At 44.9% G+C, this 72089-nt stretch overlaps 4 protein-coding genes, 1 long non-coding RNA gene and 1 pseudogene across 5 annotated transcripts; all 6 read left to right on the top strand.

Moving 5' to 3' along the window:
* The first annotated feature begins 28275 nt into the window (after positions 1–28275).
* On the top strand, positions 28276–32054 carry LOC127296955 (E3 ubiquitin-protein ligase SPL2). Its single transcript, XM_051327201.2, has 7 exons — positions 28276–28710; positions 30005–30106; positions 30190–30357; positions 30450–30571; positions 30719–30838; positions 31062–31363; positions 31765–32054. Exons 1-6 carry the CDS (start codon positions 28387–28389, stop codon positions 31360–31362), a joined length of 1137 nt encoding a protein of 378 aa, XP_051183161.1. The 5' UTR covers positions 28276–28386; the 3' UTR covers position 31363; positions 31765–32054.
* Positions 32055–32262: 208 nt separating this feature from the next.
* Positions 32263–33098, top strand: LOC127296956 (uncharacterized). Its single transcript, XM_051327202.2, has one exon. It carries the CDS (start codon positions 32399–32401, stop codon positions 33026–33028), a length of 630 nt encoding a protein of 209 aa, XP_051183162.1. The 5' UTR covers positions 32263–32398; the 3' UTR covers positions 33029–33098.
* Positions 33099–44129: 11031 nt separating this feature from the next.
* Positions 44130–62867, top strand: LOC127296957 (tau-cadinol synthase). The gene is made up of 7 exons (XM_051327203.2): positions 44130–44296; positions 57478–57736; positions 58042–58414; positions 61060–61278; positions 61379–61514; positions 61977–62222; positions 62309–62867. Exons 1-7 carry the CDS (start codon positions 44189–44191, stop codon positions 62597–62599), a joined length of 1632 nt encoding a protein of 543 aa, XP_051183163.1. The 5' UTR covers positions 44130–44188; the 3' UTR covers positions 62600–62867.
* On the top strand, positions 44540–50858 carry LOC127296959 (uncharacterized). Its single transcript, XM_051327209.1, has 8 exons — positions 44540–44798; positions 45662–45753; positions 46518–46593; positions 48057–48218; positions 48360–48670; positions 48762–48837; positions 48921–49466; positions 50513–50858. Exons 4-7 carry the CDS (start codon positions 48059–48061, stop codon positions 49463–49465), a joined length of 1092 nt encoding a protein of 363 aa, XP_051183169.1. The 5' UTR covers positions 44540–44798; positions 45662–45753; positions 46518–46593; positions 48057–48058; the 3' UTR covers position 49466; positions 50513–50858.
* Positions 46608–47994, top strand: LOC139829749 (uncharacterized; annotated as a pseudogene).
* LOC127296961 (uncharacterized) lies at positions 51237–52303 on the top strand. Its single transcript, XR_007848816.2, has 2 exons — positions 51237–51411; positions 51511–52303. It is a non-coding gene; the product is annotated as an uncharacterized lncRNA (long non-coding RNA).
* Positions 62868–72089: the final 9222 nt, after the last annotated feature.

Here is a 72089-nt window from a genome sequence, read left to right as displayed (position 1 = left end):
TCGAGACCATGTCTGTACATGCTAGTCTCGTAAAGTTTAACCTCAGTATTTGCATGTGCAAATCTGGCTTGCACCCATTGTATGCACACGTAGAATCTATAACACCCGATCATCACGTGATGCTTCGAAACTACGAGTCTTAGCAACGGTGCATACTAAGGACGATCACTTCATGGATATGCGAATATCGTTAGTGCCCCAATAGTTGGAGGATTGGGACGCCTGGCGTCTTCAACCTTCATACATTCCCATAAAACTCATGAGTTTATGTAGTCTCACCAAATTATATTCTATCACCTTGCAACAAGGTTTTAGATATCACATATATCTTATACCTTGCTTATTTCTGAAAACAAAATTTTCAGCTCCTTACTTTTCAAACAGATTTGAACTTCAAGTTTCATGGAGACAAGATGACTTCAGGTACTAATTGAAACCATAGCTCTTTGAATCAACAATGTGAGGTTTACTAAAAGTTTGCAATAGGACTTAATCATTTCTTGATTGTTTAACAATACGGTACCAGTCCGTAAAGTTTCTTGTCAGATTTAACAGTATTTCTATCTCAATTTACAAGACTAGCGCATGGTAGAAAACGGATGCCAATACTACAAAATTAATTCAAAATACTACTCAGACTATGTTTATGATAATTAGTTCATGTTTTAATCTAATTACTAATGAACTCCCACTTAATACAACATCCCTCATAGTTATTAAGTGGTACACGATCCACATCCACTACACCAAAACCGATCATCACGTGAGATGATGTAGATTCAATGGTGAACATCAACATGTTGATCATATCATCCATATGACTCGTGTTCAACCTTTCGGTTTCCGTTGTCCCGAGGCCATGTCTGTACATGCTAGGCTCGTCAAGCAAACCCAAGTATTCCGCGTGTGCAAACATGGCTTACACCCGTTGTGTATGAACGTAGAATCTATCACATCCGATCATCACGAGATGCTTCGAAACGACGAACTGTGCCACGGTGCATACGAGGGGAGAACACTTTATTATCTTGATATTAATGTGAGGGATCATCTTATAATGCTACCGTCGCGTTCTAAGAAAAATAAGATGCATAAAGGATTAACATCACATGCAATTCATATGTGATATGATATTGCCCTTTAGTCTTTGCGCCTTCGATCTTCATCTCCAAAGCACGGACATGATCTCCATCATCAATGGGCATGATCTCCATCATCGTCGGCGTAGCGTCAAGGTCCATGGCGCCGTCTTCATGGTTGTTCATCTCATGTAGCAACTATTACAACTACTTTGAAATACTACTCAACATGAAATTTAAAGACGACCATAAGGCTCCTGCCGGTTGCCACAATACAATAATGATCATCTCATACATATTCATCATCACATCATGGCAATATCACATCACCAAACCCTGCAAAAACAAGTTAGACGTCTCTAATTTGGTTTGCATATTTTACGTGGTTTAGGGTTTTCGAGTAAGATCCAATCTACCTACGAACATGAACCACAACGGTGATACTAATGTTGTCAATAGAAAGAGTAAACTGAATCTTCACTATGGTGGGAGAGACAGACACCCGCAAAGCCACTTATGCAATACAAGTTGCATGTCGAACGTGGAGCAAGTCTCATGAACGTGGTCATGTAAAGTTAGCCCGAGCCGCTTCATCCCACCATCCCGCAAGATGCAAAGTACACGAACTAAAGACAACAAAGCATCAACGCCCACAAAACAATTGTGTTCTATTCGTGCAACCAATCTATGCATAGACACGGCTCTGATACCACTGATGGGATTCGTTGCATAGAAAACAAAAAATTTCCTACCGCGAGAACGCAATCCAAGCCAAGATGCAATCTAGAAGATGGGAGCAACGAGGGGATGAACGAGACTAACCCTTGAACATTTCCAAATCCTACGAGATTAGATCTCTTTGTTGCAGAAGATGATCACTTGCCGCTTTCAAAAGCGCATAGAAGGTCTTGACGGTGCCACAATCGGGCAGCACCTCCGTACTCGGTCACACATTCGGTGTTGATGAAGACGACGTCCTCCTCCCCATTCCAGCGGGCAGCGGAAGTAGTAGATCCTCCTCGGAATCCCGGCAACACGACGGCGTGGTGGCGGTGGTGGTGGAGAACTCCGGTAGAGCTTCGCCTATCCACTGCGGGAGTATTATGTGGAGGAGGAGAGGCTAGGGTTTGGGGAGAGGGGGTGGCTAGGGCGCCGGCCATGGGCACCCTTTGGTGGTGCGGCCAAGAGTGGCTGCCCCCTCCCTCTCCTCCTCATTATATAGGTGGAAATCCCCAAGAGTTGTAGTCCAAGTCTTCGAATAAGACCCCAACAACAAAACCTCCCAAAAGTGGAAACCTACTCAAGGAGGGAGTCCTACCCAAGGTGGGACTCCCACCTTTCCTTTAGGTGGGGTGGCCGGCCACCTATGGTGGAGTCCACCTAGGACTCCACCCCCTTAGGGCTGGCTGGCCATGCTAGGTGGAGTCCCTCCGGGACTCCGCCTTCCATAGTGATTTCTTCCGGACTTTTCTAGAACCTTCTAGAACCTTCCATAAATGCACCGAATCATTTTCAAACTTATAAAATGACTTCCTATATATGAATGTTATTCTCCGGACCATTCCGGAACTCCTCGTGATGTCCTGGATCCCATCCGAGACTCCGAAAAAAACTTCGAACTCCATTCCATATTCCAAATCTACTTAAACGACATCAAACCTTAAGTGTGTCACCCTACGGTTCGCGAACTATGCAGACATGGTTGATACCTCTCTCCGACAAATAACCAATAGCGGGATCTGGAGATCCATAATGGCTCCCACATATTCAACGATGACTTAGTGATCGATTGAACCATTCACATACAATACCGATTCCCTTTGTCACGCGATATCTACTTGTCCGAGGTTTGATCATCGGTATCTCTATACCTCGTTCAACCTCGTCTTATGACAAGTACTCTTTACTCGTACCGCGGTATGTGGTCTCTTATGAACCATTCATATGCTTGCAAGCTAATTAGACGACATTCCACCGAGAGGGCCCAGAGTATATCTATCCGTCATCGGGATGGACAAATCCCACTGTTGATCCATATGCCTCAACTCATACTTTCCGAATACCTAATCCCATCTTTATAACCACCCATTTACGCAGTGGCATTTGATGTAATCAAAGTACCCTTCCGGTATAAGTGATTTACATGATCTCATGGTCAAAAGGACTAGGTAACTATGTATCAAAAGCTTATAGCAAATAGAACTTAATGACGTGATCATATGCTACGCTTAATTGGGTGTGTCCATTACATCGTTCATTAATGACATAACCTTGTTATTAATAACATCCAATGTTCATGATCACGAAACCATGATCAGCTATTAATCAACAAGCTAGTTATACAAGAGGCTTACTAGGGACTCTTTGTTGTTCACATAACACACATGTATCAATGTTTCGGTTAATACAATTATAGCATGGTATGTAAACATTATCATAAACACAAAGATATATTATAATAACCATTTTATTATTGCCTCTTGGGCATATCTCCAACATTTTGATACATCAGATTTGTGGCTGTGGGTGCACCCACTGACCTGTTATCACTTATCTTGCTAAATGGTAGTTCATTGCTGACTATTTGGGTGATTACACTGGGTTTCGTAGGATTGACCAAGTTTACCATTTTATCTGATGTACAACCAACAACTTATGCATCTTTTGATATATGGGAATGAGACACTATTTTTGGTGGGAGACATCAGATGAGATGTTGAACAAACGAAATGGTAACGAATATACATGTTAGATTCATTTGAGCCACGAACCAGAGCTTGCTGGTCGTAATTACAAGTAATGGAGATAGAACCACTTGATGCCAAGATATACTGAGGCGATCACATTTGCCAATGGTTTCTCAAAACAAAAATTGCCAACAGGAACCTCTATTAGTTGGGAATGTGAGCAGGGAACATGCCCTAATGCATCCCAATTGTTCCGAGCATGGTACCACTAGGGCGCTATGAGTAAGCCCAAATGATAAAGGTGGGTATAATTGGCACAAAAAAATAAAGTGACAGCAGCAAAGAACGGCGCGGTGAATGGCGAAATGCCTTTCTAAACTCCTTCACCCCAAATCCAATCTTTCCCTTCCCAAATTTCTTCTAATCCAGTCCGATCAATCGATCCCCAACTCTCTCCTCCCTCCTCTCCATGCTTTTCCACAAACAGATCTAGGCTAAAAAAAATCCCCAATCTGCTGGGCCAGTCTCTACTGTCGGGGCTGCACTTTGCAGCTCCTTCTTCAACCTCTCAACTCTTATAAGCATATGGTGGACAATGGAGTTTGGGGCCGGCTGCCTCACGCAGCCAACGTTTTCTACTCTGTATTTCTCCTTGTTCTTAACTAAACATTCTAATTACAATGCCTTATATAGGCTCACACACGGACCCACTAAACCATGTACTCACACCACACAGGCCACTAACTGACCATGCACTAAGCATCGAACAAGTGACACGGTCTTCTCCTAGAATCACTCCATGAGATCAGCCGGCCACACATGCAGCTAACAACTACTCCTTGTACATGCATGCGCCATCGCAGCATCACGACACCAACAACATCTCACCAGGCTGCCTCATCGCACGGCCCCTTAGCATCTCGCTGTGCATGCCTATACACGGAGCTCGCCGGCCACATACGTATTGCCAACAGACCACAAAAAATTCACCTAATGAATCAAGATTAGTGCTAACATTCTCCCCCCTAATCTTGATTCTCCAATTCTCTTGGATCTTCAAAGAAGGGACAACCCTTCATGGCCGTCGCCTCCTCGCACCAGCATCGCACCGATGTCTCCTCATGGCGGCATCACAATGCCGTCCCCTCCTAGCGGCATCACACCGCAACCAGCTGCTAGCGGCATCGCACCGCCAACAATCTCCACCTCGCGCTGTTGTCTTCCACCTTGCATGGAGTTCACCACCGCCACCGGATCCTTAGGCTCTGATACCAATTGTCGGGGCTGCACTTTGCAGCTCCTTCTTCAACCTCTCAACTCTTATAAGCATATGGTGGACAATGGAGTTTGGTGCCGGCTGCCTCACGCAGCCAACGTTTTCTACTCTGTATTTCTCATTGTCCTTAACTAAACATTCTAATTACAATGCCTTATAATGGCTCACACACGCACCCACTAAACCATGTACTCACACCACACAGGCCACTAACTGACCATGCACTAAGCCACGAACAAGTGACATGGTCTTCTCCTAGAATCACTCCATGAGATCAGCCGGCCACACATGCAACTAACAACTACTCCTTGTACCTGCATGCGCCATCGCAGCATCACGACGCCAACAACATCTCACCAGGCTGCCGCATCGCACGACCCCTTAGCATCTCGCCGTGCATGCCTATACACGGAGCTCGCCGGCCACATACGTATTGCCGACAGACCACAAAAAACTCACTTAATGAATCTACATGCAAACGAAATAAACATGCTGATACATGAATCAAGATTAGTGCTAACATTCTCCCCCCTAATCTTGATTCTCCAATTCTCTTGGACCTTCAAAGAAGGGAGAACCCTTCATGGCCGTCGCCTCCTCGCACCAGCATAGCACCGATGTCTCCTCGTGGCGGCATCACACCGCCGTCCCCTCCTAGCGGCATCACACCGCAACCAGCTGCTAGTGGCATCGCACCGCCAACAACCTCCACCTCGCGCTGTTGTCTTCCAACTTGCATGGAGTTCACCACCACCACCGGATCCTTAGGCTCTGATACCAATTGTCGGGGCTGCACTTTGCAGCTCCTTCTTCAACCTCTCAACTCTTATAAGCATATGGTGGACAATGGAGTTTGGTGCCGGCTGCCTCACGCAGTCAACGTTTTCTACTCTGTATTTCTCCTTGTCCTTAACTAAACATTCTAATTACAATGCCTTATATAGGCTCACACACGCACCCACTAAACCATGTACTCACACCACACATGCCACTAACTGACCATGCAGTAAGCCACGAACAAGTGACACAGTCTTCTCCTAGAATCACTCCATGAGATCAGCCGGCCACACATGCAGCTAACAACTACTCCTTGTACCTGCATGCGCCATCGCAGCATCACGACACCAACAACATCTCACCAGGCTGCCGCATCGCACGGCCCCTTAGCATCTCGCCGTGCATGCCTATACACGGAGCTCGCCGGCCACATACGTATTGCCGACAGACCACAAAAAACTCACCTAATGAATCTACATGCAAACGAAATAAACATGCTGATACATGAATCAAGATTAGTGCTAACATTCTCCCCCCTAATCTTGATTCTCCAATTCTCTTGGACCTTCAAAGAAGGAACAACCCTTCATGGCCGTCGCCTCCTCGCACCAGCATCGCACCGATGTCTCCTCGTGGCGGCATCACACCGCCGTCCCCTCCTAGCGGCATCACACCGCAACCAGCTGCTAGCGGCATCGCACCGCCAACAACCTCCACCTCGCGTTGTTGTCTTCCACCTTGCATGGAGTTCACCACCGCCACCAGATCCTTAGGCTCTGATACCAATTGTCGGGGCTGCACTTTGCAGCTCCTTCTTCAACCTCTCAACTCTTATAAGAATATGGTGGACAATGGAGTTTTGTGCCGGCTGCCTCACGCAGCCAACGTTTTCTACTCTGTATTTCTCCTTGTCCTTAACTAAACATTCTAATTACAATGCCTTATATAGGCTCACACGCGCACCCACTAAACCATGTACTCACACCACACAGGCCACTAACTGACCATGCACTAAGCCACGAACAAGTGACACGGTCTTCTCCTAGAATCACTCCATGAGATCAGCCGGCCACACAAGCAGCTAACAACTACTCCTTGTACCTGCATGCGCCATCGCAGCATCACGACACCAACAACATCTCACCAGGATGCCGCATCGCACAACCCCTTAGCATCTCGCCGTGCATGCCTATACACGGAGCTCGCCGGCCACATACGTATTTCCGACATACCACAAAAAACTCACCTAATGAATCTACATGCAAACGAAATAAACATGCTGATACATGAATCAAGATTAGTGCTAACATTCTCCCCCTAATCTTGATTCTCCAATTCTCTTGGACCTTCAAAGAAGGAACAACCCTTCATGGCCGTCGCCTTCTCGCACCAGCATCGCACCGATGTCTCCTCGTGGCGGCATCACAACGCCGTCCCCTCCTAGCGGCATCACACCGCAACCAGCTGCTAGCGGCATCGCACCGCCAACAACCTCCACCTCGCGCTGTTGTCTTCCACCTTGCATGGAGTTCACCACCGCCACCGAATCCTTAGGCTCTGATACCAATTGTCGGGGCTGCACTTTGCAGCTCCTTCTTCAACCTCTCAACTCTTATAAGCATATGGTGGACAATGGAGTTTGGTGTCGGCTGCCTCACGCAGCCAACGTTTTCTACTCTGTATTTCTCCTTGTCCTTAACTAAACATTCAAATTACAATGCCTTATATAGGCTCACACACGCACCCACTAAACCATGTACTCACACCACACAGGCCACTAACTGACCATGCACTAAGCCACGGACAAGTGACACGGTCTTCTCCTAGAATCACTCCATGAGATCAGCCGGCCACACATGCAGCTAACAACTACTCCTTGTACCTACATGCGCCATCGCAGCATCACGCCACCAACAACATCTCACCAGGCTGCCGCATCGCACGACCCCTTAGCATCTCGCCGTGCATGCCTATACACGGAGCTTGCCGGCCACATACGTATTGCCGACAGACCACAAAAAACTCACCTAACGAATCTACATGCAAACGAAATAAACATGCTGATACATGAATCAAGATTAGTGCTAACATCTACATCTCCGCTCCATCTCTTCTTCGTTTCTGTGTTTTGCGAGTAATCCCTCCACCCCCACAGCCAACGCCCGCTGTCACCCGCTGCTTCCGATTCACGATGCTGAAATCCACATAGTGCTTTTGCCTTCGTTTCATAGTTGAAGCTGCCTGCTCTCGCTTACACTGCAGACTCGTTCAACCTTGGAGCTAGCGGCATAAACTTGAAAGAGATGAAACTTGTTGGTTGGAACTGTCGAAGTATGGGAAAGGACCTCGACAACTCCACCAAGATGGAGTACCTTGCCAGGTTCATGAAATCAACAAATGCACAGATAACTTTTGTCTCAGAAATAAGAACATCGAGGTACAGTTCTGCACATCTAAACTCTCGTTTTAACACCTCTGATAGCTTCGTGGTTGGAGGTCTCTGGTTACTTTGGTCTGATGACGTTATTGTTTCCATCAAGTTCTTCAACCACTATATGATTTTAGCTTTAGTTGTAGATAGAACTGCCAATGTAGAATTTGCTCTGGCTTGTATTTATGGTGACCCCCATCATCGCCACACTAAATTCATATGGGATCAGATTTCTAGTTTTGTTAATGAAAACCTTGGAAAACCAGTAGTTTGTCTAGGTGATCTGAATGACATCATGTGTGATTTGGAAACCACTTCTACTAATGTGAATAAAAATCGGATGCGTGCTTTCAATTCTTATATCAAGCAATGTGGTCTGTTTGATTTAGGTTTTATTGGGCCGGCTTATACTTGGACAAATATGCATTTTTCCTCTAAACCTATCTTTGAAAGGCTTGATCGTTGTATTGCAAATGCAGAATGGTGTGGTGTCTATCCTAATACTAATGTGTTCAATCTACCTATAATTCACTCTCTCAGCGATCATGCACCTACTCTAGTTACCACTGATTCCCAGTTTCGTAGACCTAAACTTCACTTTAAATTTGAAAACTGGTGGACTTTTGAAGAAGATTTTAAAGGTGTTGCAAAAAATGCTTCGGTCTCTTCAGTTAATAAACCTTTCCATGCTACAACTACTAATCTTGCAGGAAACTTGAAAAGGTGGTATAAGAAGAAAAAACCTTTACAACAGCAACTTGAAAATTTTCAAAATCAGATCAATGAAATTCAGTTGAAGCCCCTGCAGATGCAAGACCACTCCCTTCAGGAAAGGTTAGCTCTCCAATATGAAGAAAATTTGACCAAGCTCACAGAATTTTATAGGCAGCGTGCAAAGAAACATTGGGCCACCCAAGGTGATAGGAACACATCCTTCTTTCATAATGCTGTTCAAAAGCTTAAGCGTCAGAACTGTATTGTTTCTATTAAGGATACTCATGGAAATAATCTTTTTGATCCGGATGATATTGCAAAGGAGTTTTTTTTGCTCCTCCTCCCTAACAATACCAGGATCAACTTAGAGACAACGACTCCTCAAGATTCAAGTGATTTCACCAACTCTATCCCTGACAAGAAGGAGATTTGGGAAAAACTCAAGGAAGTGAAGAAGAATGCTTCTCCAGGACCAGATGGATTCAATGTAGGTTTCTACCTTTCGGCTTGGAGTTGGATAGGAGATGATGTCACCACACTGGTAAGAAACTTCTACACCACAGGTATTATACCACCTCATCTCAATGATACTCACATTGCTCTCATCCCTAAGAAGCTAGCTTGCCATGTGCCTTCTGATTTTAGACCGATAAGTTTGTGCAATGTCATTTACAAAATAATTGCAAAATCGCTAGCCATTAGATTGAAGGAGCACTTACCGGATTACATTCACCCTTCTCAACAAGCTTTCATTGAAGGTAGACGAATTAGCAATAACATTATTGTTGCTCAGGAAATTGCTCACTCTTTCGCTTTATCTTCCTGGAATAGCTTTGACTTTATGCTCAAAATTGATCTTGCGAAGGCTTTCGATAGGATAGAGTGGCACTTTGTTGTTTCGGCTCTTGCTTCGTAAAGGTCTTCATGATCATTTCATAAAACTTGTGTATGCTTGCATTTCATCACCGACTTTCTCTGTAATTATCAATGGTCAATCTTTTGCGAAGTTCGAAAGTAGTAGAGCTATAAGACAGGGTTGCCCGCTATCACCATATCTTTTTGTCTTTGTTGTGAATGAACTATCTATCACTCTTCAGAATTCTCTGCAAGCTAACAACCTCTCAGGAATTTCTCTTGGACAAAACTGTCCTCCAATTCACTCCTTGATGTTTGCGGATGACTTGATTGTTTGTGGTAAAGCGAATCTGCACGAAGCTACCTCTATTCTCAATCTCTTAAACCAATTCTGTCGGGATTCGGGTCGAATTCCCAACTTGAGTAAATCTGGAATTTTATTTAGCAAGAATGTTCCTTTGCAGGTTAAGCGGGAAATAAAAACAATCTTTCCAGCACTAGACATTGACAACTCTTTTGTTCATCTAGGTCACCCTCTGGTTTTGCCTTCCAAAGATAGATCAGCAGCTTACGGTTTTGTGTACGATAAATTTAAATCCAAGCTAAGTACTTATAAAGCAAATAGACTCTCTCATGCAGCAAGATTAACTCTTATAAAATCTGTTTTCTCGTCTATACCTGTCTACTATATGTCCAACATCCTATTTTCAAAAAACTTCCTAGCTAAGTTGACTGCCATCATTAGGAATTTTTGGTGGACAGGTGTTCAAGATGACCGGACCACTAAAAGCCTATGTCTAATAGCATGGGCTGATATTTGCATTGGAAAAAAATTGGTGGTCTTGGTGTTAGAAATTTGCGTTTCCGAAGCCAGTGACCGTATGTGAGCACCAAACTCATCTTCAGTGACCGTAATTTTGTATTCTATAAGTACAGTAGCCAAACTGAACCCTGCCTACAAGTTCAGGTACTTGCCATGTATTTTAATCATTATGTCCGTATCCTACACGCAAGGAGAAATACCTAGCAAGAAAGAGGAATACCCGGATCTAATCCCGAATCGCGAGCAACAAACAAAGGATTGAATCCTGACCGTAGGGGGGAAATCGGGTTGGACCGTGACGCGCACTTGACCCTGTGGAACTCTCGTGCGCCTTTGTTTTTCGCGGATGACTGACGGCGCCCTTGTTCTTGGTCGCGTTGAGCACGCCGCCGCGGAGCTCGCCCACCTGTCGGGGACACGGAACGCCCCTCCTAGGCCTCCTCACCGCTCGTCCACGTCCACGCCTCGAGTACTACGGACTCTCAACTCACAAGTACCCGCACATCCAGTGATGACCGATCTAGTACCACAAATCAATCAATCGTATTACATCCAGCGATCCAATGCACCTACTCCTACTCCATAAAATATAAAACTATCTTAGATTTGTTATACGGAGTATTTGAACTTTCTTGCCACACCCAAAGTTTATAACAAATCAAAGACAATGTTTTTTTTGACACATCCATACTTTCTATTCATTGATCACAAGAGTTACATCTCTGATAAGCATGGGAATAATATATGTAGGGGGATCATCGAGCCAAACATTCTAATCGTGTCCTCTAGCAAGTCTAGCTAATTCATGTGCTACTGTATTTGATTCACGAAAGGTATGCTCAAATTGGATCTTCTCGAACTCTGATGCCATATGGTAGCAAACTAGCAATCATCTAGAATAGCCGCAGCAGCTCCGTTTGAGAATCATCCATCTGTCATTGCTTGTACCACGGCCATGTTATCAGAGCAGCAGATAATTCTGTTGCATCCCATGGATTGAGCAAGGAATGATGCAGGCAGGCTGTAGCGGCACGCCATGATGACGACGACGCGTGCAGAATGTGTGTGTATGAGGCCTCTGGAATTCCGATTTCTCTCAACTGGATGCCGTTGTGTGCGGTTTCTCTGAACATGGTGTGGGGTACTTGGGTTGTGAGCGAAAGGGAAAGTGTGATGGGAAAAGAATGAAACGTGGAACCTTGCGTATTCTTCAAGTAGGATAGAACTAGGAAAAAACCCGTGCGTTGCACCGGGTGAAAAAATTCTACCATCGGCGACCGACAGTGCTGGCGACGGTGATCGACGATTTCTCACCGGACCTTCGCTCGATCTCGCGGGCGCGGTGGTGCTGAGCTCGTGCCTTGTGGTGCTGCAAGGAGGGGCGTCAAATCTGTCGACCGGAGTTGGCATGGCGTGGGCGGCCGCCGATGGTGTGAGGTCGGGCTAGGTGCGGGGAGATCGGGCCACATCGGTTGGCATTTTTCGTGGGGGGAGAGAGACGGTGAGGAAGGAAGAGGGGAGGAGGACAAACCGATGTGGACTATGGACGTGGTCATTCTTTTTTTACTGTGAGAAAATGACAAGTGTCATGTTGTGGATCCAAAGTTTGGCAAGCCCCGATCCTTCGGAGGATTATCAACACTATTCTTTTTTAGATGCACATTTGATTATGTTTGAAGGGTCTTAATAGTTTACTTCATTATAAGAATGAAATTATATAAAAATTTGAATGCGGGAGTGTTGCTTTGGCTATTGGATGATATGCTTTCTTTACTTTGAAATGCATCTTTGATATCAACAGGTGTACATCTTCATATGATACAGGTGCACAAAGTCTTTCCATAAAAAATCGACTTGTCATTTGATCCGTGTAAAAAGAAAAAAAATTGGCGCTAAAAATAAGGTTTTTTGTGAGACATGTTTTATCTTTTTTTACATGGAAAAAAATATATTGATTTTTCACGAAACTATATGAACGTACATGGACTATTGATGTACATGCGAAAATTTTATTGAGTTTTTTTATAACTAAAAATATGTTTTTTTTGAAAGGGGGTATATGCACTCGATAGCCGAATTGAAGTTCCCTTTAAATGCATGCTAAATAAGTTTATGCATCCTTCTGGAATGAACATAAATTTCGAGGACACCCATCTTAGTAATCATTTCTGTTGAACGATGTAAGTACTCTCAGGCAGTGAGTCGAATGGACTCATCATGGAGAACGCCATGATATGCAGCTCAATGAGGTGTACTTCAAGGAATTCTCGGTGGTCCACAAATTCTGATCTAGCTCTAGGCTGTCTCCCTGGTATTGCAAGAAGAAGGTCTGCGGGCAAGCGACGGAATAGATAAAGCAATATGAGTACGTAGAAGGTCTGGACGGGTTGATTTTGCGGATACAAACTTGGCTGAATCTGAACCTAACTTAGCAGATCCATGGAAGGTTGGGGTCAGACTTCCTGTGAGAGCACGTATGTATGCGCCTGTCGCAACGCAGGGAACGAGATAAGCTGGAATCAATAGCTGGCAGCGCAGGGTCCCATACACAGGGTCCCATACACGAACCGATGGGCACCAGAGACCTGATCTGTCGAGGGGAACGGCGCGGCATCGGCCACGCAGGGACCACAGCGTCCCGGTCAGGCGAAGCCTCGAATATTGCGCGGAGGCGAAGTGTATTAGAGCAACTTCAATAGTATAGCCTGTTGGTGGCTATAAGTAAGATATTATGTTCCCAGACCTCTTCAACATCTGCTCTAACCCAAACCTCACGGTGGCTGCGGCCCTAGATGCCGGGGACAGCAATATCACCTTCCGCCGCTCTCTCAATCTGGAAGGACGGCGGCAATGGAGCGATCTGGGGAGGCTCATTGAACCCTTCTCCCTTTCGAGTGACAAAGACAAAGTATCTTGGCATTTAGAACCTTCGGGCAAGTTCTCCGTTCAATCTTTGTATGCCAAGCTATCGCAAGGGGCTTCGGTTGCTTTCCACAAGGACGTCTGGTCAGCCAAAGTCCCTCTGAAGATTAAGATTTTCGCTTGGCAGCTCATCCTCGACAGACTTCCCTCCAGCAAGCAAATCGCGACGCGCCACGGCCCCGCCTCGGGTAATCGCGCCTCTCGTGGCCAAATGGAAGATGCGGGCCATATTTTCTTCGCTTGCTCTATTGCAAAATTCGCCTGGAGTGCAATCCGTGAGATCCTCGACTGTAACTGGAACCCTGGAAATTTCCCACAGTTCCATGCTATTCTGTCCAGCCTTGCGGGAAGGGCCCGTAGGCTTTTGTGGTTTCTCTTTCTCGCCCAATCTTGGGCCCTGTGGAACATTCGTAATAAACTCACTATTGAAAAGAAAGTGATCAACCATCCCGCTAACGTGATTTTCAAAACTGCTCTCTTTATACAGCTATGGAGCGTCAAGGCAAAGTCAAGCGACAGGGAGGGCCTCCGGTGGGTGGAGAACAAGCTGAGGGAGCTATACGCCGCCGTGAGACCAGGACAACCAAGCCAGTGAAGACTTAGCATATCTTGTCCATGGAGCTTGCCCCTGCTTTTCCTGTGTTTCGTCTTATCACCGTTGTTATTCCCCTAGTCTGTTGTTACTTTTGGCTAAGCTGTATGCCGCAGCACTGTAAACCTTGTTAAACCTGAGGGCTTTATTAATTTAAAGTCGGGCACGCTGTTGCCTTTTATCTAAAAAAAAAAAGTATAATAGTTGGCTATAAAGATGTACTACTTTTACTTTTTCAATGGAGGATCCACCTTTCATTCACACAACTTGCCTAGGAGCACGTGCTAGAGCTAGCTCTTACATAGGCGATTTGCACAAAAATAACCTAAAAGTAAAAGAAAAGCACAGACTGACCCTCCGGTGAAACTATTTCACCAATCTAACCCTTTTGTGTGGCGCCCCTCTAATCGGCGCCACACATGCCAGTGTGGCGCCCCTCCTGCCGGCGCCACTGTCTCAGTCGACGTGGCCCCATCGCCGCTGAGCTGGTGCGCCCATCCGACGTGGCAGCATGTGTGGCGCCCCTGCCAGCGGCGCCACACATGCACTTGTAATTGCCCACAACATACTGTGAGACAATTCGTCTGGGACTTAGCCGTTTTGCGAGGCTCAATGTGTGGCGCCGACGCCACGGGCGCCACACTAGCACGTGTGGCGCCGATGTCACGGGCGCCACACAAAGAGGCTCGCGAACTAAAGACTTATCGTCCGGAGCCCCTGGATGTTTTCGACCCAGAAGTAGATATAACTTGGCATGTGTGGCGCCGATGCCATGGGCGCCACACAGTGCAGCGTGGCGCCAGTGTGGAGGGCGCCACACATTGACTTGTGTTAAAAACATGAAAAATCATACCAAACTCCAACAGTTTTCATTGCATACAACAAGTAGCAGTCTCAGAACAAGTAGCAATCTCATGAACATACACAACAAGTAGCAATCTCAGAAGATGTAGTCCACATCGTAGTAAGTAAATTCATACAACAAGTACCATTACAGACATTGTTCGAAATGACGTAGGGTTCACAACTCGAAACTTATGAAGAGTTCACAACAACACGACGCACATCCTAGTGTCGTCCTCGACGTGCCGTCCTCGTGGGCTGCTTCCGGACGGCCATCCTCTTCGTCCGCTGTCGTGGCTGTTGTTGCTGCTGCTCCTGCTGCTCCTCCTGCTCCTCCTGCTCCTCCTCCTCTGAAGAGAACGGCTCGTCGTTCCTCATCCTCGACAAAGCTGATCTCCGCGGCGGCCCCTCATCCTCCTCAGTGACAACCTTCTTTCCTCGGTTGACATAATCTTCCGGAGTGTACCGGTTTGGACCCTTGCCCCTTGGCTTCAATTGGTAAGCTGACCGTGGGGCTTGCTTGGAGGTATGGCTTGACTCAGAATTAGCTCGTCCTCAGGAATCTTCACAAACATGAACACATGAGATTACAAAAGTTGAAATTAGTAAGAACATGTTTGACAGCAACAAAATAGTCCATACCTCCCGCTCTTCTGAAGAGGAAGATGTAGCGATTTCGCCTTCCCGGCAACCTAGCAAGCTGGCTAACCGCCGCATCTTTCGTGCAGTGTTCTGCGTCATGCCGTTCATGGTTACAAAGCCACCACATCATAGTAGCGTACATTCAAAGTTGGTGATCATACCTTAATGAAATACCGCAACGGTCCGACAGGCTTGTCATCTCTCCCGCTCTGCTCCCACATAACCTCGCACTCCTCAGGTGTTTTTTGGATCTCCTCCCGCTGTGACAAACATAGCATACACAATTGAAGCGAGCACATGGCAATGTAGATGATGTACTAGTTAGTGAGAGAATCCATTACCACGAAGTTCAGCTCGGAAGCAATAGAAGTCGATCTCCCTCTGCGAGCAAAGGTGTCGTGCTGGCTTTGCCCAACCTCATCGAACTGGATGGGGTCGTCCAAGATGTCCTCAGGATACGCGTGCTTAACTAACTCGATACGCGTGTTCTCATGGAACCACTCGAGGTAGTTGTTGAAAGCGGCGAAGTCGTGAGGCACAATCTGCTCAGGGCCAGCATTCTGTGCCGCTTCCAAACAGTGTTGGAACGCTGCGACGTGGCCGCTATGATGGACTGGCCAATTTGTGATCTTCCTCTGCCGCTGCCTATCAAGCCTGCAAGAATCAACAAGTTAGTTTGTACCTCTTCTATCAAGAATCTTCCATCGCATGATTCCAGAAGTTTACCTATGAAGCGCCTTGTCAGTGTCTTGCCACACTGGTGGGCACTCCTGATACAACCCAAACTGTCTCATCACTCTTTGCGGCTGATGGTGTTCAACAAGCCACATGCATATGAGTGGGCAGCGCATACGCCAGAACCGCACCTCCTCCGTGCACTTGTGGTTGAGGTCAGCCATCCCGGAGCCAATATGGTAGTAGCTACCATATGGCTCCCATTCCACCTGCAGCATACAAATATTTCAGAATTTAGAACATGCCAGTAGAATCAATGAAAACTAGGATTGGAAAAAGAGTGATCGGTTACCTGCTCAGCGGTAAGAATGTCCAACTCCGCAGTGTACTGCCTGTACATGACCATTGGATCGCTCGTCATCTCCGAGACATTGTCCCAAAGGTATGCCCAAGTGGGCTCCCGATCAAGGTTCTCATGGTGATGAGGCCATGGCCTCTCGTTGAGTACTCTGGGACGCCCAACTGATAGGTGGTCCCAGCTCCATACGAAAAGTAGGAGCATGCATCCACCAATACCGCCGCTCCTGGGCCCTGCTCCCGCCTCTGCGACAAGCTTCGTCCAACTGCGCACATAAGACATTTGGTTAGTACTTTGTCTAGCACACTACTATAGGAAAATAGTACATAGAGCAAATCATCACCTGCCGGTAGAGGTAGGCAAGTGTCGCTGTTCCCCAACTCCACCGGTTATCCAACACCGTAAGCGCCTTCAGCCAACACCAATGGGCCAGCTTCCCCCCACTGTCAGGAAAGAGAGTCCTCGAAATCATGTACCATAAGTACACGCGGGCGTACGTCCTCCGAGTGTCCTCGTTGGCCTCTTCCGGGCATTCTCCAAAGTTAGTCCTGATCCAAGAGAAAGATGCGCCGGCGGGAGCTCTCTCCTTTGGTTGTGCTGGCAGCGGAGGAGCCCTGCCAATAAGCGCCTCCATCTGCTGGCGCCACCCATCAGAAGCTGTGTTCATACACAGTGGCTCGCCCTGAATAGGTAGTCCAAGGATCATGGAAACATCCTGGAGAGTAGGGGCCATCTCGCCGGCCCTCAAGTGGAAGGTGTGAGTCTCCGGCCTCCACCGGTCGATAAGGGCGGTGATTGCCGAGGGGTTCATGTTCGGCCCCCCACGGCTTACAAGGGATATGAACGGCATAAGACCGGTAGGCTGGATGAACTCCGTGTACCTCTCGTCATACGGTATATCCACTGTGCCATGGTAACGAATCTTCAAAGGGTGAAGATCCGTTGTCCTCTCCGTCATATGAACAGCCCGGTGATCCCTGTCGTACTCTTCATCCAGGAGCCACACCATCCTACATGTTTACACAAATACAACATATTATGAGCCATTCATACCAAATATGAGCAACACATACATGAGAATATATCCAAATAAGCCATCACACATACATTCATATCTAGGCATTCCTAACAAATATGAGTTATTCCATCAAGAATACTAGGCATATGTAACACATTTGAATGCATTTGCTAGGCAAATATTAGACATTTCAAGACATACATACATAGAATTTGAACACATACATAGCCATTTTATATCTAGGGTTCCAACAAATCTAGGGTTCATATCCAAATCCACCAACATATCCAAATCTAGGGTTCATATCCAAATCCACTAACATATCTAGGGTTCCTACACATACACATTCAACACTTACATACCCATTTCAACACATACATAGCCATTTCAACACATACATGTAAAATTTCATATCTAGGGTTCCAACAAATCAAGGGTTCATATCCAAATCCACCAACATATCCAAATCAAGGGTTCAGAGCCAAATGCACTAACATATCAATGGTTCATATCTAAATCCACCAACATGAATTTCCATGTCTAGGGTTCATACCCAAATCTACCAAATCCACCAACACTAGTGGATGAATCGGAGGGAATCGAAGGGGAATACCTTGAGGAATGGAGGAGGAAGGAGTTGGCCGGATAGATCTGACGATTCCTTGGTCGATTTGGTGGGGGGCGAAGGGGAGGCGGGCAGCGGCGGCGGTTGGGGGAGGAGAAAGTAGAGAAAGAGAAAGAAGAAGGATGGGTCGGGCTGGGCGCGGGCGCGGGCGCCACACTTAAGTGGATGTGTGGCGTCCGTGGCATCGGCGCCACACATAGAGGCTCGTCAAAACGGCTAAGTCCCAGACGTCCGGAGCCCCTGGATGTTTTCGACTGAAAGCTTGATATAAGTTGGCATGTGTGGCGCCGCTGGCAGGGGCGCCACACATGCTGCCACGTCGGATGGGCGCACCAGCTCAGCGGCGACGGGGCCACGTCGGCTGGGACAGTGGCGCCGGCAGGAGGGGCGCCACACTGGCACGTGTGGCGCCGATTAGAGGGACGCCACACAAAAGGGTTAGATTGGTGAAATAGTTTCGCCGGAGGGTCAGTCTATGCTTTTCTTTCACTTTTGGGTTATTTTTGTGCAAATCGCCTCTTGCATAAGGCTGCTCATAGTGGGGAGTAACATAAGGTAGTGTCATGCATAAGTTACTAGTCCATGTTACTACCTTCATAGTGGAAAGTAACTTAGAGATGGTATCATGCAAAGTCTTATTTATTAGTTTGTAGACTCATTTTATCTTGGGTGTGTGATGTTATGGTAACATAGCTAGTTACCACCTCCCCCTCTTTCTTCATTTATTGTTATGCCATGTCAGCAAAACACCTTGAAATGTGTGATGTTACTACCTAAGTTACTCCTACTATGAGCAGTCTAAGAGTCCACTTACATTCTCTCTCCTCTCCTCTCTCCTCCAACTAGACACAAATATACTATTTTAATCCTTATAGCCAGCTGACTAGAACTTATTGTACTTGCTCTTAGGACGGCAGTGACCTGGCTTGCGGCCGGGACAGGGCAGAGCGGCCACCCGCCGGCATGAGACTGCGCCGGGCATCGCCTACTCTAGCGGAGGCGGAGACAGAAGTGATTTTTTATAGGTGAAAAAGTACGTAACTTGCCGGTGGCAATGGGGTAATTTATCTCAAGTTTAGGGGCAATTTCCGATGGACCAACAAGAAACCCTTTTCGCTTTTATTATTAGGTATAGACTAGCACAAAAGCTCGTGCGTTGCTACCGATTTATTTTAAGATTCAACTACTTTGCGTAACCCGGAATCGCTTGTATTTTCCATGTCGGCTAGTGCCTTCACTGTCGCAAGTGACACCCTTATCTTCCACTGTCACTATCGACAGGCGACGTGTTGATATTTCTTAATTAAGTAAATATGCGGCTATGTTGCTACTAATTGTTTTTTGTTAATTAATGAATATTATTTAGGCAAAAATAACTTTACTATTGTATATGAGCTTATATTTAATGCGGTAAGGGCAACTATATTATAAATAATTAGATTGATTTCTATTGGCCTCGTGTCACCCTAACATAGTTTTTGGTGGTTCTCATCCCACCATCATAAAATGGTGGTTTCCATCCACATAGGGCGGCATGCTTAGGAGTGAAATTCTTTGATGACACTACAACACGGGACACGAGCCTTGGCAGTTATAAACACCGATGCACACATCTAATCGCTGTGTTTCACGCTAGGTTGGCTAAGAAATCGCATAAATAACTTCTTCGGGAGCGTGCATAGGCAGGGTTTTTTTTTTTTGTTCGGCACATGGTAATCCGTCGAGCTAACGCTAGCACGGCACGTACACATTAACGTCGCGTCCCATTATAGGCCGGCGCAACCAATGTGTCGTGGCAGCTGTGTGTGATGGCCTGACGGGCATAAACAAACTGGTAAGAATGGTACACCCTCAGGTTCAAAATAATTATCTAAAAATAGATGTATCTATTGCCTAAAGATAGATGCATCTACACACTAAAACATGTCTAAGTAGAATTATTTTAAACCAGAGAAAATATTTAACTTCTAAAATATCATTTCAGATATTTACTGCCCAGGAGGTGGTGATCCATCTCATTAAAGATTCTACTTTGTTTAGATTCGTGTAACAAGCCTAGAACATGAAAAATTATAAAGATTCTACTTTGTTTAGATTCATGAAAAATATTTAACTTCTAAAATATCATTTCAGATTTTTACCGCGCAGGAGGTGTGATCCATCTGATTAAAGATTCTACTTTGTTTAGATTCATGTAACATGAAAAATTATAAAGCGTGTAGGGCGGCCAGATTGGAGAGGAGGTGCTGACTCCCGATCCCCACCGACCGGTCACCACCAGGATAGGACGCGAGACTGGAGACCGGCGCCCGCTCAACGACGCGACTTGGACTGGATCCCCCCGTGTACCAGATGATCCCTGCAGAACCCCCTCCTCCTTCCTCACTTCCCGGCCTGCCTAGAGACAACACTTCCTTGGCTGTGATTCCGGCGGCGGCGGCGGCCGTGCCGCGAGCGACTCCGGCCTCGTTACTCTCTCCCTTCCGGCGCCACGAATCTAAGCAGCGTGCACCTGGTGACCAACGGGCCGGGTCAATTCCACACGGTTTTCTTATGCTCGGAGTGCTCTGCACTCTTTATGCTGTTTCCTTGACATCTTTCTCCCTCTTTATCTGCCATTGCGGCAGCACTTTTCGGATCAGATCTTTGTAACGAGTCTAGTTGTTTTCAGCTAATTTGACGTATATAAATCGGCCGAAATTGTTGTAACCAAGCGAGGTGGGATTATTTAGCGCAAAGCATTCAGGCGTGTCTAGTCTGCTAGACGTAACTTCACAAGGGGCATTTTGTTTTGGCCCATCGATGCCGACCAGGCTCACGAACGCACCTAGGTGGCCCATGCCAGATCGTCTGATCGGGGATCAGTTCCTACCGCGATGGACAAATTTGAGCCCTAACTGAACCGTTTTCACTTTGCCGCCGGTGGCATTCACCGTTATTTTCATTGGAAGATAGAGGCAACTTTAAAACGGACCAAAAAAAAGGAGAGAAATCTTACTTCCTTTATTAGTAGGTAAAGATAGATAGGACGATCATGGCTACACCTTTTTGTTTTTTCACTACAAGGAATTTTGCAAAAATATATTCACTATAAATAATAGAGGAATTTCACCTTTTACCCACCGTTTTGTATTTGTAACATAAATTAGCGCATTCAGTGAAAACTCTATTGGAAAACCCCATATGGGAATTTCTGAAAAAAATTGTTGCAACCCCATTTTATCATTATGCATGTTTTGGTAGATAAGGGCAACATGTTAGGTCGATATGGTCCAACAAAATATGTAAATATCGGAGGGTGTCATCGACGATTATGTCTAGCCTTCTCAATCTTCACTATATGTTTCATTCCTCGTTCTTGTCACCTCACATCTCGCCTAATGGATATACATCGGAAAAAGATGGTTCATAGTTTTTAAAATAGGTAATCTAGACAAATTTTCATTAGATCAGACAAGATCTGTCATAATTGCATAATATAGAGAGTAAAAAATGGAATTCACTCGAAAGGGTTACACCCATAACTATGAGTCTAAATAATCATGCAACTTCACCATCACATTTTGCATTTGGACGTTCTTTGCATTTTACATGGAAAGAAACATGCATCCCAAATCTTAAAGTGAGTGTAATTAACTTTGAACAAAACTAACACAGCAAAGAAGCTGCAAGATGTGAACAACGGGTAAATAAAATTATCTCTATTTGTTTCAGTTTTCTCCTCTTTAACTCTAGTAAGGAAAGCTATCTTTCAGTGACCAAGCAATACGCGGCGCCTCTTTCACCAATCTACTAACTATACACTTAATAAGTTTACCGGATGGAAGATGCATGACGCCCTTTTCAACAAGCTATTTTCTATAAATTGAAATTCAGTTGGAAAAAAGAAATGAATTCATCAGTTTAGCCATGATCCATAATTAATATTTTAGTAATAATACGCCCTAATTTAATCTAGTGGACAAAACTGAGATGTCTTTGGTGGCGGTGGGCATTAAGGTGCGGCAGGCAGTGAAAGCCCTAGGGTTGCGAGTAGATGGATGTATATGTGATGCTCCGATTGTAAATTTACAATTTTATCTAGCCCATAGAAAAATTGCTGAACTCCATAGTGGGCACCTTGAGAAGTTTGGATGTCTATAGCCACATGCAAGTCCTTCATCGCCAATACGCTCGAGTCCTCCATGTAGCTATACATGTGCCCACTGGAAAGTTTTGCTTTCCATCAAGCTCAATACTTACCACACATATGTCCTTGAAAAAAATGTGCGTAGATTAATGGCTCACTAACCACGAAGATGAGATCAACCTCCTACAAATGGCTACTGGACCGATCGACAGGAAGTTACCACCCCGACTGCCGACCCTAAGAACACGATGAAGACAATATTTTACTGATTGATGTGTGTTGAAACGGATTTATGCAATTGCGCTTCTTAGTTTGTTTTACTAGTTCGGAGGGTGTGGTGTAGTTTCTGGAACGACCTTGGTGCATGATAGTTAGGTAAGACAAGCCTTTCAGGAGGGATCCAAAGGACAACTTGAGCTTGAAGCTATCTCCACGTAGTTTTTGTTTGTTCTTAATCTTTTTGAATTAGGATTTTGCAGTGATACCATTTTGTTATTGAAATCGGGGAGGTGTTTATTGCCTCAAACAAAGAAACTTGGTAGCGAGAAGTGATTAGGAACATACCGGATCACCCTGGAGCCATAGGATGGTCGGCCATGTCATCTCAATCTATGAGACGTGCCGCGGCTTCTTGTAAAACCACTCAAAGAGGTGGGTTTGTACGACAAATCTTAATGTTTGATTCATGCTAATTTTTAATATTAAACATCCAAAGAGTTTGACGAGGCATGTGTTTTGGTAGTACCCTGTCGGACCTGCACATAACCCCACAACTCACTTCCATCGCCAGAGCTTGCAGCACATCCCTCTTGCGCATCGTGAAGAAGAAAGACAATGGGAAGCACAATGATGAGAGTAGAATGTGGCAAGTCCATCACACCAGGTGCTTGGATAGTTGGAAGAAAACAGATAAATTTCAAAAAAAAAATATTTATTTTAAAATTTCATCGTTTAGTTTTGTTTTTATGCATAACTGAGTTGGAAGATAAATTCAGAATAGATGCACATAGATTACACATGACATCATTGATGGGTTGCATTCCAGCCAGTGGTGGAACTTCTTTGGGGAAAGGGGCATTTGCCCCCCCCCCCCTACACACAAACATAACATTACAATTAAAATAATACATAAAAATATGAATAATAACAGTGGAAGATACTTGCACAAAAGAAACACTCCTATAGAATAATCAAGATGCGTTGACTAGTGCACGTGCATGACTCAGTGCGGACGGTGCTGACGGAGCGGATCCGCGGCGGGGCGCCGGCGTCTTAGTGCGGGGAAAGCTTGGGGCGGAGTTGTGAGGGGAGAGGAATGGGGTTTTTGGCTGCCTATCACAGCACAACACGTCGCACCAATGGCTCTTTTGTGTGTCTGCCTCTACTTCAGCCAGTTCCTACTGAAGACCACCTTTTGAAGAAGAAGAAGAAGCAAAAAGTTAGCAGGGCTCTTATTATAAACATATTTAATGACCTCCTGTTTTCCTCTCCCGTATTATCCTCCCTGCATGCAAAATTAAAAAAATACCTTTCTTCCAAAATGAATGTTTACCTTTCTTCCATGAATGAATGATACTCCCATAATATGCACTTAATTATGCACGAAAAAAGGGAGATAAAATACCCACATAACATGCTATGCAGAATTTCTCGTGCAAAAGTTTAACTATAAAAACATACCGTGTACTTCCGTACCAATTCCGCTTAACAAGATTGTCTTTGGTGAGAATAACCCCACGCCGAAGATACCATCCAAATTTTTTTAATTTTTAATGGTATCTTCATCTTTCAAATCTTCTTATTATTATCAACTGGTAAATCAGAAATAAGGATCGCATTGTATAATGATTTTACAGAAAAAATACCATCTACATGAAGATTCCATCTAAATTTGTCTAGTTCAGGTGATAGTTGAATATCTTCGAGCCAGTGAATTAGGGTATTCCATGCCACAAGCCTTTGTCCAAGTAAAACTCGTCTGAACGTCGTATTCGGAGGTGAGGTAGCCATTACTGTGGCAATGGTATCACCTTGGCGACGAACAATCCTATACAAAGCAAGATACTGTTCACTTAAGGGTGCATTGTCTAGCCAAGCATCTTCCCAGAACCGTATCCGTGCTCCATTCTTGACCGAGAAAGTACCATGGCAAAAAAGACATTTTTTGTCGCCATAAGACCAGCCCAGAAGTGTGAATCCATAGGTTTCAAACCACTTGGGATAATGTCTTCGAGCCGATATACTTTCTCCGAAGAATAGTTTGCCAAATCCCATCCTCGGTAAGTAGCTTAAACAACCATTTACCCAATAGAGCTGAATTCTTGACTTCCAGGTCATGAACTCCAAGCCCTCCTTGATCTTTGGGACTACAGACTATACTCCATTTAACCAGTCGATATTTTATTTTCTCGATGTCCCTTGCCAAAAGAATCTGGATCGATAATAATCGAGTTTATGCAGAATTCTTGTTATGTTTTAACATTTTTTGGTTTAAGTAAGTTGACATGCCTTCATACTAAAGTTGCACAAAGAAAGTAATTAAGTTGTTTGCATTTGGTAGTCCCATATTTTTTGGGTATCCTAAACTTGGTTCACCGAAATTTACTAAGTTGGTGTCTAAACCACAATAACTTGCAAATTAGCTTGAAAAAAATATAGATAGGATTTTACAATGTTCCTTGGCTTCTTATTTTTTCCCATTAAGCAACATAAATAAGTTTGATTACTGGCTTAACTAAGTTGGATTTGTCTTCATATTAAAGTTGGATAGTCAAAGTAGTTAAATTGATTTTCCTTGCTAATTACAACAACATTAAGCAGTACCAGCTTTTTGGTTCCGCAAAGTTGGTTAACCACATTTTACTAAGTTAGTGTCTAAACCACAATAGCTGGGTTAAGTAAGTTGGATTTTTCTTCATACTGAAGTTGGAGTCAAAGTAATTAAGTTGTTTTTTCTTGCTACTTACTTCAACATTACGCAGTCCCAGCTTTTTTGTTTCGCAAAGTTGGTTAACCAGGTTTTACTTAGTTGGTTAACTAGGTTTTACTAAGTTGGTGTGTAAACCACAATAGCTTGCAAACTAGCTTCATAAAACTAACTTATCTACTTATGGGTGGGGCTGTTTTTTTTACTTCGATGAAATGCTCTTGGGATTTATACATAACCTAGGTCGTATCATGTTTTGTTATCTACATACAACTAAGGTACTGAGGTGTTTTTCGTGTCCAATGTTTTCTTCTTGATAAGGACATGGGTATGACCTAAGTATGTAAGCAACTAATTATGCTTTTTTCGGTCTACCATGCATCTATGTTGTTTCAAGATTTGTTGCTTTGTTTATGTGAAATATGCATCATGATTGAATACAACCTAGGTTAGTTTTTGGATGTTTATGTTAAGTGCATAATCAGTTCACAATTTGGCCTGCAAAGTCCAACTAAGATGATGCAGGTTGTTCTTGTTACTAGTTACATGCATAGGTACTTGCAAAGTTGACCCGTGCTTGTTTTCCGTAAGTTGTATCACCTACAATTCCTTGTTGATGTAAGGGTTTTCACCTTGTTCTTCGAATCAATGTCCTGTAATTCCTTTCTTTTACTGCAGATGACCATGCTTGGGATAAGTTTGCCGGACAAGCAGTTATTAGGTTGTTCTTCCTGGAATATGCTAAATCTTATGCAAACAAGTTGTTTATCACAATCCCTTAAGTTGTTTACTATTCATTTATTAAGTTATTTTTTTGTATATCCATGGACCAGGATTATTCTTTCTGATTCACGACGCATATCATTCGGTGCTAGGCATTTTTACATTTCTGTGTAGACAATTAACCAAATGATTTAGCTGCTCAGATCACCAAACTAAGTTCGCTGCAACACTTCAGTTGAGTTTTGGGAGTTGTTCATACATGTTACTTTGCTAAATATAAGTTGTCTAGGTTCCATAGTTTCGTTGTTATGACGCGCTGTCATTTAGTTGAGTTTTCTTTTTTATCATCATGTTTTAATTAAGTTACTTCTGTTAGTATACCTAAGTTGTTCCAACATCTAAATAAGTGTATTTCCATAACATGCAATTTATTTTTTTGGTTAAACGAGAAATGCCTTCCGGTCCTCAATAATGGTTTTTAATGAGAGTTGATTTCCTAGCAGACAAAATTTGAGACTATTATAGAACACATGACTAAAGAGAATGCCCAGCGCTCCTACGTGCATATTTTGCCGCTGTAGTTAGCTACTTTGTAAACCCTATGATGGCGTCTAGCATCATTCCTAGGTGTTACCGGTCCATAGTTGACACTATTGTCTAACATGTTTTTTTTGGCACAAAATAGCTAAAAGAAGGTGTTGGTTCCACCATAAGAGACATTCTTTTTGTTGGGATGGCGAGGACTGAAGAGTCCTGTAGCCATTATGCTTTTTTATTTCATCAATATCCATTAAGTTGGGCTAATGGTTTAACTAAGTTGCTTTACTAATCTGCTTAAGTTGTATACTGGAATTAGTTAAGTTAATTTTTGTGTAAATTTAATTCTAAGTTGCATACTAGTAGTTGCTTTAAGTTATTTTAAGTTTATTTTACATACTCCCTCTAATTCATATTACTTGATACTAATATAGATGTATCTAGACACATTTTTGTTGTAGATACGTTCATTTTTTGCATCAAGTAGTACGGATTGAACGGAATATTATACTTTGTTGCTTCACACGTGCTAACTTGTTTACACATAACATCTATCAGTGGAGTGGAGAGCGTTATTTTATTAACCATCAGTGAAGAGTGTTGCTTTTATATAGATTACTTTGTTACTCCGTGCATGTGCTAAGTTGTTTACTCATAGTGTCAATCAATGAAAAATGTTCTTTTTCCTAAGTTGCTTTTTTACATAATGTAGACCCGAGGAGCAACTCACGTGCCCGCAGGAGCAACTCCAATATACTCAACGAAATCAATGTATTATGTGCAACAGAAAAAACTGAGTTTCCTTGAACATGGAGATTTTTTTTGTAAATTTTGCAGTAAGTTTTATCTCCGCTTTTTTGTTTTCATGAAACCTGGGGTGTCCCCAATATATCTATATATGTTGATCTGGGTCTGTAATCATGTTGCATGCACCTATGACATCTCAGTTTACTGCTGGAGGGGCTCCATGAAGATCCATGGAGATCTGGAGGAGGATGACGAGCTGGAGTAGTTCGTCTTGCACAAGTAGCTAGGAGAGAGAGAGGGGGGGGGGGGGGGGGGGGACGTGGTGGTTATATGTTGGGACGCTGAATTTGGTAGGCCATGTATCGTCTGCTAATTTGTCCCTGATACATACCTTTTCCGGATCGAGTGGTGGGACAGACTAATTATGCCAGGTCAAACAAAACAACATCCGGATGCCATGTCAAACAAATCAGCACCGGATGCTACCTAGCCCGGTCCTAGAAGAAAGTACGTAGAAGTGCCGGATCAGTTTACGAAAAGTAAAAGCAACTCCAATTTTCTAGATTTATATGAAGAAAAAATATCAATCACATACATCCAGTTTGGATTCAAGTGGTCTTGGATCTCTTATATAGTACATTCAGTCATCATGTTTCTCATGCTTTAAGTCTCAAATACATATACGTATACATGTTACGAATGAAAAATTCCAACGAAGAACTTCCTCCTTCACAAGTTCACATAAATATGACATGGAATGTGACACAACTGACAAGGTAATCGTATTCGAACTGGTTTCGATTTGGTCTCGACTCGAAGGGTTTTGAACTTTTTGTAGTCCTACTTGTTGGTTTATTATGTTTTCACCGGTCGGTCGGATAGGCTCCAGGCCCCCAATCCACGCATAGATAATCTCCGGTCCGGTCCAGTCCAGTCGGAACCCCAATCCTCGCCGCACGCGTAGACCACCAAGTCAGCTGCCCCATCGCCGGCGGCGAAGCGCAGCCATGTCGGCGCGGGACCGGGAGACGATCGAGGCGCTCGCGCGCGTCGCCGCCGCGCTGGACGGGGCCGTGCTCGGCCTCGGCACGGCGGCGCTCGCCGTCGCCTCCCTCGCCAAGTACCTCGCCGCCTCCGGGGCGCTCCGGCGCATCGCCGAGGCGCCGGCGGTCGCGATCCCGGACATCCGCTACTCCCTCCTCTCGGGGCTCGGCGACGGCGAGTCGCGCCTCGCCGTCGTCCGTGGCCTCGTCCGCTCCCCGCCCGGGGGCACCTTCCTCATCCCCCCGGGCTCACGCGAGCACTGCGTCGTCACCAGGCACACCCAGACGGTCAGTTACAGATTCCCCTCTTGTATCCCTCCCCAAGACCTAGCGCTATACGGGCAGCACATATGGGGGTGCTTGGCTAAGGAATTTGCTGTTAATCTTGTATAAACCCTCGACAATTGGGTGCCCAATTACGGTTCTCGTGGCGGTGAGATGAGACGCGGATGTTTCAAGGTTCCGATTAGGCGCAAGACATATGCCTTTGAGTTGGGCATTGGGGCCTATGTGAAACTTGTCTCTATTTTGAGGCGATGCCATGCTAATTTTCGATAGAGGAACAAAGCTGTTCTTGAAATCTTGCAGAATTTCTCTACTTGCAACCATCGGATTCGTTATGGATACTTTTCCTTGTACTAGTTTTGAGTAGTAGCAAGGAACATTGTATCAACTCATGTGGTTTCTTTCTCAAGGGGACAGTATGGAAAAGTAGATTTTATTTTTAGGGTTTCCAGCCAAGTTATCCTCGTGTCCAAATTTCCGAGGTCTGAATTGTGTTCTCAACGCTTTCAATGTTGATACTTAGCACGTGTTCAAAGTTTGAACTTCTTTTGCATCGAGGATTAAATGATTAACTTTGTACCTCTATCTAATTAGCGCAGCAGCCAGCTGTAGTAAGAAGCCTTCAAGCTCGAAACCAAATTCTGTAACTTTTTTCTGCTTTCGTGAGGTTTTTAGGCCCTCATTACAGCTACCTTATAAAAGCTCAGGAAGCGTGGCATGTACTGTTGTGTGATGCATCCAATTTGGAGTTTTGATGGTAGCAAGTGACTAGAGTGCATTATGATATTGTAGTCATAGGATGATAGGAAAATGTTCTGGAGTCTGAAATGAACTTTGGAAAATGCAACAGCAAGTCAGGTGTGACAAATGAGAATCCTGGGCTGTGAAATTTGTAAAATTTTGAGCTTTGTCTCTGAATGAAGCTTTGACTCCCCCTGTTGCTGATTTAGATGCAAATTCTAGAATATCCCAATGCCTTATACTTGCTGTATAAAGTTTCTAATGGATACATTTTAGTTGTTATTCACACAAGTGTTTTGGTATTGATAGCTGTATGCCTTTAGCCCCTTTTAGGACCCTCATGGGTTCAAGATATAGCTGGAGTGATTTTTTTAATTTCACCATCTTTTTTCTTTATCATGGTACATTGCTATGAGTAAGATGGAAAGTATCACTTGCGCACCCCAAACTTTACGTATAGTTATGGATTGCTCTTCTAAGTTCTAACACACACTTGTTTACCTATTATGCTCTCCTTGCAGAAATGTCTAACTTGTATGTGATTTTACTTATGTAGTGCTTGTTCGGCGAATGGAGAGGCATCTTTGGATGGACTTTTGATCTCCATGCTCTCTTCTTTAAATCGTTGAAAGAGCAAATTATAACATCATTTAGATGGGTATGCTATCTACACTTGATTATTGATACACTTTCTGTTTTCACAATCATTTTTACCTCAAACCACACTTTTCCTTTTGCAAGGTTCCGTTTGTTCTTGTGGATCCTGAGAAGCCACTGGGAATGGTGCATGTGAAGTTAGATGGGACAGTTAAGCAAGCATTACCTCTTACAACCGTGTATCATAAACTTATCCCAGTCGAGCAAAATTCTTACACACTATTTCAGACTATTGTTGGCAATGGCTATCCGGTAAGTTCTTGTGTTTGTACGAATAATCAGATATTCTAGGCAATACTACCTTGAGGAGTTCTTTCTACAGCTATTTGCTTCTTCTTATGTAGATTGCGCTATTGGACGAGGAAAAGATTCTTCCTATAGGGAAGGAGCTTACAGCAATAGGATTATGTCGAGTAAATAATCGGGGTGTTGAGATCACCTCATGCCCAGAGCTACCATTTTTCTTGTAAGTATATTTTTAACCATATATGTTTTCAGATTCTTTCATACTTGTGCAAATCACCAGAATTTGAGAGCATCCATATTTTATTATGCATGTTAAGGTATCTTTCGCTGCAGTTCCACATTTCTATAACGCTTTACTTTGACTCAGGTCTGATCTGACCAAGGGTGAGATGGAAGCCGAGATGTCTTCACGTGCTAGAGCATTCTTCTGGATTACTGTTGCCCTTGGAACTGTGTCACTTGGCTTACTAGGCCATGCCATTTACAGGTACCTTTTGTAACTTAGTGAACAAAGTAGTGGTGAACTAAATGATTGGGTGAAATTTTCTTTTCTTGAACCATCAATTGTGACATTTGTCACCATTGCTGATGGTTTGGTTTACTGGTTCTTGATTGTTATGAGATAAATGCATCTAGATAGTTCACGTCAGCCTGTTAAATGTACTGTAGTCTTGTTTGTTATGGATGGTTTGATGTTTGTAATGATGCAGGTTCTGGGAGAGAGTCAAACGGCACAGGGAGGCTAGAGAAGCTCAAGAAAGGTTTCACCAGGGCGACAATGAAGATGATGATGCTGTAGAAAATGGCAGTGATGACGACGAGCCTGCTGAAATGGGAGACGGGCAATTATGTGTCATATGCTTAAGGAAAAGAAGGAAGGCAGTCTTTGTTCCCTGTGGTCATCTCGTCTGCTGCTCCAACTGCGCAAAAAGGGTTGTACTCATGGATGAACAACTGTGCCCTGTGTGTAGGCAAGATATCGACCACATGCTCAGAGTTTATGACTCTTGAGGTAATTGAACAACTCTATTCTTCTGGGGGGCTGGTTGAGTCATGAACTCACATTATTTTCCTGATTATAGTCGTGTCATCTTATTTGAATTATAACACAATTAAAAAAACCTGTACCCATGTCTTTTGTCGTTTTTAATCTGTAAAGAATTGAACCCTGAGAACCAACTTTTGTCCTGACTGGCCTTTACCTAGATGGATGGAGAGCCTGTAAATATACGGTTCTTTCGATCTGATTTTGTTTCCTTCAACTAGCAGAAACTGTTAGTGAATTGTCCACATTGGAATAAGCTAGTTGCATAGGCACATCATACCATTCATTTTAAATGGATTTAACTGGAATCAAATTATTATCACAGAAAGAGCGGAATGAGATTTGACTTTTTTTTAATCTTGTGGCAGGTTCCTTGCTGATAGGGCCCAACCACTGGCAAGTCGCGAGTCTACAGCTGCCTCGCGCGACCCCAAATGTCCATCCTTCTTTTGATGCAAGCACTTCGGTAGTCTAGGTTACTAGCCTAAAAGGTCTTGTGAATATATGAATGTGCTAACCCTCAGAAACTGACTTGTCTTACAAACTCGCTAGAATTCTGCATGGATGCATGGCCCAGAATTACCTTGTTTTTTTGGGTGGTGTTAAATGTATGCCCTTCCATGGTGTGCTGCTCCCCTCAGCAAGTAGTTTTTCTTTACCACTCTGTAGTCTGTACGCAGCAATATAAGGGTTCCTTATGGATGCAAAAAATTTGCCATGCGTTGTCATGGTTGTGTATGATGCTGGAGCTTTGTCAGGTCCGCGTGCTCTAGTTGGAGCTGACAGGGCGTGGCGCCGTGGCCTGAGAAGAACCAAAGTATGAGCTAGAGCGCAACAGTACCATAGGCTCCCGCTCCACTGCCGTTGCTACTTCGCTTTAGCCTGCTCAGCTCAACGGCTATCTCTCCAGCCCAGCGTTCAAAACTCTCCCCAGATAGCACGAACCATCAACACTCTCGCTAGGAACAGTACACGACGAGGCAGCTCGAAGCCCATCCCAAAATGGCGTCCGACGCCGGCAACTCCAGCTCAAGCCCGAGGAGCCCCTGCTGCTCCTTCCCCAACTTCCTCCTCTTCCTCCTCAACAACGCCCTCCTCGCCCTCGCCGCCGCCGCGCTCGGCCCGGTGCTCCTTCTCCGGCCCCGGCCGACGCCCTTGGGCTGGGCGCTCGTCTCCGTGCACGCCACCACGCTGCTCTCCGCGCTCGTGTCTCTCTACGTGCTGCTCGCCCGCCGCCACCTCTGCTGCTGCCTGCCGGCGCACGCGGCTCTGGCGGTCGCCGCGCTCTGCGGCCAAGCGCTCGCCTCTTACGCCCTGTTCCGATGCCACGACCGCAGCATCGCGCTCCTCGGGTCGGCGAGGGACCGGAGGGAGCAGTTCGTGCTGGTGCTCCTCGAGGAGGCGCTGCTGCTGGGCATGTTCCTGGTGCAGGCCGTGGCGCTGGCGGTGGCCTGCGCCGTGGGCCGGCGGTGGGCAATGGAGCACGAGGTGACCGAGGCAGAGAAGGCGACCGCGGCCAGGAAGCTGACCGCACCTGTGCAGGCGGAGGCCGGCGCGAGCGCGGTCGACGAGAAGGTGAACACGAGCGCCGGCGGCAAGAGGGTGCGCTGGGGAAACACAGACAACTGCTGAAACGAAGATTAACCATGTAACGGATCAGCGATAAGATAATCATGTGCGTGTTTGCTAGCGTTCTCTGTCATTTTTGTTTCGTCGCGCTTGTGATGTCCATTACGGCGTGGTCAGATTAGCTCACGTTCGGTGTTTCTGTTGTCGTTGCAAAAGTAGGAGAATCGTTTACAAATCCTTAAATTGTTTGTAGCAAAAAAATCCCTTTTTCATGCAAATACAGGCAATGGTTGTAGCAGAAATTTCCAGGATTTTTAACCCATTTTTTCTTCACCGGATGCTTCCATTATCAACGCCGCTAGCAGGGGCGGAGCTCCCAGCGGCCGATGAAACGGCTGGAGAATCTGCGTCGCGGTCCTCTCCGGCGGAGTCCTCCACGACGGCGTTCTCCTCGGCGTGCAGGTCTCTCACTGGATCGGGTCCGCCTGGTTTTCCCGATGCGCGGAGGCTTCGCTTTCGGAACCATGGGAAATTTTCTGTGTGCGCGTGGATCCGAGCGGGATGAACGTGGGACACGTGTCAAGCAGAGGACCCGGGGGATCGGGGAATTTGATGCCCCGGGAGACGCTCAGCACTACCCTTTCCAAAAGCCAAAGCAGAGAATACAATGCGCGAGCGAACCATCTCAGATCCGCTTCCCGCAGCTTTGGCACTTAAATCTGAACCGGTACGTTGCTCTGCCATTACTATTTCTCATATTTACGGAAAACTGCCATTCTTTGCACCAGCCGACCGCTTCCCCGCACCAGATTCCCTTCACGCAAGCGAAAAAAGCAAACGTGCCGGACCACGGCTGTCTCCAGTCTCCACTAGAATCAATGCTACCAAAGCTGTGCACGATTCCAATCCATTGATTCCAACGCTAACGGAGCTGATTGGGATTAGCCAAGCTATACATTAATTTTATCGACGCTATCATGATGTACATTTAATTTTATACACCGTGAGTAGTTACAGAAACACTTATACACTTAATCTAAGGGTATTTCGGGCTATTCATCTCTTCATACCTAGACAGCCACCAAATTTGCCAAACTTTGAAACTTGAAAAACAGGCTTTTCCCGCACTTCAGCTTTTTCTACACCGACAACCAGCTAGCCACAACCCAAATAAATAACATGGAGGTGCATCTGCGAAAACTCAACTCCTCGTCAGCTCTAAAAGAGACAAGCTGCAGCCATAGCGCCATGGTGGAGAACGTATCCTGTGAAACCCCTTAACTCATGCACCATCTGCACCAGTTGACTATGGATCTTTGGATGGAAAACGAAGGGATGTGCTTCAGCTAGAAGTTGGGCTGCTGCCTCATTTTCATGATTGACCTCGCAGTCCAGCGAATTGTTGGAGGAAATCACAAAACCTGGTCGTCTCCCTCCCTCAACTTAGGTGTACTTCTGTAGCAGATATGGTCAGCCGAGCTCTCTCTCTCTATCTCTCTCTCTTTGATTGATTCAAGGTTGGTGAGATATATCTGATGGGATTCAAGATCAGAGATATCTGTTAGGATTCAGTATTGGAGATTTCTGATGGGAAAGCTCTGGAGGGATTGGGATCTTATCTAACCATATTTTGGGAATCTCTCATGGGAGCACGTCGGACCAGCCATGGTCTCAATGAAATCAAACATGGATCATCGGTCGACTTCTTATTCTCCCTTTGCCTTCTCTTTTTTGATATTTTTTTGTGGGCGTCTGATCTGATTTATGTTAATGATATGAGCAATTTATTCACTCATATTCTAAGATTTTTTTATTTACTCGGGAAATCATTGTTTTGTATTTAAGATGGCAAGAACGAGCCGTCATCTGTTGATGCGGATGAAAAATAAACACATGCACATATGAAGCAGACTAGAGTTGCTAGATTTAAGTGAGATTCGTCTTCTTTTTTGGCTTTCTGGAGACCGAAGGTCTCGAGATACGAAGAATACACGATGTGGGATTGGGAAGGACATTTCGTGAAATTGGATAAAGCAATAATGTTTAATTTATAAAATGTACTAGCAGTCCAGCTTGCGTTCAGATCTGACACCTTCATTTTCCATCCAAAGGTCCACATCCACTGGGTGCAGCCGGTGCATGAATTCGTTGGTTTCACAGGATATGTTCTCCGCCATGGTGTCCCTCTTGCAGGTCATGCATCTACATGAGAGAGTCTACCTCATCTCATGTCCTTGTCTAACATGCTCTAGTCAATCTCGTCGAAGGAGGAAGAGTGCACCGTTGATGATGCCGTAGCCGACCATTCATGTGCACATTCGTCGGTGGCGCCCCGATGCACTATTGCTTGCTGTTCGACTCCTGGGCACTCTGGCGGTTCGTCAGGGCCCCGCATCATCCACGATACCTAGTAGTTGCATGACACGACCACCTGCGCATGCTCCGGAGCGCTGATGAACACCCCGTGTCACGGCAGCGATGTGATGGCTCCGTGGTGGTGATGCCTTGACGCACCGGAATGAGAGGCGGTCCCGCGGTGGCGAGGGCTTCCCCATCTTCGGGATTAGGGGGTCTACCATGGCGCAGAACGACGATGCGCGCCACATCGAGCGTGGCGGCGAGCACCTCTCCGTCTAGGGGATGAGGGAGGTCGACGGATCGCCGTGGCCCAGGACTACGAAGCAAGGCGGCGAGTGCCTCTCTAGCTTGGAGACGAGGGGTGGAACTGCGATGTATGGAGACAAGAGCGGGATGCCGAGCTCGACACAAGTGCGTGTTGCGGGGTTTTGCATGGTGCCCCCTCGAGGAGCGGCGATTTACAAGCGCATGTAGGTTCCAGAGTCATATCCATCGTTCAGTTACTGCTTTAAGATTGGCGAGCCTTTTGACATTTATCTAATATAAAACTAATAACTGAAATATAAGTGAAACTTGATTGGTACATGGGTAATCGTTGTGAAACATTTTGGCAAAAGGTAAAACTGCTGACGCCATTGCTGATGTCATTGCGGTATGTTTCACAAAAGAATCGTGTTTCAATTATGTTTCCGTTTTATTTCATAATTTTATGAGAGAATTCAATCTATCACATGGCTGATGTCACCGTAGGTACCGTTGCAATTAAAAAGAGATTTCGAGCCCCTAGCCGCATGTAGGATGCGAGCACCGAAAATGCAATTCTAGCCCCGTAACCTACTGCTCAGACATCCATATTAAAAAAAAAATGTCGTAATGGGTGCAGTCCCTATATGCACCATTTTTTTTCTTAACTTGGTCACGTAGTCTATGCATTTTTTGTTGTCTTTTTTATACATGACACACATACTCATATTTAAGTTCAAAATTTTATATGCCCATAGTCTACGGGCAAATGCGATTTTTTTTTGCAAGTTTTAGAATTGTAGAGATACAATTTTCCTGTGCCTGTAAAATAATGCACATTTTCCTACCGTGCGAATTCTTAAAATAGGTTTTCGTCACGCTTTATAAATAAAGCAACCAGATCCATATAAGGTTCAAATACAAGTAGAAACAGGAAGTACCGACCACATAAGGTCTGTTGAGTACACAACACAACAAGTCCGGAAGAAAAACCAAGAGATACAACCCTAAGACAAAGGGCAACTTAGATGCTGGATGGCGTAGATATGCCACGAGCCGGCGCAAGAAGATCCTCCAACATACCGTCCAGATGCTCCATGTCCCGATGTCTACACAGCTGGTGCTCAGGGTGGGCATTCGGTTTTAACCGAAATTTCGGTTCGGTTTTTGCGGTTTTTGAACAAATTCGGTTTTAAAAAATGGTAACCGAAATTGGCATGAAAATTTAGGAAACCGAAGATTCGGTTAACCGAAAAATTCGGTTCGGTTTTCGGTTAAAACCGAATGAACCTACTCATTTGAACAAATAGTAGGCACCACCGAAGAAAGCAAATAGTGATTGACATATCAACACAAAAAGCATCAACTGCGCAAGAAATCGACAAATGAGCACCAATCGTGGAGGGATGCTATTTGGTAGGCTGCGACACTCGTGGTACAGGTGCATCACTCGTGAGCGATTAAAAGGGGTAGCTAAGACTTCGAGCGACGTGTTCTATTATGCAGGCTTCACGCTATATTCAGAAAAAGCTAGTACATCAAAGACCAAAGTCATACATTGAATGAATAATTTTTGGAACATCAAACGCAGTTGGGCTTCTATGAAATGATCGGTTTATGCACAAATTGATGGTAGGTTACTCAATTCGGTCTATTCGGTCTTGTTCGATTGGTAGGGCTAAAAACCGAATTCTACCAAATTTAATTCGGTTAGTATAAATGGAAACCGAAAAAATAGCGGTTAATGAAAAAAACCGAGATTTCGGTTAGTTCAGTTTCGGCTTCGGTTCGGTTTTCGGTTTCACGGTTTTTATGCCCACCCTGAGCGGGTGCCACTGCTGCAACAAAGTCAAGAAATTATAGACAGAGCCAGAAGCGCGTCGAAGAAAGATACGCTATATCACCATCTTGTTACGCACTGTCCATAAGATCTAGGTTAAAGCCGCGAACAATAACCAGAAGAGGCGCCTCCTCCTACCGATGTTGTTCTCGTGGGCCTCATGAACTCTCCAAGGACCGAGACCTGCCACTCAGGCCCTAGAGCCTCATGCAAGAAACTCCAAAGAAACTGGGTAGCGGGGCAAGAGAACATGATGTGCGTCGTCGATTCCGAAACCGCACACAATGGGCATAGGTTGTTACCCAGACCGTTCCGCTTAGCGACCTCCACACCCGAGGGAAGGCGGTCTCTAAGCAGCTGCCGTAGGAAAATTATCATCTTAAGAGGAATCAGCGCTTTGAAAAGCGGGGCCATCCAAGATAGGTGTGGCCCCCTAAAAAGGGCCCTATAGGCTGATATCACTGAGAACATGCCAGATGTAGTTAAGCGCCAGAAGGGAGAGTCTATCCCGCCCGGAGGTCCCTACGGGAGGAGGTTCCTCAACGATTCCAAATGCATGGCCTCTCCCTGGGTCAGGCCTCGGTGGAACTGGATATCCCAATCCCCCTAAGCAGCTTCTGCCACCAGAATAGATGGTTCAACACAAATGGCAAAGAGTTTCGTGAAGTCCTACCGAATGGGTCGACCACCAAGACATGGGTCAAGCCAGAACATGGTACCTCTACCATCGACTATGAAGAGGGATAGTGGTTGATGTTATTGCTTGTTGTTGCAGACTATTAACCAAGTCACAGTTGTGCATCCAAAATTTGATAACTGTGGCACCAAGCTTAAAAGAATCTCTATTGGTTTTGTTGGACTAGTAGTAGATGAGGTGCTTGGCTAGTTTGGAGTTTTAACCACGTGTACTTATCAATTTTGCAGTTTTCCACGTGGTATTAACAGATAAAAAATTGTGTTTTTTTGGAGGGGGTGCCATGGCACCACTGCCAATCCAGTATGCCATTTGGGGGGGTGATAGCCTTTCTTTTACCTTTTTATTAAATCAGTTTTGTTATATCTGCCATTGATGCCTAACTTTTTTTACGAGACATGGTGTAAACGTTAGACTCGTAAATACGAACATACACTCATCCCAACGAATGCACATAAGCACACCCTACCCCTATGAGCACCACTAAGAGACCGAGTCCAAAAGAATAATTGGATGGGTCTTAATATTGATGAAGTCACCACAGACGCCTCGCTATCAGCGGAAACATCGCCTCTCACCGAAAGAATATTTCGTGACGTCATTGCTTTTATAACTATCAACCCACAGGTTAGTTCTCTCGTCTATGTCTAACTAGCTCTTCCGATTGTACCATTTGAAGGACTAGTTTGTACTCGGTCCAAATATGATATTATACTTACCAAAAAGAGGGTGTGTTAGGTGTAGACCCTTACAGGAGTGTTGTCATGATTGATGCATTGAAAGCTAGTGGACTGTGATACTCTCACATAGTCACATATATGGTGACACTATTTAGTTAACGTGTCTCTCCATGGGCCGCGAGGAACTCTTCAATTATACAATTTTTTAATCATTTGCGCCTCATATAGTACGGATCTTTTCTTTTTCTTCCCCAACACGTGCAAGCTAGGTGTGATCCCAGCAGGTCCACAAGTCCACCAAAAACAAGATTATACTCCCCTAATCACCATAGAGCGTGTGGTTTGATCGGAAGGCAAAGGTACGAAGATTCACGAAATGAGCCATATAGCGATTCATGTGGTTCGTCGGAAGCAGTTCATGGCGCTAGTTTGTAGATGCTTTTGGCCTCAAATTTGTCCTCTATGTCACTAATTTTGGACAGGCTTTATATCTGAGTTATGTCCTCTATGACGCTAGTTAAGCTGAATCGTTGTTTATAAGGAAAAGGAGATAGTCAGATGGAAAACGCTTCTCATCCGTGACCGATCGAGGGAAAAAGATCGGTCGCTCGGTTCCGCGTCTGCTGCTGGGCCTGCAACTCGTTGGCTTGTCTAGAATCTGGCCCATCACCTGTTCGTCCGCATGGCCCATCACTTGTTCGCCCACACGTTTTGGCACAGCACTCAACACACATAGAAACCAATTGCTGGTGCGCTGCTTCGCTTCTTTGTGCACCAGATTTTTGTTGTATTCGTGTATGACTTTTCGTGTTTTTTTTGTTGTAATTCAATATGTACCAAATTAAATTTTGCTTGACCACTTTGCAGTGTTTGCAAACATGTATATTATTGTTTTAATCATTTCTGACTTTTGTACAAATAGTTGGTGGATTTTGTTGTAATTCAATATGTAGAAAATTAATTGTTGCTTCACCACTTTGCAGTGTTTGCAAATATATAGACTTTTGTTGTAATCGTTTGACTACTTTGTAAAAAAAAAATTGCGACTTTTATTGTAATTCAACCTGTAGCAAATTAAATGTCGCTTGACCACTTTGCATCATTTTTGCAAACATATTGAATTTTTATTGTAAACGTTTTTGACTTTTTGTGAAAGAAGTTGGTGACTTTTGTTGTAATTCAATTTGTAGCAAATAAATTTTTTCTTTTCTATTTTTGCAAACATATGGATTTTTATTGTAATAGTCTCCTATTTTTGTTAATAATACTTGCTACTTTTGTTGCAAATCGATCTCCAGCAAAACAATTTGTTGGTTTAACAACTTTATTGTGACATTATTTTTTAAATATGTTGCGAATTTTTGTTGTAAAAGGTTTTTTTTGTATACAGGTGACTGTTTTTGTTGCAACACCCTCTGCCCTAGGGACAAATCAGCACGGTGGCATATTTGTCGTAAATACCGAAAAAGATAGAACCAAAGAGATACACCTTTTCGTTCTTAAATGAAGAAGTTAGGACCGCGAGCTGATTTCTCAAGAACTAGGGGCAAAAATGCTAAACTGTGCTGCGGCTTGTTCTGGTCGTTGGATCGCGATCGGATGGCACAGACTGCAACTGATTTTCTGGCCCAGATCAGCCGACCGACCCTGAGCAAGCCCCTACTCAGGTACACATCAGATTAGTACTAATTTGCTCATATTATCAAGACAATAGCAAAGAAGCCGAACGGGTACAAGAGAGGAAAAGGAGACGATCCCAAGACGACAGCTAGGGTTCCCGTCTCCTCAGCCAGTGACATTGTAAGACTAGCCTGCATAATACAATTAGCATCTTACTACCCCCCGCCCCCGTCCCCCCTCCCGAGGGCGACCGGGGCGCTCCTGCCTCCACACCCACAGCGACCCTCCTCCGCCCTTCCCCCGCCGTCACCGTCGGGCAAAGCCTGGGTTGTGCTAGCGGCAGCGGCCCTCTCTCCGCGCACGCTGGGGCACCCGATAGGGCGGGCTCGTCATGGTGGCGTCGGAAGGCGCCGACCCCGGCCGTGGTCGCCGCGGCTCCCGTCGGGGCTGATATCTACGGGTCTGGGCGCGGAGGTGGAGCCTCCGGTCGCCGCCTCCGGCGCTACAGTGCGCTCCCGTGAGGGAGGCCAGGTCTTGGCCCGTGGTCCTATATCTGGGCCTGGCGGGCCCGACCGTCCTCACCCCCTAATGTCCCCATCCTGGCCTCCCGCTCCATCTGTCTTGGTTCGTGCGTGGGCGGTTGATGGAGGTGTCTGGGCAGCTACTCCCCGTACTGCTCGGTGGCTGGAGTGTGCTCGGTTGTGCCAGATCCTTGGGGGATTCGGGCTGCTTTGTCGTCGTTTGGGTGATGTTTTTGCTGGTTATCTGGGACGGGTCCTTGGGCCTGCGCGTGCTCGCCGGGTTGGCAGCATGTACAGTACCTCAGCTGCTCTTGCGGTTGTGTTCTGTTTTTGCTCTAACCAGTTCGGTCGCACGTGTGCAGGTGTTGGCGTGTGTTTTGCTATGTCCGCTCTACGTCCTCGTGACGACGACCAGATTTTTGACTTGGTTGGACCTCGTCGAAAGTTGCGTACGACGTTGGCATGTGCCGGTGACGGCAGCACCAGCGGGTGTCGTTACCTTGTTGAAGGCGTCCCGATGAGATCCCTAGTTCGAAATGATGGACTCCGTCCCTCCGCCTCAAATTGCCGCCCTTGGTGGCCTCGCTTCAGGCAAGCCTCTTTGGTAGTGTCTTGTGAATCACCCTATGACCTCTCGCTGGTGCCGGAGCCCTAGCGCACGTCGGCCTGGCTGCTTATACATGGTTTTGTTGCGGTAGTTGGTGGCTTACCTAGCGCCTTGGGGGGTTTGCTAGGTCGGCGCCTGGCCATAGCTGTTGCTGGTGGGCTTATTCCCAACGCCAGGGGAAGATGTTGCGCGTGGATTGGACCTATCCCGAGCTCTAGGGGTGGGGGTTTTCGGGTCTAGGTGAAAACTTTTGCAGGACCTTGGTCTCTGTCGATGACGTCGACGCATTCCCATGCCATGCACCTTCTTGGAGGCGCCGTCGCAAGACCCCCTCCTTTGGATCCCCAAGTTCTACTAGGATGTCGGCTTGTCGTCGAGTTCCCCCTTGGACTGTAGTTTTGGTGCGGTGGAGGTTTGTTGGTGTGGGCATGGTCGTGATTGCTCCGGTGCAACAGAAGACCAGGCTCCTTCATCCTGGATCACGTTGGCGCTTCGGCTTGACATCTTTTTCCGTGTTGTCTTATGTTGTTGGTTTGGGTGTGCGCTTGGCGCGGGTTTGTTGTAACTCTTGATGTAACTCCTAGCCAGTTGATGGCTTCGTTAATTCAAAGCCGGGCTCATTTCGAGCCTTCCGCCTAAAAAAGTATGGCTCGCCTTGAATGGCCTCTCAGGTCTTGGAGGGGTGATGGATCTCGACCTCTCGTCCGTGGGAGAGATCATGTTTCTTGTTTTAGCAAGCTTTTGCGTATTTATTTGAATGGTGAGGCGGCAGCTACAACCTAAGGCCTTCAACGCCCCGTTCCATCTCCAGTGGTGCATCTAGCACCGCGAAGGGTGTGTGAAGTTGTGTGTCCATTGGATCTTCTGGAATCTCGTCGATTTTCATCATCATTGGTTTGGTTGCAGGTCAACCTTTTTCGATCTACAGTTCTCTGCTTTGGCAATGGTTGTTGGTATGGTGCGCTGGCCATTTGGGGCCTTAGCACGCCGACTGTTTGTCTACTGCAATAAATTCTACTGTGGTAAGTTTTGCTCAACTCCAGTAAGGGAGGGGCGAGAACGGTGGTGCGCCTTCGACTCGTTCTAGTGCTTGTAGTCGTCGCTAGGTGGTCCAATGACGTATTTATAATTTTTTATTCTTTAGAGGCTTTTTTATACTGCTAATGATGAGTAATAATAGATAGATGGATTCTTTTGCAAAAAAATATTTGGGGTACTAAAAACAACAAAATCAAAGACTGCCGACACCAAAATGAGAAGAGATACGTCCACGTCATATGGATATTCAGGTCTTGCGGTACGTTGTTCTTTTACCACCAGCTTTATTGACACTCGAGACGTGTTTGGTCGCACTTCTTCGTCCGTTAGGCCTTTACAACAGGTTCACTCTTAGCATGTTATCGTAGGTACTCCCTCCGTCTCGGTTCACAGGGCCTAATCTAAAAAAATATTTGTCCCATAATACCTTCCCACTAAGACCTGCATGCATTTAATTAGAAGTAGTATCTCCCTCTAATTACTCTTTCCTTTCTCTTTCTCTTTTTTTAAGCCGGTGGAAACAACCAGTGCATGCAGGGCAGGGTGGAAAACCAAATGACTTTTCATGTGGGGCTGCGGTGCATGCAATTTTATTAGCATTCCTATTAATTAGCCAGAATAGCTGATTGGAGAGAGGCAAGTGCTGAGAAGATTTTTAGCATCCAATCAAATGCTATCTTGGTCACCGTGCAAATTTATGTGAGCCCTATGAACCGGGACGGAGGGAGTAGTAATATTTCTTAAGATACAAGTAATCTAATTTATTGTTTTTTAGTGTTGTATATAAATTTAATTCATGCATGTGATTGGCTTACTAGTGGCTTTTGCCTATGGCCACGTGCAAGTGTTGTATCTTAGCTATATACAACAGGAAGGAGACATTTGGCTCTCGGGTGCCACACACCAATATACACCAAAAAGTTTGTAGTAATTTTAAAAAGTCAAAAAGTTTGAATTTTCTTGGAAACCAAGGATGATCAAATTTATACTCGTAAAAAAATGTTTGAAAAAGAAATGATTCCCATGGTCTTCCGGGCAAAAAAAAAAAACAAATTTATGACAAATATAAATTGAATAGTACTTGGTGATGGGGCGTTTCGAGTTTTTTTACCCAGGATACAATGAAGGTAATTTCCTAGGGAAATATGTTTATACAAGTACAATACTTGAGCATCTTGATTTCAAAAAAGTTCAATTTTTTTTGACTTTTTTGTTTTTTATTTTTGAAGTATGGGGGTGCGTGGCACCCGAGAGCCACCTTGCATTTCTCTTTTATCAATAAATAAATATGTACCACATAAGCAAAATACATATAATATCGCGCTAAGAAACCTATTGTGAAAGGCCTTATCCGACTGCAATTGCAATCCCCGTTAATTGTGTTTGGTGCAAGTTGCTATCTCGTGATACGCGTGACAATCAATCCTAGCCAACAGCCAATAACTTTTTTGCTTGGCTTGCCAACGCCCAACAACTATTAAATAAATGCCGCTTAATGGTTCAAAAGAAAATCGCACTTACCGGCTACTATATAAGACCATCTGCCGTTCCATGTTCTTTCAGAGCCGCTAGTCTACACACTACTATACAAAACAATTGATCACGTACATATATACGTTGTCATGGCGTTCTCCCAGGTTTTCACCGCTCTTGATGTGGCGCTGGCGCCTGTGTTTCATCCCACGATATGGGGTGACTTCTTCATCCACCACAGTCCAGAAACAATACAGGTATGCTCGGTAGAAGATTGATCACATTTCAATCTGCGGTAGTATGTTTCTCGTTCACTTCCAAGGAAAGCCAAGCATTGTGAGATGTAGGTATACAATGTTTGTCGGTCCTCCCACTGCCTCCCCTTGCAGCGAAACACAATCGTCGTGCCCACATTTTTACGCCTTAGGCCCAATTCGGTGCCAGTGTTTTTAGCAGTGTTTGGGCCGGTTTTGGGGTGTTTTTTTGGGGCTCGATGAAAACACCGCAAAACACCTCAAAACGCGCCTGGGCTGTTCGGGAGGCCGGTTTCGGCCCGTTTAGGCCCGACGAAACCGGCCGAAACCCGTCGGGCTGGGGTGGAAGGAAAACGCGAGCACCCCCTCGCGTTTTTGCGTGGCGGCGAGAGGGCGACGTGGGCGCGAGGGAGGAAGACGACGCCGGTCGCCGCTCCAAGACCACGCCGCCGCCGAAGCTCCCTCCACGCTCCAAGACCACGCCGTCGACGCTTCCCCCTCTCAGGTACGTACTCTCTCCTCTCGACCTCACCTCCCCCAACCTGGCGCCCATAGCCGACCCCTCTCAGATCCGCCGCTCCAAGATCCGCCGGGACGGCGGTCGACGAGGGGCGTCTCACGCGTCGTCCGGCCAGCTCGGGTGGCATCCAGTTCTCTGTGCATCGGTAGTGACTAGAGGAGCACCAGGGGCCACGCTGCCCTTCCTAGATTAGCCATGGTCGGGTGGAGCTCCCTCCCGGATGGGGCTATCTTTCTCGTATTGGACAGCTCCATCCAGTGAGTCCTCCCTATCATGCTCTCGTTTTTAATTTTGGGTTTCTTGGACGCTGGCTGGATCTGTAACTTGTTCGTGCTAACTGAATGTTGATCATTGTTAGTCAATGGGGATGATGCGGTCGAGTAAGTGTGAGGATTGGAATTGCACCCCTATTTATCTGGTTCTCTAGAATTTAGGGTGTCTTAACTGAAGATGCAATACAGTGGGCTATACACATGGATAGTGTTCTTTTTTTATTATTTCTTAACCGAAAGGTATCCCCACTGTAGAATCCACAAAACGTTCAAAATGGCAATGACAATGACAAAGGTAGGCGTCAGGATCTAATACGTATGAGATTGCCAGTCTTGTAAGTGCGGAGACTTGTGTGTGAGGCTTTTGGTTTCAGCTCTGTGTTTGGTGCAAATGATGTTTAGGTCTTGCCTGTTCTCTGTTTGGTGGAAATTATTGGCCTGGAGCAAAACTTGTCTTGCTAGCTCCTGTTTAGTTCAAATAATCTGAAAGGAAATTTTCAGCCTGTTGTCATTCTATCTTTTTCTTGGCTAGTCTCTGTTTTCTGATGAACATACTCTGTTCAAATAATCTGAAAGGAAAAAGGGTCCTGCAGGAAAAAGGGTCCTGCCGCCGCCGACCTGGACCTCCTGCCGCCGCCCCCTCCTCTCCGTTGAAGCTGGAGTCATTCGTGAGTACCATCCACCCCACCGCCTCCTCTCCATGTACTTCTAGATGTGCCTCCTTTTGTGATCCTGTGACAATTTAGAATTTTGTTCCATCCAATTGTTGCATTTGGATTCTTGCTTCTTGGTACTGGGACTAGTCCTATCACATATTGTGTGATAACATAGTACTGCTAGGAATTTGTGAAGGAGATTGAGCTGCTAAGAATTTGTGGTGTCGGTCCTTATCTGCTCCTAATTAATAGTTAACTAAAATACCAATGAGTAGCTACCTGTGTGTTGCAATTCTAGTACTCTGTATACATATACTCCATTGCATTCAGCCAGTCAATTAAAATTCTTAGATCATGGTTCTCTGCTAATATTCTACACTGATTTTTATTTATCTAACTGTTGCTAGTACTGCCCTGTTGAGTGTGGTAAGAAGCGAGAAAGCTGGGCAGGTAGGATTTTTTGTAGGAGGAACATATGTGCTTAAGTGTGGTAAGAAACGAGAAAGTGGGAAACCTGGAACGCAACAGTAATGATTTAGTGGGCAGAATTAAACCACTGGATGTGGACTTGCTATACCAGTAATGTTGTGTTGTTTTCTGTTAACACACAATACATTTGTTGCATCTACTGTGCTGTTTTCTGTTAACACATAGTCATATGGTTGGATTCATGATGAACGTAAGATGATCACTGGTAACTTAGCAAACAACCATAGATACAATCCTTGGTGCAACCGCTGCAGCCTGTTTACAGTGATTGTAATTTCTTCTTGCAGGGTCTCTATTCACGGATTCTTGCGGGAATTGACGAGCCGCCGCCCTCCTGGGACCCTGTGAGCACGCCGGACTTCGGTATGTCCACAACCTACTTATTGCTTTTCGTTAATGCTTTATGGATGTTTGTTAGAGCTTTATGCATGTTTGTGACTGCTTATTGCTTTCCGTTAGTCTTAAATGGATCAACGAAGCATAGAACGGATTAGGAAGAGGAAGAGGGACGATGATGATGAGCTATTCTTCTCCATTCTACCAGCACTGTACCTCTACCTGAAAAATACAGAAAAGACTAAACGTCATTCCTCCATCACTTATGGCAGAAGGAAAGTTAGGAGACTTATTAATGGTCATCTTAAAGATTGCTTGACTGCTTTTAGGATGGAACCAGAAATCTTTAGATGGATTGCATCTTATCTTAGAACTGAAGGTCTTATATCAGATAGCGACACCATAAAGGTCGAAGAAAAGTTGGCCTTTTTCCTGTATATGCTATCACACAATGCATCGTATGAGGATCTACAGGTGGCGTTTCAGCATAGCGCCTCAACATTCCATGATTACCTCAACGAGTTTTTTGATGTTGTTCCCATCCTGGCAAGTCGTTTTCTGAGGCCTCGACACATTGACGGGCCACATTCCAAAATCGCAAATGATGACCGCTTCTTCCCATATTTGCAGAATTGTTTAGGTGCCATAGACGGGTCACATGTTCCTGTCACTAGGTCTCCTCAACTTCAAGCTCCGTGGAGGAATAGGAAAGGGTCACTAAGCCAGAATCTTATGCTAGCCTGTGATTTTGACCTGAATGTGACATTCATATCGTGTGGATGGGAAGGTTCAGCCTCACGCCCGAGTACTTAGTTCGGCGCTACTCAATGGTTTTAATGTACCAGATGGAAAATTTTATTTAGTGGATGGCGGTTACGCAAACACCCAGCACTTCCTTGCACCATACAGAGGTGTAAGGTATCATTTGAAAGAGTGGGGCCATGGTCACCATGCGCCGCAGAACCATATGGAGTTATTTAATTACCGACATGCCGTTGCAAGAAATCACATTGAAAGGCTTATAGGAATTCTGAAGAAACGGTTCCCAATCCTAAATGTTGGTACTTTCCATTCTATAACAAATCAAGTGAAGATCCCAGCTGCTGCAGCGGTGTTCCATAATATAATAAAATTGCAAGATGGAGATGAGGAGTGGCTTGAGGATCAAGAGGATAACATAGACCCTGCTGTGTTTGTGGATCTGCCAAATGGTGATGGAGAAAATATCCAAGAAAACCAGCTCCACGAGAACCATGTGCTAGGCAATCAATTGAGAGATCACATTGCTTTTCAAATGTGGAATGACTACATTGCCTAAAAGATTTGTAGTGTTTTATCATGTAACTGGGAACTATTTTGTGGTGTTTATTCATGTAACAAAGGAACTGTTTCGTGGTGTTTAACTATGTAATAAAGAACTATTTCTAATGGCATTGTGTTTATCTTTGATAATTGTCATAATCTTTTGTGGTGTTTTATAATGTAAGCAGATATGATTCCTAAGAAAGCATCTCAGGTGGTGTATGCCACAGGCTCTCCTAAGCATAATGTGCAGAAGGCCTTCTCAGGTGGGAAAAGAAATAAGAAAAGGGCATCTCCAAATTGCTCAAAGAAGACTTCACCTAAATTTAAGAAAAAAGCTTCTCCAAAAGGTACCCAATACTATTGTACTATATTGATACCTGAATATTTGCTTGATATGTGCAAGATTTTCCATGCTTATTGTTTCTGGAATGGACAACATGATTTGCAAAATGTACTGGAATTTTATTTGTAGCTCTTGTATTTTGTAGCTGGGAAACCTAGAGCCTCATGGAACATAGGAATGGAGAAGTCTCTAGTGGATATTCTTCTTGAGCATAACAATACATTCCATAGAGGACAAAATGGGTGGAGTAGTGAAACGTGGAATGTAATGGTGAAGCTTTTCCTATCTCGACACCCATATCTCAGAATGGAGAAGTCTCAAATACAAGATAAGGAGAAAGATTTAAAGAGAGACTACAGGATGCTAAAAGAAGCAAGAATGCAAAGTGGGGTTGGGTGGGATGAAAGCCAATTCAAGCTACAGGCTGAGCCCCATCTTTGGGAAAATCTGGAAATTGTAAGCCTTCAATTTTGACCCATTAAACTAAACTTTCTGTAGTCATTATTTATTCAACTATTGTAGTCACATATTTTTTTAACTCTTGCAGTCATTTGGTACAAGAATCAAGAGATTCAAAACAAAAGCTTTTCCTCTCTATGATTCACTTGGACAACTTTATGAAGGTAATATATGTACTATGCTTGCAGTGAACATATTGTCATCCATTGTACTAACCATCTGAGTGCTTTGTTGGCTCTTTTTGCAGGGAGCATAGCTGAAGGCAATTTTAACTTCACTTCAACCTCAACTACATCAAGGGAGGATCTGACACAAGTAATAAGTGATGACGATGAACCTGAAGGAGATACCGAGGCTGATATACCTGAGAGAGAAAGTGAAGATGAACACGAAGTTATGGATCCAGCTCCAAGTGCTCAGAGTATGACTCAGGTGGAACACCAAGTGAAAGGAAAAAGGGTTGCTGCTGCAAGGAACAAGCTTCCAAAGATACCAAAGAGGAGTCCTAAGAAGAGGAATTCCGATGGAATTGTGCAAGTGATGGAGAGGATGGTGCAAGTGCGTGAAAAGGAAGTCAATCAAGAACAACCTCTACAGAAGTTCTCTATTACCAGATGCATGGATGCACTCAAGACATTGGATGGTATGACAGGTTCTATTAAAATCCCTGCATTGGATGTCTTCAGGATTGCCGACAATCGTGAAATATTTCTCAACCTTGTTGATGATAAAGATGATAAAGATGGCACCGCCATGACGTGGCTCCTTGGGCAGATAGCCAAGTTACCATGAGGTATGTTTTTACTCTTGCGCTCTAAATTTCCTGTTAGAAACCATCAAATTTACTATGCTTGCTTGCTTGATTATGCAGTGATAAAGTTTTGACTCTTTCAGATGATTTTTCATATTGATACAAACAGTAATAATTTACACTGCTGACAAGTTCATATAATAGTCAGTTCTACCGACCCACATCTGTTTCCAAAATAGCCGCAGAGTTACACTGAAAGAAAGGCTCTAGTAAACTTCCTATTCAGTTTTCTAAAATAGCCGCAGAGTTACACTGATAGAAACTTTTCATTTCCTGGGTGGAAAGAAAATAGACTGAAGTATGCTCCTAGTAACATTCGGTCCTGTATAAACATCTGGTGGTTGTTACTCATCTGAACGAAACAGAAATGATATTAGCTAGAGTAAGTGGCTGGTTCCTGCAGTTGGTTCTGTTGGTCGCGCAATGCCGTGCCTAGGTCCACCTGGTTGCTGCTGTTTGTTCTGTTAGTGTCACTGGCTATTATGTGTGAACCTGGATGGTGTCTGTAGTTTGTGGTGTTAGTCCTTATCTTAGTTGATTTCAGAGTATGCAAACATTTGATGAATGTACTTTGCCGTAAGAGGATTCTGTTTTTCACTCTTGAGGCCTTCAAATTATGTCCTCTGTATACATATACTCAATTACATATATCCATTACATATACTGTGCTGTTTCTAAAAAACTTATAAACTGGTATGTACTAGGCATGACAGCATGCCAAAGTAATACTGCGTTGATGAGCAATGTGTCTTATTCCAGTTTCATACAAAACCAAAGTTTCTAGAATTCGTGCCAACAAGCAGATCATATTATTTTCCTCGATGCTTGTTTTGAATCTGTGTGTGGATGGCAGCTTACTCTTTACGTATCTTATCTCGCTAAATACCTGTGGCTAATGTGGTTCTTGTGCTAGAGATCTTTGTCTACAGATATATGTTATAGTCCAAAGTACTGTAGCCATGAAACAACTAGCTAATGCATGTGGTTGTATATTAGTATTTGATGGTTTACATCTTGTTTCCTGGCAGGAAACAAGTTGCTTGGACTGATTTGGCAGGAAACAAGTTGCTTGGACTGATTTTCTTGTAATATTAAAGGGAACAAGCATGTTTTTAAGAGGACTCTCCCGGGCTGAGTTGGTGCCTTATTCAACATCTTGTAGTTTCAGTACTTTGCTCAGAACCATGTGCCTATCCACTTCGAATTTCTCTATTTGTGTCATGTCTCCCAAAAATGGACTATGAAATCTGAGGCTATGAGCTAACTGTTGCTGTAATGCATATTTATGTAAATGGTTGAACAGATGCTACCACTTCGAATTTCTCTATTTGTTTCATGGTTTATGTGCCTATCCACTTCGAATTTCTCTATTTATGTGCCTATCCACTTCGAATTTCTCTATTTGTTTCATGGTTGTAGTTGTGATGAACAGATGCTATTGTTGCTGTAATGCATATTTATGTATTGATTGCAAGATATGATCTTGTAGTGTGCTAAAGATCATATTTTTATTTGCGATACAAATATAGTTTAAACTGTAAAAAAAAAGATCGAATTTTTATCTATTTGTGTTGAATACACTTGAATACACTGGTTTGTAAAACAAGTGTGCCAAACAAGTGTTTTGACAAGTGTTTTGGAAGATAGGGGTTTTGTAGTGTTTTGGGTAGTGTTTTGGGTGGTGGTTGTTTTCACCCAAAACACCCCTCAAAACCCCCCTCAAAACTCAAAAAAACACTGGCACCAAACAAGGCCTTAAGTATTGGAATGGAGAGAGTAGGATCAACCTCCCAGCATAAAAAGACTCAAACGGTTCGCTCCCGTCCTTCTCTGAAACGGTGCCTCTTTCTTAATCCGTAAGAGAACTGATAAGAGTGGTGTCTCGACAGTGGCGGATCTAGGAATTTATCGAAGCCCGGACAAACCGGTAACACAGCTATTTTTTTATCAAGATACACATCAATAAATATAAGGGCTCCTTTTTTTTTTGCGAAAGGGATGATCTATTAATTCTCCGAACTTACAGAAAGGTCTAGAAACAAAGGAAAAATTACAAGGAAGTCCTCTGGATCCCGACGACGATGACGAGCCGGAGCTGACGATGGCGCGCCGCTGCTGAAGCTCCCCAAACATTGGATCGCCGGAGCCCACCACACCGCAGACGGGAAGTCACCGAGCACCGCCTCCGAAGAGACTACTGCCGGGAACGCCGGCGCCGCCGCAAAGAACCTCTGTATCATCCTCTTATTGAACTACATCCAGATCCACCGCATACCTGGATCTGGTCGTGGTGCAGGGAAAGTCGCACGCAGGTCGGTGAAGCCCCAGAGAACTCCATCGCCGGAGGGGATCTGCGCGGACAACGGACGAACCAACAGCACCTCCGCCTCCGAAGCGCCGCCGGCCGGACACCTGCCAAGCCCTACCATGAATACACGCCGTGAGACGGGTTCCCCCACCCTCCCGCCGCCGGAGCAGCCGACGGAGGGGAGGGAACCCACGCCTCACCGGCGGAAGAGGTGGACCGGCGGTGGACTCTCAAAATCGCCTCTCAGATCTATATCGGGGAGAGGAAAGGGAGGGCGACGCTCTTATTAATATAAGGGCTCCTTTGATTCAAAGGATTTGCATAGGAATTGTGTAGGATTTGGTTCCTATGGGAAAATTTCCTATACATGTTGTTTGATTCATAGGAACATAGCCTATAGGAAAAATTCCTATAGGAATCTTGTAGTGTAATTTCTATAGGAAAAAAACATTAGCTCATACCTCATGAAAAAATTCCTTTGCTACAATCAAACAAACTTCATCTTCCTATAGGATTCAAGTATACATGCCATTCCAATCCTATACCTTTCATATTCCTATGTTTTTCCTATCATTCAAATCAAAGGAGCCCTAAGCATCTTTAATTAAACATAACTCCATGGACATAACTCCATGGAGTACGAAACCTGTGGCGATTAACCCAAAAGAGGCCTCAAGCTCAGTTCAACTATTTACAAACACATCACCAAATAAAATACAACTAAAATTGAGCTGTTAGCGCTAAAATTGAAGTAAAATTAAAAAAAAAAAAAAAAAAGATCGACCGACCGGCTGCTGGTTTGCCTGCATTGCTGCTGATGGACTGCCTGCCTTCCTGGAGGATTGGAGGCCCATGAAGTGCCAGTGACGAACCAGCCTGGGCACAACCGCACAACACAACCGCATTAAGCATGCTAATCTTCCGATGTTTGATCAAATGCAATCCCTGGCATGGTGCGAAGCTATCATATATGATGCACGAGCCGCACTGGGAAGCCCGGTAAAGGCCGGGTAACAGGGACGGTAGGTCAGCTCAGATGTTGTGACATGTCGGAAAATCCTAACATTATGCTCATTTCAATGTTTCAGAAGATCAAAGTGAAAGTGTCAATGCCCCGCCTAGTATGACTCCTATAGTTGTCGGTCCAAAAGGTCAACATTGATGACCGATTCATCTTCAACTGTGTTTAGCACTGCAATGGGATTACGACAATGCCTTGTATCTATCAAACTTTTACCCATGTTTCTCTTTGGTTTACCAGTTACTTTTTTTTTCATTTTGCATGGCTATTTGTCCACGATAAATTAGGAAGTAAATTTAGCACACAAGACAGCATAAACCGGGACTTAGTCTACTACTCACTCCATAAAAAAAAGTAAGATTTCGAATTTGTTAATACGATCGCTTCGATCAACATTATTATGTGGTCTATATAATAAAATCACGATATTCATGGTAGCTATGCACCCAAACCCATCATGTGGATCGGCCTATAGAGAATTTCGCACCACTGATCAACTTCCAGAGGAGAGTGGACGGTGACAGCGTTGCTTTTCTTTATTATTATATTAGGAGAACAAACGAAACCATCTACCTGAACCGGCGACCCGGTTAAAATATCTGCCCACCGCACCGCCGGACCAGCCTGACACAAAAAGGCCCATCTTCCTCCCTCCGCTGGGAGCACCACCTGACACCGGTGCGGTTCCCCACTGCCAGTGTGGCCCCATACCATTTCCGGTGTGGTTCTCTTCCGCTGGCGTCCATAGGTCGGGCATCTCTAGCGGCGAGAAGCAAACAGACGAGCGACTCGTTTGCGTCCGCCGTAATCGAAAATGTGTTTGGGTCCTGCTCCAGTGGGGCGACGCAAAGTGACCGAGCCGTCTGCGGAGACGCAAACCTGATTTAAATATGCACTAGGTTTACGTCTACGCGGACGCTTCGCGGCCGCGCTCGCGTATGGCGAACGTTTTATCTGGCCCGCCTGGCAGTGACCCAGCGTCGATGCATCTTCTCCAGCAGTACTGGCGCCAAGGCGTCGCTTCGGCAGTCTGCGGCCGCGTAAATGGCGATGCCTCGTGTGGCGCGCGGCCGTCGCCTACCTCTGCGCAGGTAGTAATGGCGATGCCACGCGTGGCGCCTGCCTCCGACCTATACGCGAGCATCTCATCTCCTCCCCACTAAACCCTAGTTGTCGCTGCCGTAGCGCCGCTTCCGCTCAGCCTCCACCAGATCCACCATGAGCAGCACCGACCGCGGCCAGACTGCCGCGCCTCCACCTCCACCTTCACCTCCCACTCCACCTCCCCCGGCCTCCTCGAGCTCCGAGGAGTTCGACGACGACGACAGCACTGACGACCTCCTCGACCCGGTCAAGGACGCCGTTGCCCTGGCTCTCGCGGAGGTGGAAGCAGAGGAGGAGCGGGCGGCCCATGCGGCGGTCGACGCCGAGCTGGAACAGCGTAGGCTGGCGGCCGCCGCAGCCGTAGAGGACTCCGACTCGGAGATATCTTGGTCTTACGATGACCCTGATGCGCCTACGCCGGAGGAGAGGGCGGCGGAGCAGAGGGCTATCGTCGAGTTGTTCGAGACGCTCAAGGACAACGCCGCGAACGTGAGGCTGGAGCAGTGCTTGCAAGAGGACGCGGCGGCGCACCGAGCCATAGCAGCCACATGGGAGGCGGCGGAGAAGCAGGCGATGGAGCGACGCAACGACGGGGCCGGCCCGTCCGGAAGCAAGTAGTCTAGGCTTCTAGATCTACATTGTATAGTTTTTATGCATTTAAATGTACTACTTTTTATATTTTAAAATACGTTGCAAGTCTTAAAATTGGCCGCCCCGATGGGAGCACACACAGACGTAAACGGACACGCGGACAAAATATGTCCGCGGGGCGACTCAAACGGACGCTCGCGATCACTTTTGGGCGTCCGAAATACGTTGCCCCGTTAAAGATACCCTTAGCCTGCATCCCTTATTCCCTCTACCACCGCCTGGATTCTCGAGGCCCCCTACCACCGCCCACACAACCGAAACCGGCTTACTTGCCCAGCGCCGCCATACTACCAGGAGGCTCCATCTCTTCCATGCCCAGCATCGGCAGGCCAGGTCCGTTTCTGGTTCCGCCAACTTCTCTAAGAGCATGTACACTGCAGACGCTAACTCACAGGCCTAGGAATATATATATATATTCCCAGTCGTTTTGGCAGTTTGCATATCATTCCCAACTAATTTCTAGGCATCGCCGTCAGGGCCGGTCCATACATTTTCGAGGCCCCGGGGAAAACTACAACAAGGGCCCTTATTGACAGACATAAATTTGGAATGCATGCTAAGGATCGAATACATAATGTAGGTTGAATCTTTGAAACATAAAACTAACACTACAAAGTAATATTTATTGCAATCATCCAAGGAGTATGAAAATATTTTTGTTCTATCCAAAAGGAGAATGCATAGCGAGAGGCCTATAATCCGTGCCAAAGAAGTTACTTTTCTTAGTGCGACAAGGAGACCATACTTTTTCATCCGCAAAACAAATAGCCTACTCAAATTTGACTGCTACTTGCTTTCCATCTTGCTAAATCTGAAATGTTCCTCACTCCATGCCTTCACCTGAATAAAACATCTGCAAAGCTTCCTGCAGAAGGCGCAATAAACCAAACTTAGTCACATCCATGAGCAGCGAATCGAATTGAGGAACGGGACTACAGAAAGGATAAAGTCCTACCATATCTGATCTGTCAATCATCTGGTTGATGGGATCATAGAAAACGACTAGAATATTCAGAATGGAAAGAGTGCTGCTTGGAGAATGAGATTGTGCCATTGGTCTCCATAAATGGTTGCGGCGACCTCAGAATCGAAAAGTAGAGCGGCGGCTCTTCCATGTGATTGGAAATTTGGGAGGAGGAAGGAGATGAGTCGGCAGGTAGAGAAGAGAATGATGCCGCGCTAGGCCGAGCAGAGGTACCCTAGCCATCCATCGATTCATTTGGCCATACCAATCCAGTAATTTGGTTCACCAGTGATCTTCTCATGGCCACTGTCCAGCTACGTGATGGGCCTGATTTTGCTACTTGGGCGACCATTTTTTTTTCTCTCTCGTACATCAGGCAAGAGTAGCACGTACTATTACCTGGGCCGGGGCCCTTGACTCCCTGGGGCCCAGGGCGACCGCCCCGTTGCCCCGGCCTATGGGCCGGCCCTGATCGCCGTATGAAGAGGAGCCAGACACTTGCTAAACACGTAGAAAACAATAGCTCCTAGCGCCGGCGCTTGAGTATGATTGGGATAAGCGCCCGTAGAAGTGCTTTGCGCTGTACATGCCCTAACTCTGCCTGTTCTCCCACCGCGTTGCCTCAGATATCCCAGCGCAACCCTTGGCAGTGACGGTTGGCCTAGTGGTGAGCTGACGGTTGTGTTCATGGCCTCTCCTTCCCGGTCTCTAGAAGACGCGGGAGGAGATAGGGCCGGCTGATGCGGCACGAAAGTCGATGCGGAGCAGTGGCAGCGCATGACATCGATTTGATAGCACCGGGAGACTAGGCGGCCACATCATGTCATATACTTTTTTTAGAAAAACAGGACTCCAAACCCCGGCTCCATTTTTACTGAAGCCTCCATCATGTCATATACGGGCTGCAGCGTCGAGCAGGGTGGCCGGAGGATTTCTTGCGGGAGCCAGATCATAGGAATTTTCATGCCACACGGTTCGTGGTTTTTTTAACACTGGTTTGCGGTTGGTTCATAGAAAAAAGAGAGATCGTGGGCATGGTTGGTTCAGAGAAAACAAAACTGAAACCGTGGTCTAATGGTTGGTTGGGTGGAAATGAGAGTGACAGTCGTTTAAGAGCAACTTCAATAGTACAGCCGGTTGTTGTCTATAAGCAAGATGTCATATCATCTATAGCCAACACATAGCCAACAAGTACAATAGTTGGCTATAAAGATGTACTACTTTTTCAATGGAGGACCCACCTTTCATTCACACAACATGCCTAGGAGCACGTGCTAGAGCTAGCTCTTGCATAAGAGCCCATTTACATTCTCTCTCATCTTCTATCTCCTCCAACTAGACACAAATATACTATTTTAATCCTTGTAGCCAACTGACTAGGACTTATTGTACTTGCTCTAACAGACATTAGCGTGCTTACGTGTTTTCCATGGTAGAAATTCCGCGTTGTATAATAAAAAAACCACATTCATAAGTAAATAATTGTAATACAATTCTAATGAGGAGACAAACAAACAAACCATTTATTCATTTATTTTTCAAATCGGCAACTATCATTTATAAATTACATAATATAGAGGAGCCGTAGTCATAAATATGTAACTTCGAAGGTGAAATTTAAGCACGTCTGCAATTTACACACTAGAAAAGAAAGTACATATTTATCAGGAATACTAATTAATGATGCCTACATTGGGAATCTAGTAGAAGAAACTTTCCTATTTACGTTTGAACATAGCATGATACATTTGCATGTTCTCTAAATAGCTCAGCAATTTGTACCAACATTAGTAACAATTGATACCTGCAACTTTAATCAACAAACATCCTGTGAGCAAACACTGCAATTTCTCCACCTATCACGCAGCTAAGTAAACTATATTCATACAAAATATTTTAATTTACTCTGCCTAACTTATATGTATTTTTGGTATGGATCAAGTAGATGTCCGAGGAATGGATGGAAAACAGGTCTAGTCAATTGAAGGAGAAAGTGGTTGGGGTACTTGAGGCTTGCAATAATATAGTTGAGAAACTGAAACTTGTGGACACTCTCCAACATCTGAGTATAGATCATCATTTCAATGAACAAATTGTCTCCACATTAAGAAGCACCCATTCTTCTGAATTCAATAGCTCTAGCCATCATGATGTTGCTCTTCGATTCCGCTTACTGAGGCAACACGGATTCTGGGTATCTCCAGGTATGAACGAAGAAGAAAACGCTCTAACATTGTGTATATGATATTATCTACAATTAAGCTTCTAGTTTTACCTACATATTGATTGCTCTTAGACATAAACAATTTATATGATGCTGGGTATCATGCACCTCCACCAACCAGTACTAATTAGGAAAGATCATTATAACAAATAACACATAAAAGCAACTTGCTTAGAATACCAGTGTGTTACTCGCTTAAACATCAACAAATATGATCCAAGAATTACCAAAAACTAGCTAATAATATGCTCATTGCTCATCAGATGTATCATGTATATCTTGCAGATGTATTCAACAAGTTTAAAAATGAAGATGGGGCGTTCAAGGTTGACATAACTAATGATCCCAGGGAACTATTAAGTTTATACAATGCAGCACATCTATTAACTCATGGAGAGATAGAACTTGAAGAAAGTATCATTTTTGCAAGGAAACATCTTGAGTCTATGAAAAGTGACCTTGATTCCCCATTGGCTGAGCAAGTCAAGCGTGCTCTTCACTTACCACTGCCAAGGACATTGAAGAGAGTAGAAGTGTTGCATTATATTCCAGAGTACAAAGACGATCCGATGCACGATCCATCTATTCTAGAATTAGCTAAACTTGATTTTAACCTGTTGCAACGCCTCCATTTAAAGGAGCTCAAGGATCTCTCCAGGTAACATACATCTTTGGCATAAAATAGTGACAAAAATATGAACTTCTAAATATTTGGATACTAAATCATGCCGGATGTGATAAAAATTGAAGGAAAACACTCCCTAGTGTCACTGAAAGTTTAAGAAACAAACATACGAGACTAGGTGTCCACGACTCCACCCATGTTGGAAAAATAAGTACAACCCATTCCAGCTGCCATCATCATATTTCAGTCCTCATGGTGCTGAAGAATTGATCACATGTTTGTATATAAACGCTAGTAAAGTTAATATTCCTTTATTGAAAACAACATTGCTATTAGCTAGTAAGCCACAATGACCAACAAAGAGAAAATACTCTAACCATGACCAAATCATGTAACCTATTTCGTGATTTTACCATCTAGATACATTGAGAAGAATCAATACAATATTTTATTTCCAATTGAATCATTTAAAATATTTTAAATTTCAGTTTTATTTTTCCAAACGAAAATCTAACGAATTAAACCCATAAGAAATACTACCTCTGATTTGAAAAGTATGTCATTTATCGAAAGCTTACAAGCCAAAATTTAGTAAGTGTGATCATGTATTATATAAATTATTACCTTCAAAAAATATAATTGTTATTATAATTTTTTAGCCTTAATCTATTTTATTAGTGCTTAATTATATGTGTAATACAATATGTTTGCAAAGAAATGGATGGTCATATTACCATCTCAAAGACTGTGTGGATATCCTTAAATACCTGCATTTCAGATCATGAGAGTGCAAAATACATATCCTATCTAAGGTCAACCAATAAAGTACTCCATCTATCCTAAAATAAGTGCACTTATATCTCTTCTACTAAGTAAAAAAAAACTTTGACAAATTTTACTAAAAAAATGAAGCAACATATATGACATCAAATTGGTATAATATGAAACTACATATAAAAGTAACTTATTGATACTAAATTGGTGTCATAAATGTTGTTAGTATTTCCCATAAATTTGGTCAAAATTTAAAATAATTGACTTAGGAGTATACTCCTCCCTCCATTCTGAAATACTCTACATTCTAGACCTAAAAACTATTCTGAATTAGTCTACATTTTAGTTTTGTAATCAACAACAACACAAAAGATGAAGAAGTCTTCCTCTCCCTATTGCATGTCATTAACTATAATGTAGCTTGGATTGGTTGTTCACATATCAAACCAGTACTATTAAATGACATACTAATTGGTCTTAAAATTTGCAGAATGTAGAATAAAAGAGAACGGGGGAGTACTTATTTTTGGATGGAGGTTGTAGGAAACTAGAAATTATTATGTTTTTTGGAAAAGCAATGGTATCTTCTTAATTGATCCCCAACTAACCATTCCGCAATATTTGCCATTAAAAAGGGAACCCTACTTTGCACGATGCTCCTTCCATTCCGGTTTATAGGGCCTGCGTGCATGCCTAGATCGTCAAATTGATGAACATAACATAAATTATATAACATAAAAATTATATCATTAGAAATTAGAACATCTAAAATTTCTTATAACATATGGTATTTTGTAATATATACCTTTTATTATGATGGTCAAACTTACGATCTAGGAACCACCCAGGATCTATTAACCGGGTTGGAGGGAGTATATACTCACTCCGTCCCGGTGGGTTAGGCCTACCCACATAATACAAGTTATATATTACAAAACATATATGATTAGAAATCTTAGATGTTTTACTTTATAATGGTATAATTTTTATGTTCTACCATTTGTATTATGTTGGTCAAATTAAAAATCTAGAGATACACGTAGCTCTCACCCACCGGAATGAAGGGAGTATTAGCACATGGATTAGCTATTAAATCTCTGCGACCAAGGATGACATGGATTGGCTGTTAAAGCTACTTCTCTCCCCGTATTTCCTCAAATGAGCTTCAGGTTCATTAATTTAATGACTAATTAGGGATAGTACCGAGTGAGGAGGCCCACTCTGTTTGCATACAAAACTGTTCACACAGCTGCATGCAAGCATTTTTTTCACCGGCGCGAGAAATTAGGGAGAAGAAAGGCCACACAGGAGTAATCGGACAATGTAGGGAGTAATACTACACATACGGGCAGTTTTCCTACGGATTAATCAAATGGACTGACGTGGTGAGCCATCATTGCATCAGCGTGAGCATTTTTAGGAACAAACACCGGATTTCACCAACTGTATGAGGCTATGTCTATCCGTAGGTTTATTCCGTAAGCACTTGTCCATAGGTGTAGGATTATTGAATATAAAATGTTATGAACCAGGTCTTAATCCAGGAGAGTTTTAGGACATGTAGTTTTTTGAAGTGAACCTAATACACCAGGACGGAGGGTGTAGTTGATTTTTATGGTTCAATTAATGTGTGAGAACGTTGTATGACTGTTTTTATATTGAATGAACAATCATGCACTTTTTGGAAAAGTACATTGAGTTTGAGGCCTGCAAATTTTCCGTGTTCTTAAATGTAAGGAGCTCATGTTGTTCAGTTTGAGAATGTTTAGAAAAATGCAAGTTTACTCCCATGAGCTGAAATTTGTGCCTAACAACTTTCAGACATCTTTTAGTGCATATGTATTCTTGTAAATGAACCTAGCTATAATTTTTTAATAGAATATTAACAACAAAGTCAATTTCAGATGGTGGGAAGATATTTCTAGAGAAGTGGGGCTAACATACTCACGGGACCGCATTGTTGAGTGCTACTTATGGTCATACATGACATACTACGAACAAGAGTATACACGTGCAAGAATGATTTTTGCCAAGATAATTGCAATGATGGCCATGACAGATGACACTTTTGATGTACGCGCTACTTTGATGGAGTGTAAACAACTCGATGAAGCTATACAAAGGTTGGAGCTCCCATCATGTTTCTTTATCTTCTCAGTTTTAGAATAAAACATGCATTCAAATAACTGCACTCAAATGTGTAACTGGTTGAATTATATATAGGTGGGAGGAGAGTGATGTTTCTCTACTTCCAGAGTACCTCCGGAAGTTTTACCTCAAGTTGATAAGCACATTCAAAGAGTTTGAGGATGAGTTGAAACCGAATGAGAAGTACCGTGTCCCTTATAGCATAAAAGCGGTACATCATTCTCATCTTACAACCACAAGATGAATATGACTTAGTGCTATGTTTTATTTCTTTATTTTTCCAGTATCTTTCCACGATGATCAGTCACAAAAAATTCACCTTTTTTTTCCTCATAACACAAGTTATACTCGGGACTTCAAAAATTATGTAACGGAACTGTATCAAGAAGTATCTCCACTCGAAGACTTACCTGTTTGGAATATCTCTTGTCACAAAAACAATGCTATGCACAAACATGTTAGTTGTAGGAATCACACAACAACATGAGATAAAAGGTTTGTTGATAGCAATGCTCCTTAAGATATCATACCAAGTGGGTATGGAATCTGATTATTTTACATTGTAGTGTTTACAATAATCATGTATATGTCAAACACATAGCCTTTGTGCCTACATCCATATCGTTATCCAAATCTTTTATCAGAAGCACTCATAGATTTTCTTCATTTGTAGTTTCAAATATTTTCAAGTAAGCATCTGCAAGAAGCGGAATGGTTTCATCAAAATCACAAGCCCAAATTCAATGATCACGTTGAGGTATCAATATGCTCCGCCGCACCATGCGCATGTGTTTGCTTGTTAGTTGGTATGGGTGATACTGCAACCAAGGAGGCACTCGAATGGGCACTCGGTTGCACAGATGCTGTCAGGGCTTGTGCAGTGGTGACACGTTTTATGAATGACCTTTCTGCATTTAAGGTAAAAAATTATCTCGAAGATTACCACTGATATTTTCTATCCATTGACCACCATAACACCCATGATGAACCATGTGTTGCTCACAGCAAGGGAAGAACAAATATGATGTGCACACTTCAGTGGAATGTTACATTAGTGAACATGGCGTGGAAAGTGATGTCGCCTTTGCCAATATTGGTTCTATGATGGAAGATGCATGGAAAACCACAAATGAAGCACACTTTGAGCGCCCTGAGATACTTCCGGCGATACAACGAGTTGCGAATATAACAATCAGCATGATGTTTTGGTACGATGACCACAAGGATGCTTTTACATACAGCAACATCATTGAAGGGACGATTAGGCGTCTGTTTGTCAATCCTATTCCCCTCTAGACAATGACGATGTGGTGCATGTTTGTTGACAGTATCATTCATCGACAGGAGTGCCAGCGACCTCACTCTAAGGGAAGTTGTATCATGTAATCTACTGCAGTTGGGCTTTACTGCCTTACTATTATTTTTGTGAAGAATTACACTGAATCAATAAGGCTTTGTATTAGTTAGTATTACCTGAAATGCAACAAAAATGAGTTGTACTTTATTATATGCAATGTGCAGAGGCTGGGCCTATGCTTCCATATCGAAAAGGGATTTCTATTTTCGTGCCCCTGGTTCGTTAGTTGTACTCAGTTTTCCCCTGTCCCTTAGTTTTTCCTCAGTTTTCCCCTCCTCTAGTTTGAAACACGCACAAGTGCTGGAACGGCCGGTAGCCGTCAGGTCAGAGGCCTTGACCGTTAGTCTGACCGGGTGGGGCCGCACAGGGGCAGCTCCTCCCTGACCGTCTCATGCTGACGGGTAGGGTCAGGAGACACGTCGGAGCAGCCATCCATCTATCGCTGACGTGTGGGCCGTTTTATTTCATGATTTTATACGCGGTGCTGCCAATGACAAATGGGGCCGCTCTATAGGGCTGCCACAGCCAATGACCAGTGGGGTCGTCTATTTTTCAGGAAAAGACATATATTGCCGCTCTGTGGGGCTGCCGCAGCCAATAACCAGTGGGGTCGTCTATTTATTTAGAGAAACTCATATATTGCCGCTCTGTGGGGCCTCCGCAGCCAATGACCAGTGGGGTCGTCTATTTTTCAGGAAAAGACATATATTGCCGCTCCGTGGGGCTGCCGCAGCCAATGACCAGTGGGGTCGTCTATTTATTTAGAGAAAATCATATATTTTCAGGAAAAGACACATATTGTCGCTCTGTGTGGCTGCCGCAGCCAATGACCAGTGGGATCGTCTATTTATTTAGAGAGAAAAAATCATATATTGCCGCTCTGTGGGGCCTGCGCAGCCAATGACCAGTGGGTCGTCTATTTTTCAGGAAAACTCACATATTGCCGCTCTGATATATGTCTTTAGAGAATATCATAGAGAGAAGCAACAAGTTCGCTAATTAATTATTCTTAAGCTAGACCGGAGAACCGCTGGCAGCTCGTTCCCCACCGTCGGATGGAGCAGCCATCGCCGGCGCCTCGTCGCGCCGCCGGCTCTGTCCCCCGGCGGCGTCGGACGAACTGCGGCGCTGCACGTCAACCACGGCTCCAGCACTTGTTTCGTCCGCACGCATTGTACCCACCGCAGGAAAGTCCGCCGCAAGCAGATCCGTCGCCCACGACGACCGGGATTTGTTCCGCGCACCAATTGGTATAGCTTGGTAAGACCTCCGCTTCTGCCTCCCCCGCCCCCTAATCGATTCGGTTCCCGTAATTTATTGGAGTTTGCAGGTACGAAATAGTCCTCAATGTCTGGTCGTAGCGGGTACACCGGCGAGGGTGGGGATTCGATCATGTCGTGGCCACGTTCTACTTCTCCTACCTCGTCGGAAGTGCAGGTATCTAGCTTCAGCTCTCTGTACTACCATTGAATTTGAAGTTCCGCCATGGCCTGTTGGGGTGATTTCGGTTGTTCTTTTTTCCATTATTGTTACGATTAGCTGTGCAAGCCGATGATCCATGGTACATTGCATACCAAGATGAATCAACTAGTGGTGTAGCCAGAGGATGGATTTGGAGGAGAAGGTGGCCAATTTAGGTGATGAATTGGCCCGTAAAAACCTAATGATATTCGAGCTGAAGCGTATTGTGGAGGAAGAAAAGAAGAATTCAGAGCTTATTCGCAAGGAGAAGTTGAGAGGTGAGACAGATCTTGCCGTATTTGATCAAGTGGTAGAAAATCTAGAACATGAACTTAAAGTGATGGGAGAGGAGAAAAGTAGATTCATCTGTGCAGTTTTATTAGGTGTCATCCCTGTCCTAGCAGTTATGTGGTTCTGGTAGACGATTTAGTATAGAATTGTTATTCAGTAGATGGCTCTAACCACTGTATTTTGTTGTGGCTCTAAGCACTGTATTTTGGTGTACAATTTCCTACTTGTGCTAAGTAATGCGCACGATAATTTTAGAATGCATGAACATTTTATAAAAGTAAAGGGATCCCAAAAGTGAAAGCATGTACCAGCCTCCGGATCAAATACATATCAATATCTTCCCAATCAAGTTGGGATAGAATTCAAATCATACATACGGATGTACATGGACACATCAAGAACGTGGAGAAGCTTTTTTTGAGACGGAGGTAGTAGTTCGAACAATTTTATCCCATTTGGAAATTGAAAAATACAAATTTATCATAATTTATCCCAATTTGCGGCGTCGAACACGGTCATCTGCGCCATCAAACGTTGAAGCGATGTTATCGGCGATGGCTTCAATGTTCGTGGCATCGATGACCAGTGTCGGAACCGCCGCTGTCTTGGTGTACTTCTGTTATCACCAGATTTTGGTCAAATCAGGAGGTGGGCCGTAAGAGAGATGGGCTTAGAAGATTACACGTGGGAGATCTTTGAAGCGGCCTCGCACGAAGAGTTTGGGCTAGATTGCCCGTGTATCTTTAATTATGGTAGATTATATCTTAGATTAAAAGTTAGAGTTTGTATCGTGCACGGTGGGGATTATTCCCACGTTAGAAAGTCCCCTGGACTATAAATATGTATCTAGGGTTTATGGAATAAACAACAACCAACGTTCAACCAACAAATCAATCTCGGCGCATCGCCAACTCCTTCGTCTCGAGGGTTTCTACCGGTAAGCAACATGCTGCCTAGATCGCATCTTGCGATCTAGGCAGCACAAGCTCCACGTTGTTCATGCGTTGCTCGTACTGAAGCCTTGTTGATGGCGAGCAACGTAGTTATCATAGATGTGTTAGGGTTAGCATAGTTCTTCGCGTAACATGCTATCGTAGTGCAACCCTTGCATGTCTAGCCGCCCTCACATCTATCTTAGGTGTGGGGGCGGCACCCCGCTTGATCGTTATTTAGTAGATCTGATCCGTTACGATTGCTCCTTGTTCTACAAGGATTAGTTTAATATCTGCAATAGTTAGGCCTTACAAAGGGGTGGAGGATCCAGCGGCACGTAGGGTGTCGTTCGTTGGCCCTAAACAGGATGTTCCGGGGATCAACCTTGTGTTGGTTTTTAGGCCTTGTTTAGGATCGGCTTACGATCACCATGCGTGGCCGCGAGGCCCAACCATGAGTAGGATGATCCGATTATGCGGTGAAAACCCTAAATCGTCGTAGATCTCATTAGCTTTATCTTGATCAAGCAGGACCATCATATATTCGTGCACCTCGTACGAATCATGGGTGGATCGGCTCCCTGAGCCGATTCACAGGATAACCTGAGAGCCGATCGAGGCTCGTATTTAATGTTTACGTGTATGCCATGCAGGAAACTAAGCGAGGCATCTCCATCACCTTCCTGACCAGGTATAGGTCAGGTGGCACGCCCTTGCATCAGCATCGGACGTGTGACCAGAAGGCTTTGCGGGCCGTCGCTCGGAGGGACCTCAGCCAGCCGCAGCTCTAGGTTGTTCCCGGCTCTATGGTGTTGCCCGTCGCTGCCCGTCGGTGGGTTTCTGACGACAACACATTCTGGCACGCCCGGTGGGACAAGCTTCTACATCAACCACATCGCCATCTACATCTGAGATGGCGGACGGCACGCCAGTCACGTACGAGGATCTGACGGACGAGCTCAAGAAGAAGTATGACGAGATCAAAGTCATCCTCGAAGCCGACCTCATCGGCTCTTTCCACAGAACCCGTTCACATGGCATCAGGTGGAAGGGGTTCTCGCCTAATGGTGCACTAGATGGGATAGACCTCTCGGCCCCGTCGGAAGAACGCACCAGGTCCCTGCGGCAGGAGATCAACTACTTGGTGGCTCACTCGCTACACCGCCACTCTGAGAACCTGGTCAACACGTTGGAGCGTGTCGCTCTTCGCGTGATCCAGGAGATCATGAGGCACCAGTACTCGCCGTCAGGACCAGCTCTCGGGACACATCAAGGAGAGTTGCCACTCCAGTCCCGTCCACCGCTGCCATATGCGTTGGCAGCACCAGAAGTGCCGGCTACACCGGCATTCGTCGTCTACAAGATCGGTGGTGACCCTAGTGACTACCAGTTCTTGCCCGAGGCGCCTAAGGAGATCCCTCACGGGTACACGTGCACGTATGTGCCAGATTGTGGCAACTGGGCACTCACAAACCAGGCCACGACATCAGGGACTTCTAGGAAAACAGGAGGGACGTCAGCGACAGAGCTTGAGAAGCAGACGTGGCTAACTAAGTACGCCACCCCGACGAACCTCCAGAGCTCAGCTCCTGCATTTGGCTCTGAGCTGGAAAAGCAAACATGGCTGGCTAAGTACGCCACCCCGGCGAATCTTCAGAATTCAACTCCTGCAGCCAGCACAGCGGATCAGATCAGTACCATACTGAGAGACCAGTTCGGCATGGTGCCGAAAAGAAGGGCCATCGGCTATTCCAAGCCGTACCCCGACGACTATGAGATGATCCCGCTACCACCTAAATATCGGCTCCCTGACTTCTCCAAATTCAGTGGATCAGATGGTTCCAGCTCCATCGAGCACGTGGGCCGATATTTGGCGCAACTAGGACCGGCTTCAGTGTCGGATCAACTACGCGTGAGGCTCTTCTCACAGTCCCTCACGGGATCGGCTTTCGGATGGTACACCTCTTTGCCACCAGACTCCATCCGGACTTGGAAGCAGTTGGAAGACCAGTTCCATATGCGGTACCATTCAGAGGCTTCCGAGTCTTGCTTTGCCGATCTTGCACACCTACGTCGAAGCGCGGAGAAACCGTGACAGAATGCATCCAGCGCTTCAGAATCTTAGGAACCGATGTTATTCGGTTCGTATAACTGAAAAAGAAGCGATCGAGTTGGCAGTAGCAGGCCGAGCAACACAGGTCATGGACAAGGCCTCCCAAGCAGATTATCCCTCACCGGCGCACATGGTTCGAAACTATCGGCATATGAACAGCGCCACCCGGACCTGTACCAAGACAAGTTCAAGCGTGCAGTAGTCCTGGTCGATGCAGAGGAAGACGAAGTTCATGCGGGAGACCAAGAGGTAGCAGTGGCTGAATGGACTCGGGGAGGAACCCCCGTATCCTGCAAATGGGTAAAGCCACCAGGCCCGCCCAGGGGATTTGATTTTGACGTGACCAAGACTGAGCAAATCTTCGACCTCCTGCTCAAGGAGAAACAGTTGACGATTCCTGAAGGTCTCAAATTCCCCACGGTGCAAGAGCTGAACAGAAAGCCATACTGCAAATGGCACAACTCGCTCTCCCATGCCACCAACGACTGCAGGGTATGGCGTCAGCACATCCAAGCGGCGATAGAAAAAGGGCGTCTAATTTTCAACCAATACGCCATGAAGGTCGACACCCAGCCCTTCCCCGCCGTTAACATGGTAGAGTGCACTTACCCTGAAGGTTGCCAGCCAGGATCCTCGTTCAGCATCAACATGGTAGGACCTGGGAACCACTCTGGCAAAGATAGAGACGAGGGCAGCTGCTCTCGTAGCAAAGACACAGAGGAGGCCGCTCCATGCGATCGGCTCCGTCATGATGGCAAGCGCTACGTCACAGAGGGAGAAGTGAAGAACATGAGATATCAAAGACCCCTCTCTGATCACCTCCTCAACAAGTATGTGAGTCAGTATGACCAACGCCGACGATCCAGCGATGATGATGAGAGAGATCGTCTGGCTAGAGAAGCCAGAAGACATCGTCGGCACGATCGCGATGAGGAGGAGCACGAGCGCCGTGCCACGGGAAAATCAAGGGAGCAAGATGACAACGACAGGCACTGGGACTGCCCCTTCTTCAGACACTGCTGGGATTCAGGAATGAGCCGATTGCCCACAATCGGCAATTGCCCAGAATGCAACCAGAAAAAGAAGGAGGCAGCCAACGTGTCTGTGTTCAAGCGCCTAGGGCCTCTCCCGCCACGAAGCAAACGTGCTGAGTCCCCTCGGTGGGCAGATCTCGAGGAGTCCGAAGACGAGGGACAAGAAGAAGAAGAAGACAGGTACCACCGGCCAAGGTGGTGCCCTGATGGACTCAGCCGTTCACAAAAGCGCAGGGTTCAGCGATTGCGCGGCCTGGAGGAAGCCGAAAGGTTATACTTGCATACGTTAAGGAAGGCACGACCTGATCTGGCTGCGAAAGTTCAGCGAACCCTGGACGAAGAGGGTCGTCCACGGAAAATGGAGTGGCGCCCCAAACAAAGGAGAGCCGATGATGAAACATCGGCTGGCACAAACATGGTGCTCGTCCTTCCGACGGAGCTTAGTGCTCCACGATTCTACGATGCACTCAAGGTGGACGACAGCAGGCGCATCAAGTCAGAGGTTGGGCTGGTTTTATCCACCAGCCTGACCGAGTAGCAAGATTAAACCGATGAGCAAACGGGGCGAGGCTGATCTTTGTGATCGGCCCCAAAAATTGTGAAGGAGCATTATAAAACCTTCAGTCAGCGCTTCAATGGATATGGAGGCCGATTCCAGCAATCGGCCAAAATTATCTTCACCACGTATTGCTGCTTGTGTGTAACATCAATCTATTGGGCAGCTGAAAGGACACGGATGTCGCCTAGAGGGGGGGGGTGAATAGGCGATTTAAAACTTTTACGAGATGGGCTTAACAAATGCGGAATAAAACTAGCGTTTACTTTGTCAAGCCCAAAGCATATATACTATGGTTCACCTATGTGCACCAACAACTTATTCTAAGCAAGAGTTCACCTATGTGCACCAACAACTTATGCTAAGCAATACAAGCAAGTATGTGATAGCAAGATATATATAACTTCAAGCACGATGGCTATCACAAGGTAAGGTGCATAAGTAAAGAGCTCGGGTATAGAGATAACCGAGGCACGCGGGAGACGATGATTTATCCCGGAGTTCACACTCTTGCGAGTGCTAATCTCCGGTGGAGAGGTGCGGTTGCTTAGTGCTCCCGAACGCCACAAGAGGCTCACCTTGAGGTGTGGTTGCTCGATGCACACCAACGCCACAAAGGCCTCACCCCAAGATGCGGTACTCACACCACACACCGAACGCCACGAAGGCGCCTCACCTAAATCTCCGGTGACCCTCGCCACAAAGGCCTAGGTCACGGTTCCACTAAGGGATTTCCTTCGAGGCGGAAACCGGGCCTTACACAAAGATTGGGGCACACATCCACAACTTAATTGGAGGCTCCCAACAAATCGCCACAAAGGCCTAGAATCCGTCTAGGGTTCCAAGAACCCAAGAGTAACAACTTCCTTGCTTTCACCTCCACGAATCACCGTGGAGAACTCAAACCGATGCACCAAATGCAATGGCAAGAACACCACAAAGATGCTCAAGTCCTTCTCTCTCAAATTCCAACAAAGCTACAAAAGCTATTGGGGGAATAAGAGAGGAAGAACAAAGGAATTCACAAAGAACACCAAGATCAAGATCTAGAGAGTTCCACTCACAAAGAGATGGATTTGATTGGTAGAAATGTAGATCTAGATCTCCTCTCTCTTTTCCCTCAAATGGGGGCAAGAATCATGGAGGGATTGAGAGATAGAGCAAGCTTCTCTAGTTCAACAATGGAGGAGAGAGAGAGTGAGAGAAGCACAGCCCAAGGAGGAAGAAGGGGGTATTTATACCCCCAAGAAAATCGAGCCGTTTGGGCAAAAAGCAGGCCGGATATTCCGGCCCAAGTTGGGGCCGGATTATCCTGGGGCCGGATAATCCGGCCTCGTGGACAAAACCTGGACAAAATCCGGCCAAAAATCCGGCCCCTATCCAGAGCTGCTTTTCTTCCGGTCCTTAGACGATTTCGGGGGCCGGATATTTCCAAATATCCGGCCCGGATAATCCGGCCCGGATATTTCCAAAATATCCGGCCTAAGAAAACTGCAGAAACACCAAAACTAAAACGGGCATAACTTTTGCATCCGGACTCCGATTTCGATGATCTTGGGCTCGTTGAAATCACAACAATGAGCTCTACAACAATATGCATAGAAACATCATAGTCCAGCAAAGGAGGATAGAAACAAATGAAGAAAGGTTTGACCTATCTCAAAAAGACATACCGGTAAAACCTCCAATCTTGAAAATGCAACAAGTTGCCCATGGAAAAACCATTCTCAATGAACTAGAGCTTGTCATGAGAATAAGCACAAGCTCTAAAACATCACATGGATAAGATACAAATAAAACCAAGAAAGATGATGAACCAAACTCGAAACGCAATAAGTGATCTATGCGAAATCCGTTTCGATGAACTAGAGCTTGTCATGAGAATAAGCACAAGCTCTAAAACATCACATGGATAAGGTCCAAATAACAACCAAGAAAGATGATGCAAGGATGCAAAGGTTTGAGCTCTCTCCGAACGATACGATCGAGTTACTCACTCGAGAGCCCTCTTGATAGTACGGCAACTAAACTATAAACCGGTCTCCAACTACACTATGAGACCGGTGAGAAACAAACCCTATCAAGAGCAAACCTTATACTTGCGCATTCCACTTGAGCTCGATGACGACGATCTTGACCTCAACAAGATGGAACGCCTTTCTTGCTTGTGCTTGCTTGACGAAGTCTTGTGGATTGCTCCCCCATAATCCACCATGGGAGAGCTTCTTCTTCGGCGCATCTTCACATAACCATGACCACCATGTGGATTGCTCCCCCATAATCCACCATGGGAGAGCTTCTTCTTCACGCATCTTCACATATCCATGATCACCATATGGATGGCAAGACTCAAGCAAAGGATCTCTTCGAGATGGCTCATCTTGAACTTGCACTTCATTTCTTCATTCTTCATCATGTTGATGTCTTGAAGTAGCTTGAGGGCTCACTTCATCTTCATCTTCAAGACATACTTGACACTTGATATCCTTCATCAATTTCTTCTTATTGCAACCTTGAAGCCAACATATGGTTCAAGAATTGCCTATGGACAACTCCTACAAATATAACTCAATGCAACCATTAGTCCATAGGGATTGTCATTAATTACCAAAACCACACATGGGGGCTCCATGCACTTTCAATCTCCCCCATTTTGGTAATTGATGACAATCTCTTTGAGAGGGTTTATATAAGGAATTGAAGTAACAAATAAGTTGAATATATAGAGCAAACTCCCCCATAATATATGCATGTGTGAATGATCTTGACTTTCATTGCATATATTGGCATTCAAAGCCTAGTGGAGTTTCCTCTAAATATTCAACTATGCAAAGCAACAAGATGCAATGCAATAAAAGCACATGCTTAAGCACAAAGCAAAGACATAACCAAATTCCTTAAACCCTCCAAACTTCTCCCCCATTGGCACCAATTGCCGAAATGGGTGAAAAATTTAGAAGGCCAATATAGTGAGAGTTCCTCCATAGCGTGTGCATTTCTCATAATTTGAGTGGAATCAAATGCTCATATCCAATGACGAAT

This window comes from Lolium perenne, chromosome 4 (assembly GCF_019359855.2).
Source record: "Lolium perenne isolate Kyuss_39 chromosome 4, Kyuss_2.0, whole genome shotgun sequence".
Taxonomy (NCBI): Eukaryota; Viridiplantae; Streptophyta; class Magnoliopsida; order Poales; family Poaceae; genus Lolium; species Lolium perenne.
The sequence above is the reverse complement of the archived record's forward strand: the minus strand, read 5'-3'. Positions and strand labels throughout refer to the sequence as shown.

Coding starts and splice junctions, on each gene's coding strand:
- LOC127296957 (XM_051327203.2), top strand. CDS start 44,189: ATGGCGTTCTCCCAGGTTTTCACCGCTCTTGATGTGGCGCTGGCGCCT. Junction 58,415..61,059: donor GAGCTCAAGGATCTCTCCAG/GTAACATACATC, acceptor AGTCAATTTCAG/ATGGTGGGAAGATATTTCTA. Junction 62,223..62,308: donor ATGACCTTTCTGCATTTAAG/GTAAAAAATTAT, acceptor TGTTGCTCACAG/CAAGGGAAGAACAAATATGA.
- LOC127296955 (XM_051327201.2), top strand. CDS start 28,387: ATGTCGGCGCGGGACCGGGAGACGATCGAGGCGCTCGCGCGCGTCGCC. Junction 28,711..30,004: donor TCACCAGGCACACCCAGACG/GTCAGTTACAGA, acceptor TTACTTATGTAG/TGCTTGTTCGGCGAATGGAG. Junction 30,572..30,718: donor CCAGAGCTACCATTTTTCTT/GTAAGTATATTT, acceptor ACTTTGACTCAG/GTCTGATCTGACCAAGGGTG.
- LOC127296956 (XM_051327202.2), top strand. CDS start 32,399: ATGGCGTCCGACGCCGGCAACTCCAGCTCAAGCCCGAGGAGCCCCTGC.
- LOC127296959 (XM_051327209.1), top strand. CDS start 48,059: ATGATTCCTAAGAAAGCATCTCAGGTGGTGTATGCCACAGGCTCTCCT. Junction 48,219..48,359: donor GAAAAAAGCTTCTCCAAAAG/GTACCCAATACT, acceptor TGTATTTTGTAG/CTGGGAAACCTAGAGCCTCA. Junction 48,838..48,920: donor ACTTGGACAACTTTATGAAG/GTAATATATGTA, acceptor CTCTTTTTGCAG/GGAGCATAGCTGAAGGCAAT.